The sequence below is a fragment of the Chaetodon auriga genome, chromosome 1 (genome assembly GCF_051107435.1).
Source record: "Chaetodon auriga isolate fChaAug3 chromosome 1, fChaAug3.hap1, whole genome shotgun sequence".
Taxonomy (NCBI): Eukaryota; Metazoa; Chordata; class Actinopteri; order Chaetodontiformes; family Chaetodontidae; genus Chaetodon; species Chaetodon auriga.
In genome coordinates, this window is record NC_135074.1 from 21164206 (window position 1) to 21226803 (window position 62598).

The following is a 62598-nucleotide window of genomic DNA, read 5'->3' on the forward strand; positions in this document are numbered from 1 at the left end:
CTACTGTAGGATTTCTCTGCCTACTGCCTTTAAACACATCGGATTCAGTCGGCTTTCTTGACACAGGTATATAAAATATAATACTGATCTCAAACATTAAAGTACAATTACATTAAATCACCATTTGACTAAACTCAGCATCAGCATTATTTGACATGTACAGGCATTGGGGTCTCAGAGCAGAACACCATAGAGATAAATGCATCGGAAACGTAATCAATTCACAATCATATCGGATGGTCATTTGGTGCCACAACCATCAATACCACATAATGTAAAGGATATTTCATGAAGAGGCTAGTTGCATCAGGCTTTGGACCTTTGGAGAAATTAGACTCAGAATATTTCAGGTTATCCAAAACATCCTCAACCACTGAGTTGCTGAACTGTACTTACATCCATAGCGGACGTAATACAGAGATACAATGAGTCCAGTCGAAGGCTCTCGTCCTTCTGACCTGATCTGGTTACCTGTGTTGAGTTAATGCATAATAAGAGATAGAACTGCACAGGCAGATGTCGTCTGAACAGTTATATACTGGCACCATAATCCATTTAAAACAAGACCTGCACATGCCCAGTTCAGGATGCCTTCTTTGTGAGAACCTGAGGTGTACAAGAAGAACTATGAATGTAACACAGCTGCAACTAATTGTTGTTTTCATTATCTTTTAATTAGCCTGTTATTCTCTTAGTGACTCCATTTTAATTGTTTTGGTCTATGTCAGTGAAAAAAATTTCTTAAAGCACAAGCTAACTTTTTTAAAAGCTTGTTTTGTCTGACCCAGGGTCCAAAACCCCCAAAATATTCAGTTTAATATCAAATATGATAAATAAAAGCAGCAAATTCTTACAATTAAGAAGCTTGAACTGTTTCTTTTTTTCTTTTTCTTTCTTTTTTTTTTGGCATTTTCACTTTTGGAATGATTTGGAATCGATTCTCGAAATAGTTTCTGATTTCAACTCTACGATGAATGTTAACAGTGAGCAGTAATCCTACACTGAGAATTAGAAAAATCTAGATTCTCCTTGTGAACGTGATTCCCTGAAGCTGTCGTCGCAGATCATTTTCCCACAGAGGTTGTAACCTCGTGTTAATGTGTAATCCCTACATTCATGTTTTCATGACCCCTGCGGACATCAAGGAGGCCGTTTCTGAGAATCTTTCCTGTTGTGTTTCCAGCAGAGTGGCCATCATTATCCTGCCAGCACTGTCTCTTGTTTACTTAAATGACCAACAGAGAAGACATCCCTTACAGCAAATCTGCCTGAACTGGGCACAAAGCAGAATTTAAAGAAGAAAATCACGTCCAGTAGGCCGAGTGTGGCCTACTGATATAGATATAACAAGAGGATCAGAGAGTCCCTGAGCACACACTCTCCCTGTCTGAAGGTCAGGATTCTTGAACAAAGAAAAAGGGACATTGGCTAACTGAGAGGAGCAGAGTTTGGTGATATAGCACTTCCCAAGGCTGGAAAACATACAAGACAAAAGCCCCTTTTTCCACTAACTGTATCGGTGAAGGATCTGGTCCCTGCTGCTGATGGAGTTACAGCACCAGTCAGTCAGTGAGGACAACTCTGAGGGCTCCATTAAATCACACAAGTTCTAATATTACACAGCAAAATGACAACCTGACCTATCAAAGTCTAATCACGCAAACATGATCGTCCCTGCACCACATCCCCAGTGAATCAAGTTAAATAGTATGGCACTAAAACCTGTCACATCCATGGGTGAGATGTGGGCAATTTCCTGCAGGAGGAGATTAACCCTTAATTACACCGAGAGACAGAAGGAAAGGAGGAAGGGAGGGAGGAGGGAAGGAAGAAAAGCACACTATTTGTTTTCCCAGTGAAATTACTCAGAGCAAGAGAAGTAAAAACACTGATTGAGGCTGCAGCAGCAGTGGAGAGAAAATATCAGACAGGTAGTTAATAAATATACAAGCAGGAGACATTAAAGTTGGGCATTTCTTCTACTATTTTGACAAGTACCATTACTGTTTTTCCAGAACTTGTAACATGATATTAACACCAAAGTGTACAGTTAAATAAAAGAAATGAAAAATCTGCAAACAAATAAGCATAAGAAATACATGTAAAAGGCATAAAAGTACCGGAGATGATCACGAATACTGTGTAATAATGTGGGTTTGCAGAACACACACAGATGGAAGGTGGTTCTCTGCTGTGGGGACAGATACAACTCTCACGTGAAATGTTGATATGCAGAGCCAAAATAATGCAAAGATGCAGTTTGAAACTTTTTTCCAATTTTCTGTATTTTAATTAATTGTTGTTGAAATGTCAGCTGCATTCATGCAACGACAGCAAAGTGGGAAACTGGAAAACTTCCTGTTTTTCTGACTTAGCCCAAGATGCTAGCCCCGCTGCCAAACTATTTAAACAGCCTAAAATTATAATGTGTGACACCTGTAAGCAGTTAATACAGCAGCTCCTTTTAAATCAGCTAAATCAAAACACCTTGTCCATACAGCCCATGTCCTGCAGCCTTTCAGTAAACCAGGCATTTGTTGTTATCTTAGCTAACATAAAATGGAGAAAGCTAGTGGGCGTACTGAACGAATTACACCAAACAACCTGAGAGGTAACGTGAGGAAGCTTTTTGGATTCAACACCACAGATGAAAAAAGATGAAGGTGTTAAGCTTTAGGCAGCAGGGGATCAAGGTCAACTCTTCACCTGAACTTGATTTTTTGACAGCCTTAGTTTTTTGATGCTAAGCGGAAGATATCACGCTGTCAGAAATTCCCAATGTCACCAATTTGGAATTACAACCAGCAGGCTGACATCTATGGTTTTCCCACTGGGCTGCTCATGAAGACAACCTGAACAATGTCATGTGAATGAACCAACTGTGTTCAGTTATAAGTGTGTTGGAGTTGTAAGTGTCGTCCACTTTGCTTTTCTCAGTTCACTTCACAAATTCACGGATAAACGTTCCACACAGGACATAAAGTCAAACACCAGTGAGAAAAAATAAGCTCAGTGAAAAGCTTGTGATATGAAAGAAAAATAAAAATCTGATGAAGTTACACATTCACATCCACTAGAAACTAAGCATGAACTGTTTTAATAATTAGTGCACAAGATAAAGGTCCTAAAAACTTCTCCCTCCATTTGTGTGTTTGTGGACTGTGAGTTTCTTTCTGTCTACTTATATTGTCCGTGTGTCCAGCATGTGTCGATAATTGCGATATATGTACAGTACATACATTTATATACTGTACACAGTATGTGTGTACTCCTCTTCTCCATTGTTCGTACTCTATATGTTTCCTTCATTAAGACCTGAGAGAAAGGCCAAAAACAGGGTTGAGGTAGGTAACCATAATGCATCAGAGCAAGTCCTGTTCAGTGTGTGATGACGCGGATCAGGGAGCCGGAGAGAGGAGCCCGGCCATCGCAGAGCCACCACACGGCCGACCATCTCCCTCAGCCAGCTCTCTGTCGGGGTCATTATTAGAAATGTGTTCCTGAAGCACTTTAACTACTCAGTGTTGACAGGAGGGAGAAGGCTGAGCAGCAACTGTGGTTTTGGGAAGAGAGTAGTCAAGTATGATCAGCAACTGTCATGTCTCCTGGGCACCAGATGTCTAAAAGGCTATTATTGTGTTTAACAAGGAGGCAGATAACGTGACGGGAAAATAAAATGGCTAAGAGCACTGCAGCAACAAATATCCAGAATGAGGTTAGAAATACACTGCTGCCAATTTAAATCAAGGAGAAAGTATTTGCTTTCTGGCTAAAGTTAGAGAAGATCGATAACGCTGGACATCTGTCTGTTTAATATCTCTGAGCAGTTCCCAGGCAACCAGCACAGACTCCAGGAAGTTACTGCTCCAAGTCAAGAAACAGTCCAGCACGTAATCCCTCCTAAAATGGCAAATTTAGTTTTTTATCTTTCAGTTTTTGTATGGATTAAACAAATAAGATAGAATATATTAATTAGTCTGCTGTAGAGGTACTGGTTGGTGGATACAGTTTACAGTCTTTTGCTAAGCTAAGCTAATGTCTGCTGGCTGTAGCTTTATATTAACCATACAGACAATCAATCTTCTCAACTAACTTTGCACCAAAAAGTTTGTATACTTCCCAACATGTCAAACTATTACTGTAAGTATGCAGCTAGAGCTGGGAGGCGATTAGCTTAGCTTAGCATGAAGACTTGAAACAGCTAGCTTGGCTCAATGCAAAGTTCAACATTCTTCCCACCAGCACATCTAAAGCTCACTGATTTACATGTTACATCTTGTTTGCTTAATCTGTGTCTCAAACAGTAATAGGGGAAGTTACATGTCGTACTGTACGTGCTAAGCTAGGCTAACCACTTACCAGCTATAGCCTCACAGTTAACACAGAGAAACAAGAGTGGTATCATCCAGCTGCTAGCAAGAAAGCTAACAAGGTGTATTTCCCAAAGTGTCAAACTATTCCTTTAAGTATGAAGCTAAAGCTGGGAGGCCATTAGCTTAGCTTAGCATGAAGATTTGAAGCAGGGGGAAACAGCTAGCTTGGCTGAATCCAAAATTCAGAATCCTGCCTACCGGCACACCTAAAGCTAACTAATTAACATGTAACATCGCGTTTGTATAATTTGTACTCAAACAGTAATAGGGGAAATTATGTGTCGTACTGTACGTGCTAAGCTAGGCTAATCATTTACCAGCATAGCCTCACAGTTAACACAGAGAGACAAGAGTGTTATCATCCAACTGTCAGCAAGAAAGCCAATACTTCTATTTCCCAAAATGTCAAACTATTCCTTTAAGTCATTACACCAACAATAGTGGAATAATGTTTTGGGAAATTTTGATAAGCTGTGTGTTTAATTTTTGTCTTTTTTTTTTTTTTTACATACATCATGAAAACATTCATTCAATCAATAAAACATATCTGCACACAAACACACACACAAACACACACGCACACAGAATTCAATCATAGCACTAATGTTTGACACATATACGATGTCTGCATATTATAATAAATAGCAAACATTATCTCGTTCAGCTGTAAATAGTCCTGAAAGTATCATTAGCGATGCAGTGTATCTCTAACAGTTCACTCAACTGAAGCAACTACGTTTGGAAAAAATATTATGATCTTTTGAATGGAATGAGACCTAAGAAAAAAAAAAAAAGCTTATAATGGAACAGCATAATTCATTCATATTCTAACATACGGTAATTCATACAACAGTGTTATCAGTCTGTCAACTTGCATGAGGTACTGACATTGTATCTACAAACACCATATTCATCAACAGAGGGAAGCCAGGATTTCACAGAGGGGGAAAAGAGGGTTTTTCATTATGCAATAAACAGACAAACAACAACAACAACAGCGACAACATTAACATTGTTATCTTGAGGTAGAACATTAACTTCAGCATTTGGAAGTGCTTTATGTTGGATACTCGTTTTTTTTTTTTTTTTTTCACTTTGCTTCAACGAGCAAAAGAGAGAGAGAAGATTCTTGACATCTGAGGTAGTGCGGCACCTGATCTTGTAATTTTCAAACCAATCAGTTCCTCCGCATGTTAATTGTGAGCACAGGGGAAGGTAAAGTCCCTCAAAGCTTCCCGCAACACATTCATTCCGGCTGAGGTAGGTTTTTGTTGAATCACAAGGTTCACACAGCCAAGTCTAGTGCCTGTATGAAGGCCGAGAACTCATAAAAAATGTTGATGTCACTGAAACAAAGTCCTGAGACAGAATATATCGAATCCCTGGACGAAGGCTGAGGTCTTCTGAGAGCGAGAAGGTGGAATCATTGGTAGGTGAGAGCAGGCAGCAGGAGTCTTTGACACCCACAGAAAAGTAGAGATGGTGAAGCACAACGTGAAGCGTGAAGCACGGGGTCAGCAGCGGAGCCGTGCCCCCCTCAATAAGACCAATAACTTATAACCACTTTGACATATAGGTGCTAAAGATATATATGTATATATATATTTATAAACTTAAAAATAAAATCATCATTGTATAACAAGGACATTCTGGGGCCTCCATTCTGTGTGCCGCCCAACACCAGAAAATTAACAAAAGACCAAATTTTACAAATAAAGAACATTTAACTGGCCTGTCGAGCTCGAAACAGCCATCCATCAGAAGAGAGCTCTCCCAAACCCCGGGCCAGAAGCACTCCCATATACAGCCCTAGATCCTCTAGAACTTCTTAACTTACCATTAAAAAAATCTTTGCACAAAAGGAAAAACTACCTTGAAAGGAAACACTTGTCAACCTGAGTGAGAGAAGAGTCTAAGTGGACGCTGTGGACAGCGTCGTGTGAATTGGCCTTCATACGTGATTAGCCTTGGTCCTGCTGACCTGCTCCTCCTGCAGGAGGCTCCTGGAATTGTGTCTCTCGCTCCACCCCCAACTCGTCCAGCGGTATCGTCGACAGCTGGGTGTCGTTGAGCACGTAGGAGTCAGACTGAGAACACACGTAAACCACATTAATTGAACAGAGAGTGCATTTAATTCACTCATTGGACGTTTTAGCCCAGCTAGGAGAGACGATGGGGATGACATACAACATCCCTGGCCAAAAGTCTGCAGCTACATGACAGCTTCCCAACCCCGAAACCACCGGGAAGCCCCACTGCCTTTTTATGTGAACATCAATTTTAGTGCAGGTGGGACTTTTGTTTATTCTTTGAATTCCCTTTTTACGACTTCACCTCCATGTCATTTTTTTAGTGCTTTTATCACACTGTAATATATGAAACATAAAAAAAGCATATGCCAAGGTGGGCGTAAAAAGCTGTAGCCCCAGGCGATACCTTTACAGCCGCAGAAAAACTTTTTCTAGCCTTTTCTAAATTTATCCTTGGTTTATTGTGTTGTGTTGATTCTATTGTGCTGGTTTGTTGGGGATAATAGACTTTCTATTGGTTAGAATAACCATGAATAAAGTAAATCAATGAGGACCGAAGTAATTTCATTCTTGATTTTCCCTCTAATGTTAGTAAGTGGTGACTAGAAGAAGATGCACTCACAAAGCTTTAGGTCATATTTTTGTTTTAGGGAGGGAAAAAAATAAAACACAAACTACTGCTTGTTTTTTTTTTTTTTTTTTTTTTGCTGGAAAAGTGACTATAATTTAAGACTGGCAATCAAAATAATAATAATAATAATAAGGAAAACAAATAGTTTAAAGCTTCTCATTCCCGCTTTTGTTTTCCTTTTTTTTGCTGCAATAAATGGTCGGGGGAATTATTTTCTGTGCTTATTGAAAATAAATTGGAGTAGCTGTGCTTGAGTGACAATTAAAGTGAAATTGATTGAAAGGTAAACTGCACTTTATTGGGTTATTTTTCTTGCAGCTCCAGGCAGTGATAACACTCGATGAAGTAGCTTCTCACGTATCAGAATAGTGGCGGATGTTTACAACAGACAGTTTGGGTTGTAATTTTCAATCGTCTACTTAATTTCATTGTATTTATTGTTTATCTTAGATTTTTGCACTACTTCACTTATTATTCGGTCTTTCATTTTTTTGTCTTGTTCTGCTGTATTTCCTTTTTCTTGTGCAAGTACATTGAGAGCAGTGTTTACTCTGGAGTCAAATTCCTTGTATGTGCACACATGCTGGGCCAATAAAGCCGATTCTGATAAGTGATGGCCGAAGCTATAAAAACACGGCCCAGGATGTACTTTCACCTTTTAATGTCTTTAACCATAGTGTCACATACGTCGCTGAAAGAATTAAGGCTTAATTTAGGCTTTCATCTCTCACCATGCATGTATCTTGTACGCTGGGTTGAGAGAAAAGTCTCTCGAGCTCGTTGCTGTCGGCCACTTTCTTCCCCGCTGCACTGCCATTGACATCCATCTCTCTCCTGGCCGCCCCGTTCAGCCCGGAGGCTCCCTGTGAAGAGGAAGAGGACTCCAGCACCACGCTGTGTCCTGCCTGGGGGGTGGCCTGAACTGTCTTGCACATCATTAGCCTGGGGTTTACATGAACACACACACACACACATAAAACACTTGTCAGCTGCATGCACACAATAGACCGACATTAACCCTCAGTAACAGTTATTGGCAAGTTATTTCCAGTGGTTCCATTTGTCGCCATTCGGGACTTACACATCACGTCTGTACTGACCTGCCGCGGTAGCTAAAGGCGAGGAAGAGCACACAGAAGATGATGCAGGTGACTCCGATGTGAATGCCGATGATGATGCCTGTAGTGGATGTTTTGCTCTGTTCGTCTTTCACACAGTCGCAGGGGGCGTCCAACACTGAGGAGATACAGCACACGTCTGTATAAACGAGGCGATGTCAGGGAGGTGTACGGAAGACATTAACACTTTGCTCAAGACAAAAGATGACACGTGCGACTCAGTGCGACGCATTAAACTTGAACGCACTGAGGTGATGTGGGACACTGCAGTATGTGTGTTTGGTTGTCAGATATTCACCAGATTTCTCCACCGCCTCTCGAAGCGAAACAAATCGGATGGTGGCATTGCCATCTCCGTGCTGGTTGTATGCAAGCAGCTTTATCTCGTAGACCAGAGTAGGATCTGAACAATAGAAACAAGAGAAAATGAATGAAGAAAAACGTGTTTAGCGAAGACTACAATGACGATTACAGCAACGGCTCATGACATTAACTATTGTAGTCAGAAGATGTCTCACCCAGCTGAGTGATGCTGTACTGGGTGACGTTGCGAGCGAAGGTGATAGGACCAATGAACAGTGGTGTGTGGGCTCGTCTGTAATACAGCCTGAAACCTTGCTGTTGGCCCATCTTGGAGGAAGGCTCCCACGTTGCTTGTATAACGCTGCTGTTCACCACCTTGGTGTAGAGGGAAGGAGGCGCAGGCACTGCAATACAACACAGACTGTCAACCAAAGTGGTTCAAAAACATGATAACAGTCAACCGGAGAGCTTTTATTTTGTATGTTTGGAGTGTGAACAGTACCTGGCATAAGGAATCAAAAGGATTGTGACTTAGATTAAGATTCTGATGAGGTGTCACAAATCCACCATCAAATCACATATGTGCTTTATTTCAAAATCAGTTTGAGGAAAACAACATAGATGAAGAGAGGCAAAAGGCAGACTTCATTAAAGCAATAAAGACAGGGTTATTGATGTAAGCTTCTCCACCTCTCATGGATGTTCTTCTATTTATAAGCTCAAAATCCTGCATGCTTTCACTCTCAGCGATCACTACATACGAGCAGCTCTACGGCAAATCTCCATGTATGTTTGTCTATTATTAGTAAAAGGTATTCTTTGTGTGTGTGTGTGTGTGTGTGTGTGTGTGTGTGTGCGTGCTCTGCTTTCAACTCACCCTCTCCATGAGTGCTTTCAGTAGCACTGTCCGATGGTTTGCTGGCCCCGTGGGATGTGTAGGCTTTGACGTAGAAGGTGTAACTGGTGGAGGGCTCCAGGTCCCTGATGATCTGCTGCAGCGTCACCTTACTGACGGCCTCCTCATATTCCATCTCCACCGGGTCTGAGGGAGGTATGAGGGAGGAGAAGGAGTAGCAGAAAGAGGAGGTGAGGGCACAAAAGAGTGAGAGAAGGAAAGAGGAAAGACATAAACGGGAAAGGAAAATGGATGGGAGGAGGAGCAGGCATTAAAGTGATGGAAAATAAGATGAAGAAAGGACACAATAAATACAATCTGTTTCTGTCATCATTTTATGGTTATTGCCAATTTCACTGGTTTTATCGGAGCAGCTCTGTTAGGTAATAGCTAATCTAGTTTGACCCTGGGAGCCTGAATGACAATTGGTTGAATAGCAGGGGTGGAGTGAGGAGATGGAGGGGTAAAAGGGGGAGTTATAAAGAATGTGTTAAAGCATTTTATTGCTCTTAATCCAGAGACAACCAACCATAACCATCTACCTCCAGCCCTCAACCCATTGGGCCATGCGATCTTGGAACGGTAATTACTGCAGATCCTATTGGTCGGCCCCCCAGGGCCCTTAATTATCCATCCGATAGAACTACCGAGGAGAACGGCAGCTGGCGCTTCAAGAGTTTCACACGCAGAAACACACACATACCCATACACATGCCCAAAGCCGTAAACAAACATACAGGATGTCTGTAAACAAGCATGCGCATGTGCATGTATGAACACAGTCAGGGAGCATTGCCCCAACAGTCCACACACATGGATCCCGAGGCAAAAATCATCATTTCCCTTTTTTAATCATCCTTATTACACCATCTTTATAATGGAGAGTGGGGGAGTGGTGCTGTAGCGCTGAGCAGACTTTTAGATGGGAGGGAGGCATTTCCATTTTTCCATTTATTTTTCACATCTACCTCTTGTTCCTGTAGCTGGCATGTATTTGCTGAGTGGACGTTTAGACAAACATATCTGCCCAGTGAATGTAGAGTAAGTGTAAATGGAAACACTAAAAACAGAACATTTATCATGTTTTCCATATTAAAACTGTGGACAGGGTTGTTGGGTTCAATCCGACCTGTTTCACCTCAACATGTAAGCTCCTCACGCGTCAGTTTTAACACATTTAACTAACCAGATGTGAGAGAAGTCGCCCATTTAACTGCAATGTGCAGGTGACAGTGAAACGCTGGCACTATCTGAGATCTGCTTGTACAACGCTCGCAAATTGCTTTTGTGAAATGGGCCCCTTGGTGACAGTGTTAGCACTGCTAGCACGGTGTTAGCATTTATTACGTCAGTATAACAGCATATTTACATGACTAAATACGGTATATTGAAATAAATGCTCCATCATCTGTTTTTTATGGTCATGGGGAAAGATTCAGTAATTTCAGATTTAAGCACATTAATACTTCACTGCAGCCACAGCTCATCCGGTCATTTGGCTTCTGTGTAGGACTTAGTAACATGAGAGAGATCATTCTGGAGTGAGGGGTTTTATTCGTCTATCTTCTGATTCTACTCATTTCATCTGGTCTTTTTGATGTGACAACGCTTCATTTATTAATTTATTGTCATTTTTTTCCTGTTATCTGCTACACACAACTATTTGGATCTTCAGCGCAGGCTCACCTGAGGTCCTGCGGATGTGGAGCACGTAACCGATGATGTCCTGAGTGTTCTGATCAGGCTCCCTCCAGGACACCTGGATGGTGGTAGGTGAGAGGGCCTCAGCCTGCACGTGGGTGGGCACACCAGGCAGCCCATCAGCCCAGAGCACTGTGAGGCGGGCACTGGCCTGTGTGGATCCAGCACTGTTCTCAGCGATGCACTGGTAGATCGCCTCATCATCCTGGCTGATACCATATATCGTCAGCGTGCTGTGAGAGGGCGAAGAGGTGGAACAGGAGGGAAAGTGGAAAAGAAAAGTTAAGTTTCTCTGACACAAAACACAAGATTTGATTGTGTAGAACTGCGTGTGAAAAAGTCAAAATCTAAAGGGTCAATTCTACTGACGAATGGGTGTTAATTAAAAGCAATCATTGTTCAGTTTTTCACTTCAATACAAGTATTTATGGTAAAATGTACCGAAGGTGCAGTAAAAATTACTAACTGCTTGCAACAAGCAACAAAACATCTGCACCTTGCATTGCAAATTGGCTGATAGTGGCCATGATTTTTATAGCCAATCAATTACGGGAATTATGCCTCATGTTTCATGAGTTATAGGACTTTAAGCGCATTATAAATGATCACTTGGTCACACTATCCACATAAAAAATGAATCCAAACCTGTCTCTACTCGTTTTCGAAATATTCTTCTGACCAGCGACACCAACAACAATCCCTGCGAGTCCCATTTACTTCCCTTGTGAAGTAAATGTGAAAGCAGCTTTCAGATGTCTTGAAGTAAAAGGTACAATGTTTTTTTTTTTCTACTAAAAGGCTCTCAGATGTAAAGTAGCTGTACTTGAATAAAAGCACTTACTGTTACTTCATACCTTAGATAAGGACTGCATACAGCAAAGAGGATGAACATGACAGTATCTCAAGAGATACTGTGTTCAGCTGCGTGTGCGTGTGTGTGTGTGTGTGCACAGACAGCAGCAGTGTGTATATGGTTGTGACGATCCTCACTCATGCAAAGCACTTTCAAATTAATTCATCTTCAAACTCCAACTGGAGCAGAAAAATATATTTCAGTGTTTCAAAAAAATGTAATATGTCTCCATGAGTGAAATCTTTCATCTGTCCATGCACACAGGTGCTCACATACCTATGCACACACACACACACACACACCACACACATGAAGTAAATCATGTTTTTATCGTCACTCAATATTGTCTTTGTTCCAACCATCACTCCTCTCTATCTTGCCTCGACCACTCGACTCTCTGTCCTCATCTTTCTACTGAATCCCTGTCTCTTCCATCTACCCTGGCCTGTCTTCCATTACAGAAGAAATATAAGAGGGGAATTGTGTGTGTGTATGTGCGTGCATGTTGAGTAGGTGTTATTAGACATGCATAAATAATCCACTCCTCTCATTGCGTCTTTCCTACGGCTAAAAGAAAAATAAAACATTTAACATACTATGGAAATGAGGCCCTGTGGCACAAGACATTTCTTCATGCCATTTTCATGCCAAGGCCATTTCTGTTGTATTTAAAGTGTAATATGTGCAGGAGAAAAGTGAGAACACACAAATAATGAATACCATGGGAATATGGAAAGCCCTTTGGTCATGGCATTTTAAGAGATCAGACGCATTTTTCAAATAAAGAGAAGAAAACCTCCTGGCCGCTTCTTCTCATGCTGTGCTTTAAGTTGAAACAGCAGAACTGAATGCCACAGGACCTCAACGTGTCCTCCAGCATCACGCTAATCTGTCACTTGCAGTTTGTAAGGAGGCGTCGAACAGATTGTCATCTTTCCTTGACGGACAGGTTGGACCCTCAGTGTATTAAATCCAGGTTTATGAAGAAATGCCAGGACGATCCCGTGAGGAAACACATACAATTTACTGAGAGAACACATCAGGCCTGTGTGGTGCACGTGGTCTGTTACTGGCCACCCTCTGGACCTGTGAAATGGGACACGAGGAAAGTGGCATTTCAGCCCCTGACAGACAGACCTCGGACCAGTCTGGTGGCTTGTAACAATGGATTTGTAAGGACAGGACGGTGCTCTTCTGGGTCAGCGGGCAGGTTGGAGAAGTGAATCATTCCATTTCCTTTTCAAAATTGATGTGCTGGGATACAATTACTGTAAGTCTCTAATCTGGGTCAGCATAGGCTGCCAGGTGGAAGAGTTATTATTCTCCCCGGTCTGTCAGGTGGATTCAATCTGGATAATTACCAGGTCAAAGAGGCCCTCTGTATTTCAGCCGCACTGAGCCAATCTCACCTCTGACCCCAGAGGTGGCAGCAGTTGCCAGCCGTCAGCTCGCTACTCAACCATCACATTTCTGACAGCCTTTCATACCACCGATGGATGGAGTGTTTGCAGACAGACAGCCTGACCAGACGCCACAGACGCAACAAAGAGGCCCCCGGGGACGCACTACCCAATGCCACTGGGGGCCCGGACGGGGAACGCAGGGAAATTTCACAAGACCTTGCTTGTTTTCCGAAAGTACGGTAGCGTTCGACCGCGAGTCCGCTCTCTCATATACACATGCATGAACACACACATGCCGAGCCACGTACACGCCGACTGATCCTGCTGACGTGGAGCTTATGAAATTCTACACCTGCTGTCAAAACTTCCTTTCCAGCTTCCAGGATGAAAGCTTTAGTGGTTTCAACATTTCAGAGTATACAAAGGAGACAGAGAAGTCATTCAGGGGAATCACTTTTTAAAATGAACTCGTAGGAGTATGAGTTTGTACACATATTCATGCATATTTGCTTTGTTTCTTTGAGCAAACGATTACAGCAATTTAAGTGATTTTTGCCTAAATTTGGAGATGCATTGTGTTTGCATTCTGCTAAATTCAGTGTTTTGCATCATCTCTGGTGGTAAGCAGATACTTTGGTGTTTTTGGACACTTAACATTGAGGAGCAAAGTATTTCTGTTTGAAGTAGGTGTTATGTTTTTTTACTCTGCTGCTGCAGCTGGAATTGCAAACCACATCCCTTCCTGTACCTGGATATTTCTCAGGAGAGACCCAACGGATGCCGGATGTTTAGAAGAATTGGATTTTGGATTGTCAAGTTATATTAGTTTGACTGAATGAAAAAAATCTAGGTGCTCTGCAAAGTAGAACACTGTATTTATGAAGTTCTTCAGGACAATCGTATTTCTAGAGGTCTTCAAGATGAAAACTTTCTCACTGAAGTGCAACATTCTCATTCAAGAAGGTAACAAAATCCCCCACAGTTCACGGGACATCTCTTTTAATCCTTTTTAAAGATGTTTTTGAGAAGATAGTTTTAGAATGGGGCTACATTAATATGCAACAGCAGAGCCACCACAGATCCACACAATGTGTGAGGAAAAAAGAGGAGATTTGGATGGTATACGGCCTGAGTTTGGGATGTTTTGGGCTTGTCTTAAATGAGCTCCAAAGCCAAGCCGTCCTGCCTTGACAGGCTGACACCATCATTTACTCATCAGTTCAAGGTCATTTCACAGATTGATGGATAAGGCCGTGGGCCAGGGGAGTGGCTGACAGTGGGTCCTTGGGCCTGTTGTTCGGCTGCTGAGGCTGTGTTTACTCTTCGTTGTCTCTGAGCAGCGCCCCATCAACAGCCAGTGTGGCCATTCTGGGTCCAGCAAGAGGGAAAGGGGGAAAAAAAAACACGAGGACAAAAAGAGAACAGGAGGAAGAGGTGGGGAAGGGGGGAGGGGAGGAGCGATGAGCTGTCTGTGGCCTGAGAGGAGGGAAGGGCCCAGGGATATGACTGATTACAGGCAGGGTCAGAGTTCAAGGCCAATGCCCAGGCCCCAGCTCTCTGTAATGGGGGCAGGAAGGGGGACGTGGGGCACCGAGAGGGGGCCGCAAACAAGAAAGGCAGGTCTTGGTGAAAGAAAGTGGAAAAAAAAGAAAAGAGAAGAAAAGGAAAAAAAAAATACCCTTTGAAAGGATTCTGCAACGAAATGTCCAGATTTGTGTGGTAGCCTGTTCCTTCAGATGTTGGCCATTAATTATAAAACACACCACGGCGCTCACACACACAGATGAAACGTCCCTTTCTTTACTAGGACTTAAACTCTTCGCACACATTTGTAAAAGGATCCCACGTTCTCTAAATTATTTAGAGAAACAAAGTATATTAAATGAACGCTCAGCACATCTGTCTGTCGTGCCTTCATTCGACACAAGGGAGAATCACAGTTTTGTCATCGTCGGCTACAGCGTCAGTTTTAAAACACTACAGGTTGACTTTCAAGCTCGGGATTTTTACACTGTGTGATGTGATGTGAGAACACAGCTGGTAAGCGTTGCAAGATTACACTTATCAGCTTTAGAGACTTAAGAGCGAGGCGAGTCCTTATACATAATTAGCAACAGCTCTCACAGAGGCTTCAAATAGCCACAACAGCATGTTCTACAGGAGCCTGGTCAGCAAAGGCCAGTAATGAATGGGGTAACAATAATGTGTCCGAGCGTTTCTGTCTCAGCATGTGTGCAGGTGTGTGTGTATCGAGTTCTGTTGAGATATGAGAGAGAGGGCAAACACACAGCTTCGCCCTGGGCATCAAATATCTGTTTACAGAAGCAGCCAATCAGCTCCTCTCTGACATCATCTTATGCAGCATTTCACGTCGCCGTGTGTTGTCCGTGTGTGTTTTGTGTGCGTGCGGCTGAGGAATTAGGGAGCAACATGTTTGTGAATTTTCATGTTTGATTATGCGTGCGCACAGAATGAATGATGGCATGCGCCACGGGGCTATTTGTGCACATACAGGCTTGCTTGCTTTTTGATTAATGTGTGTGCATGCGTGTGTGCGAATCAAATGTGCAATCGATTCCCCTTCCTTGGCTTGTCCGATTTGCTTTTGAAGGTCAGCGTCATGAGAGATGGCTGAGGGGAGAAAGCTCTGAGTGTAATTTTTTTTACAAGAAGACACACAAGCACACACATTAATTAAAATCCCTCTGCTAGGTAAGCTGCACTCATTGTACATCCAAGCTTCCCATATCAGATAAAGTATGTACATGTAAGAACAGTATCATTTTGCTGCCCGGAGCTGTTGAATATCATTTGCATATCATTCCTCTTGTTTTGGCTTAGTTAGGGGTAAACTGTGCCCCATGCCACATAATCTTCTTTCCTTTCAGGACCTTCGCTACACTAGAAAACACACCACATGGCCTTTGGGGCCTCAGGTAAAAGTTGCCCAGCTACGAATTTCCCAGCCCGGTCTGCTATAAAATTTCATATACAACTAAAATTTACATGATGGCCATAGCTCAGTATATTGGCCTCTAATCATCGGGGTCATCTTATGTATGTTTTTGTGGACAAAAGTGTTATCTCCAGTATGACAACATAATCTAATGCAACTAATTAGCAGTTCCAGCAGATTATGTTGCCTAATAACAGAATGAGGAAATGTTTATATGGAACAAATCTGAGAACTGTTCTTACTCAACAAATAAGCGACGTGAATGAGTCAGCAAAATGTTCACTGGTCATGTATTTCAGTTGTTTTCAACAGGAAGTACTTGGTTCTGCTTAGTGGAAGATTGTGGTTTTGGTTGAATATTGACAGCATCGCTGCATCCTGTGCTTTATGTCAATGCAGACTTTTTCACTGCTCAAATCAAACCCCAGTTTTTTCCTGACCTTAAACAACTGTATTAGCGTTTTAAACCAAACAACACAAGGGTCTCATGACTCCTGGTCTCCCCAGTGTTTTTGCACCACTAACAACCAGATCTCCCTCTGTGAACACCAACACACTTCCTGGATTGGGAAAAACACTGCGAGTAGAGCTGTTGGTCGGACAAAACATGTCAACTTAGGCCTTGGGAAACAGCGATGTACATTGTATGTTCTGACATTTACACTGAACGTTTAATGGATTAATCAACGATGAAAAAAAAAACGGTAATTGGACGTGAACATAATCCACGCAGCAGCTACATTTACTCCAAACCCAGAGCGACGTACCTGTACATACACATATTTTATAGGAGACAGGGTTAGCACGCTGCTTCCCATATTCGGATAGTGTGTAATATGACAGCAGACTGTGATGAGTTCGCTGCACCCCCGTCACAGTTCTGCTCAACAGAGCAAACTCTTTGGATGCACATCAAGCTGCCTGTTCTCTAAATGGCTGACTGCGTTTCCTGGTCAACAAGCTGAGTTTATGAGCTAATTAGCTAATGGTAGATCTCAAGATGAAGCCTGCCTCCTTAACCAATCACAGAGCGGGCTTCGTGATGCATGAGATCTATATTAAAGCAGATCTATGGCATACACTAATGGTGGCAAGTGGAAACGCTGTGATGCTCTGACCACCCGCTCTATCTTTCTCTCTCTCTCCTCATTTGTTCATGCTGCCGACTCATCATTTCTCTTTTGACCACTGGTTCATTTTTCTTTTTTTTTGTCTGCCTTCTCATTTATTTCTTCTCTCTCTTCATTCCTCCTTTGTTAGTCCCTCGCCCCATCCCTTTGACTAACATAGACTAGCGGAGGCAAGTGGGAGTGGAGCAGTGCACGTGAGCGATGGAGGTGTCTGCTCCCGTCACTCACTGCTACTGAGTGCAAGTATTGATTTTTTGGTGCATTTTTAATGTATTCACTTCATATTTCTCTCTCTGAATCATAACACCATACACGGATGGTTGGCTGCCAGGGTCAACTAGAAAATTGCAATTAATCTCCAATATTATCTCTAAGATAGCACTCCAGTGGCACATGCAGTTGCTGCAATGCTCAGCGTGCTAACTAACAGAGCTGGTTGTGGGGTCCTCCTCCTCGTGACATTCCTGGGGACTGCCATGGGAAAGCATCCAACAGCCAGTCAATACGCTGCTCACATACAAAGGCACAAATAAATTGAGACTCATGTCTTGGCAGGCATGAATCCCAGCAGCTGCCATGTGAGATGCAACAGAAATGCAGAGAAATTGCACATTTGATGAAGCCAATGATAAGATCAAGGCAGTAGTGATTAGTACTGACATCCATATTACTTCTGTGAGCTGGGTCAATCTGTGAAAGCATACAGTGAGTGCAGAGATGGCTGGAAGAGAAATCTGGGCCGTTAATGTTAATTAAACTTCAAGAAATGGATTTTGATCCAGATTGTCTGCAGATTTTTCCAGTGAAAGTGGTCTGTTAGAGGGTCTTTCTGATGAGTTTAAGAGCTAAAAATACAAGTGTGGTAAAGACCACAGCACAGGAATTATTCACAAACTGGCAGACAAAAAGTTAATAAATCAGAGCATCCAATGTAAACTCTGCAAAAGTTGAAAAAATAAAAAAAAGGATGCTGAGAAAAGTGGACCCCCTCCTTTGCTTAACAACACAACAAATGTCAACGGCGTCAACAAAGGAGCAGTTTGCATAAAAAAAATCCCTTTTTTGTCAACAAATACTGAAAATAGTAAAATCCAAGGTGAAGGTTTTTTTGGTTTTTCACCTGTTGTTATTCCTGAGTTTGACGTGTCCCCCAGGCTCCAGAATCTGCCCGTTCTTTAGCCAGGTGAGCTGGGGCTCAGGCTCGCCCTGTGCTTGGCAGGTGAAGATGGCGGTGGTGCCGACAGGCCGAGCGATGGACTGCGGAGCTTGAACAAACTCTGCTGGAGCTGAAAGAGGAGGGAGACAGAGAGTCAGATAATGTTGGCCCGATTCCCACAACCAACAAAGGAGGAATGGAAGATTTGAGCAGAATCCAGAGGTGCAAAATCTTAACTTAAGAAAAGGTGTCGGACCGAGGAGGAGAGGAAATAAACGCAAGAATAAAGGGACAAAGTGGGATTGTTAAAAAGATATAAAGACCAATAGAGAGTGAGAATGAGGGAGGAAAAATACGAGAGCCTGCAGGCTCTCAATTATTAATAAGAAGCGGTGTACTGTATAATACGTGTATGGCATAAATACTGCTGCAAAGCTAGAATTCAGGGTCAATTAGCAGGATTATAAGAGACACCAATCAATGCAGACACAGGGAAATAAAAGAGAGCAAAGGAGGAGAGCAGGAAAGTGGAAGGAAAAGAGCAAGACAACGTGAGTCCTGCTCAAAAACAGCACGACTTGGGAGTAATGTGCTTTAAAACAGCGTTTACTTGAATATAAAGTGATGCAGCTCATAGTTTCATCATATCCTGTCTCATCCTAAGCTAGAGCCCTGCAGCAATGGTCAATTAGTGGTAATAACTTATTCATATGAAACGGTTCTCTTGGAAGAGCAGGTACTTTACTTAAATTACAGAGTAATTACAGTTACATCTGCTGGAGTTTTAATTCCTGGGTTGGTGTTTTTATTTGAGCTGACAGATAGAGAGGTAGTGTATCATCTCCTCTGCACTCATTATTGTCCCAGAGGTCTTCAGTGATTTGATAACCTGAATTATTTATAGCCATATTAATTTTAACAAAAAATGTTATGGCAATTATAACATCTCAGAGTAATCATTAGAGGGCAAACAGCTGGAACACCAAGCATATCGCATTGCCTGTTGTAAACAACAACAACAACAACAAAAAAACCCTCCACTATCCCAAACATTTATCTCATCATTACCTAACGGCACTGAGCAGCCGAGTGTTCAAACACAGACAGAAACCTGGATCAATGTGGTGACTCTCACTCAGGCTCTAACACAGTGTTTGGCTGAAGGATGCAGCTTCGAGTCCATTCATTCCTACTGAAAACCTTAAAACCACTCACACACATATAGTTTCATTTGCTGGGGACTATTTTCAGCGGCAGATGAATACTCTAGTGAGTATTTGCTAGTGGTACTAGTATTTGAACACTAGTGAGTATTTACAGCTGCAGTGTATGTGGGATTGACTCAAAGCAATTGTTTGTTTTGCTTTTTGTCCACTTTAATATTTTCCTTCTGTTTCAGCTCTGTCCTTCCTCTTGTTCCCACCCTAATAGGCAAAATGTTGTCTGACACATTTTCAATGCAAGTATTTCCCTTCTCCCACTGGAAGAGTTAAGGCACCCTTAGGCTCTTGAAGGGAGGCTTCTGACAGCCTGTGATGGTCCTCTCATTTATCTCCCTCTTTGTGGGCCTCAGTCTCTCTTTCTCTCTTCACTCGGCATGTTGTTTGAGGGCTGTCTTAAAGGTGAAGGTCAGATGGAGCTCGGGAAAATATTGATTTGCACCTGTATGGGTGTAGGTTAGATCATCAGCACCATCCATCCATCTTGCTCCTTCTTTGCTGGTTCTCACACTTTGACTCCTCCTTTGGTCTTTGTTTCTCTTGTCTGTCTTTTTGTACCCAGCAGGAGCCAAAATGAACATAACTGATTTACTGTATCGGTGAAGTTGTTTGATATGTGATGGTTTTATGAAAAACTCTTGCCCGCATTAATTTGGTTAGAGTTCCTGACTGCTGTGCTCCTTTTCTGAATGGACTGCCGCTGACACCCTCTCATAATTACTGAGGTATCAAGTGGCTTATTTAAGCTACACTAACAGACCAGTTCTTCAGGGGCATGCAGTTCAACTTTGTTTTTCTGATTAAGAAATAGGCACAACCAACACTTATTTAGAGTTAACAGTACACCTCTGTTTCCACAAATCGATCACAAGAACCAAAGACACTGACATGTAATTAACATCCATGGCTTTTCCTCTTTCTTCCTGCTAGGGTACAGGCTTGTCTCAGACCTGACAGGCAGATAAAATGAAATATTGATCAGCATCAATATTGCTATGGGCTGAAGCAAAGTGTGGCCCATCTGATCAATACGTGAGCGAGGCACACGTTGGATGTGTCCTGCTTGGTGACAATTAATACACGTGGCCACCCACAACCGGCCTCATCTCATTGGTTGAAACCATCTGTCTGTCTAACCTACCATCAAACACTTTCAGGGTTAATACTACAACATTCATGTGATCAAGAACGGACGAAGAGAATGAAAAGAGAGCAAAATAGAACAATAACAGAGTAAAAAAGCTCTTTCAGAGGGCTAACGGATCGTTAGAGTTGAACATGATTCAATTTATTCACAGTATTTTTGTCATCGTTATGTTCCAATATTAAAATATTCTACACTCTTATATTAAAGACTCTCTGGACTTAATTAAAGTCATGTAACATATACCTGAGTTGCTCCCAAATGCTGTTTTTCCTTGTAACATTGAGAGTCTCAACACAATTACACCTCACGAAGTTGGCCTTGCTGCAGGATTACAACTGGAGAGACAATGGCATTGAGGTACTTTCTCTTCGACCGTAATCCTGCCACAAAGCCATCACATATCTTATATAGAGTTTGTCAGGCTCGTTCTCCAAAACAACTATATGGTTTTCAAAAAAAAAAAAAAAAACAAGGTACAGCACCATTAATGCACATGTATTTTCCTGTTACATTTTATTGATGATATTGTGCATCCTTGGCCTGTAAAACTGAACTCAAATGTCTTATATAGATCAAAAATTGGTTTACTTGCTTTAACAAGGAAACAGTTCTTTTGTTCTTTTCATAAGTCTGGTGAAAAGACTCATAACTACCACGCTGAGGAAGCAGATAAAAATACTCTGCTTCTGCAGAATCTGTCAACCTGTGAAAGAAGCTGTGGGCATGAGCCAGAGGTGTTTGAGGTGAGGACATCCTGAAAATTTGCAAACCACTGACATACAGATTTGTTTTTCAAAAAGAAAAAAAAAACATCCATGATTGTGGACTTCATGCCAACTTGGTCTCAAAACCTTCTCCCTGTCTCTAATCGTAAGTACTGCTGTGAACACTGCGTTCACTACCTCTAAACTACAAAGAATCTTTCTTCATCATATCTCTAAAAAGCAATTTGCCATAAAAGATGTAATCACATGTGCCTCCACAAATGCACTACACTGTATATGATTACTGGTCTGTGTGGACTCGCCAATATTGATAAAAACTCAACAGCATTTTAGAGGCTGCAATGGTTGATGTTACAGAAATGACTACTTCTTAATGCGCTATTATGGATTTGTTTTGTCCATGCTTTCATTAGCCAGTGTTAATGGCATGAGGGATGATGTTTATGAATGTATTTGATCATTTATATTTAAATAATGGCACTGCCAGTGGTTTGTTGGACTCATTAGTGTTTGTGCTCACCTGTTTCAGGATTAACTGACTGTTTATCCTGTCGTAATGTTTCTGCTGCTCTGATCACGGCCTGAGGTTGACAGCCTGGATAAACGCACTGTATTACTCTATGTATGACTCTTTTATTATCTATTAGGTATAAATAAGTGTTTTCTAGTGTCAACCTGGTACACCTGATGCACGAGAAACAAACATTTTAGCCGCGGCTTGGCAGGTAGAAAATCACTCTAAAATCTTGTGGTTTGCTTTGGTTGGCAGTGATGAACAAAAACAATGTGAGCTAAATCTGCGAAGTCAAATCTGCACCCCCCACTAGCTCAAAATTAGGGATTTAAATTAAAGTTCACTCGCATGAAGCTCATGAGTGTTGCAAGGGTAAAACGCTCAACCATCATAGGAGAGACTCTGGTTTAACTATAGCAAGAGGTGACTCCAGCTGGGTTCAGCAAACACAACTCCCATCAGAGTGTTGGCTGATGGGAAGTCGGGGAAGTTATCATATGAGTCCACCCACAGAATCCACAAGCATTTCCTTATTACCTGACCACGGCTGTGAGCTTTGAGTTTCCCTCCGCAACAAAATGGCAGTTTCCTCTTATCCAGAACTCACCTTGGACCACAAGACGTCCCTGAGCAGTCCTGCGAACACGGGTCCCTGGCTTGTTAGCAGCACACACGTAGACCCCCGAGTGCTGCACGCCAACATCTGAGATCATCAGGTTCCCTGTGCCGAGCACCTGGATTCCCTCCACACCGATGGGACGGCCATCTACTCGGTGATAAGAGAGAGAAAGAGTTGAGAAGGAAGGGAAAGAATTTATATAGGACAGCAAAAGAGGGCCAGGTATGCACAGGTACAGCATGTGTTCATGTTAGGTGGGGTGCTGCAGTAAGAGAGGGCTTGAATCGCTAGCAATCAGCCAGCATCACAATGACAGAGGCGGTGCTATTTCTGGCCCTCCCAGAGGTCAAGGATGCAGCTTTCACAGTGAAGTGTGTGATTCTCAGAACTGAAATGTCTTGCGACAGAGCTGCCAGCGCACACAAGGGTAAGAAAAAGAAGGAAGGTCACTGAGTTTGTGTTTGCTGTGTGAGTGGCATATGCGCTGTAATTACTTGTCTTCATTGATAGCTTGCGATGGTTGCCATCCTTTCTGCTTCCAATAAGTATATTTCTCTTTAGAAAGAGTCATTAGGTTTTCTAATGTCTGACAATGAATTAATGTTCTTATTGTATGTGCAGCTTTTCTAATGGATGTTCAGTTAATTAAAGCTTCCACACTTGAACAGGACCCCTTTTTTCCTCCATGCTGTTGCCTGACAAAGACTTTCAGTATGTGTGCTTTTCAACCGTTACGCAGGAGATGTTCCAGCTGCCACCAAGGGCACAAGAGAATCTAACTGCAACTTCTAATCTCCTATCTCCTCACACAATCCATAACTGCCTCTGTACTTACACGATAAGCTCACACTTTACTGTGCTCCCTATCTGCAGTCTCAACCCCGACAATGACTCCAGTCTGCCTCTGATATTAGCTATGGGGCCAAGGGGGCATTTTAATCCCATCTTTGACTTCCATCTGCAGCTTGCAAGCCTGTATGATCCAGATTTGATGTGCTACAAGCCCAGTCAGGGAGGCAGGGAGTTGGGCTCCACATTCAAAGGCAGAAGCTCCAGTCAGAGATACAAACCAAATGGTCACTAGTCAGAAGTATTTTCAGGTTTATATCTTTAGCGTAAATAACTTAGGCAAGGCACGTTTAAATGATCTGTAATCAAACATTTCTTTGAACAACAACTTGTATTACTGCATGTGTCAAAATGATACAAAACACAGCAATATAAAACAAAGAAATACAGGCATAAAGGGACAAACAATCAGACAGACAATTAAACCTGTCAAATAAAAATCAAAGAGAATGTAATCATGCAATAAAATCAGTGCAAACTAATGTGAAAAGATGCCCATTAATTAGATATTTTCAGTGGTCAAACACTGCAAAAAGTAATTATCACACAGCACCCTAAAAAGGGACTTATCTGAGGACCTAACGTCTGTAAAAGCTTTCATGATGAAAGACAACAATAAAAAAAAAGCCATTAAATCCATTAAAAGTAATTATAAGAATCCTAAAGTCAGTTAAACTGAACTGGCAGCCAGTGTGATATGAGCTCTGCAGCCTTTGTAAGGAATCTTGCAGCTTCATCAAGACACAAAGTAATCTTATGGTAAAATTACAAAGAGGACAATATTCGTAATTAATCATGACAAATTATTGAGATGAAATAAATCACTCCAACACGACTGCCAAATGGTTCTCCTCTGTGTTTGTCATTACGATGTGTTTTATTGCTATTTCTGCATTTTTCCATTATCACTTTCTAACTCACTGGACTGTGACACCTTTTGTCTCAACAAAAGCAGTCTTGTTCTTTTCTTGCCTTTTTCTACTATATTTCTTTCTCTCTCTCTTGCCCCCTTCATTCATTTCTCTCTGTCAGGCACTAATTAACTTAGTGTCAGAGAAGAAAGAGCACAAGCTAGCAGGCTGTGGTGTTGTTCAATGAATAGCATACAAACAAACTCTGGCATTAAGGAGTGACTGATGTGAAACTATCAGATTCATTATGCAGCTTATCCCAGCCTCCATGCTGTAATCTAATACATACAAATCCCATCGTGTTAGCATTTCATTGTAGCGACTTTGTGTAAGCCAATACTCTCAATCTGATTATGCCCAACTTCTTGGGAGGGGCAGCAATCTACATTTGGGACCACAAATCAGATTGGATAATAGGTAAGGAAAACAGATCCCAGATTGAAAAATTGGTCACGACAGACTTTGAGCAATAGTCAAGAAAAAAAAATGCACATTGAGGGAGGGGAAACTAATCGTATCTGTCTCAGCACCTCAGAGCAATTACTCAGAGACTCTCTGGTGGTTTCGGAGGAGGTTCAACTTCATGAGGACATAAAACATGCATTTATCAACACACAGTCGTACATAATGTTTAGCCCTAAGGCCTAATGTTGAATCCCATCGCCTCATGTATACGAATAGATGCTATACTGTATCAAATATATTCTGTGCACACATGTACGTAATGCAATGCAGGACAGATCAAAGCTGTGCTGAGCATACAAAGCACAAGGACACAAAGCACATATGACCCACACCAAATTTCCACTTGCATGAATGCACACTGTGGTTGTATTTGAGCTCCACGGCATGTAATTCCTCAGACACACACGCACACACACACATGCACAAAATGAAAGACTCAAACTACATATATGCCCCTTTCTGGAGTCTTTTCTTTGATCTGATCATGAATCTTTCCTCACCGAGTCTGCTCCAAGACACAATGGGCCGAGGGTATCCGGTAGCAACGCACTCCAAGATGGCGGTTTGGTGGACAGTGAGAGTGAGGTTTTCTGGACCGACCAGGATCATAGGCTCTTTGTAAACAGACGACTGGGAGCCTGCAAAAAAAAAAGAAAGAAAAGGAAAAAGAAAGAGGGAGGGCATAAGATGGGAATGAGCATGATGGATGGCATCCTTTAATTGGATTTCTCTGGAGTGCATTAGGCCGATACGCTGTATCTCCTAGATCAGGCAGAGGAACAATAGGTTTGGAAAATCTTGGGAATATGCTTGACAGTTAAACAGAGGTGAGTGCAGTGGTTGTATTCAAGCAGTGATGAAGATAACAAGGCCGGTACACAACTCAGATTTAAAGCTAAGTTGAAGGTTAGCCATACCTCCCCCCTAACCTGAAAAAGCTGCTTTATTGCTTCACTCTCCTCAAAGCCACCAGCGCTCAGTTTGGTTGAAATACACTCTTATTCACTGAGATAAACGTGAAAATATTCTCGGGCTTTGCTCAGTGTTGTGTGAAGAGGAACAGGCGGAGCAATGGACGGAGCCGCTGAGGGCTGAGCCGGAGCCTCTGGAGAAATAAACGGATCCTACTCTGATCCGGAGCCGTTTACCGGCAGGGGGAGAGCTCAGACTTTATTTTTTCAACTTTTGGGATTAAAAAGTGGATTTACCTTCACTAAAACGGCAAGCAGCGAGGTGCCTACTGCTCCACTGTCGCGTATTATAATGTAATTAGACTGAGAAGGGAGACTAGAGGGAAATAACAGAAAGAACTGGAGCTTCTGGTGAACGCTGAATTCAGTCAGAGGCTGAATTGAACACAAACACACAGTAACACACACATTCTTATGGTTTGTCTGTTTCTAAACATGGAGAGGACCAACAGTTTGACAGAGAGGGACTCACATGCACTAACATGCATGCATGGCCGGACCGGCCAGCGAAACAAAGAACAGAGAAGAAGAAGCTCGGATTACAACACAGAAAGAGGAAGTGTCAGAACCCCATTACTCCACCACATCTTTACAAAGCAAACAAAATATATTATATATTAATGTTCAAAATTCCATGTATAGAGCCTTTCACCTACGATGACAGGTATGTATCCTTGCTGCTATGTAGATGTGAGATCCATTAAATATAACAACCTGAAACAGTGAGGAGTGCCTCAGCGCTGTGCTTGACTCCAGCACTGTTATGGGCCACACAGCAGAACTTTCCACTGTCCTCTTCACGCACTCCTGTAATCTGCAGAACTCCTGTGGGCAGGAGAGTGTATCTACGAGAGAGAGAAAAAAGATTTAAGACAAAAGGAAACTAATGTGAACAAGAGAACAGGTAAATGACCTAAAGCACTGCCGTCTCTCAGTGTTAGGCCCTGATGTGGTTTGGTCCAACCTCTCGTCCTTGGTGTCCACTGGACGGCTGTCTTTTTCCCAGCTGATGACAGGCTCTGGCAGACCGTGGATCTGGCACTGGAATCTAGCCACACCAGATTCCTCAGCATGCACCGACTCTGGTTGGACATGGAAGTCTGCCATGGCTGTAGAGGGAGGGAAAGGGGGATGTCAGTTTAGAAGATCTGAACAGAGCAACAAACCCTGCTGCTTACAATACATACATATTTATAGACCAAGCAAAACCTGGAGAATTCCATCTGACAAGTTTAGGTTGTCCTTTCTAGTCCCATCTAATCATTATTACATGTCTGCAAGGTTAAAGTAAAATAGCTTCACAACAGCACGGTGTGTCATGCGCATGCATTGAGTAACAGATATAGTTAAAACTATAAGGAACGATGATTCACAGGGTGTGAATACTGACTCACTGGCAGAAGAAAGACTAAGATCAACATAGAACTGTTGTATTTTGGACACAAGCATAGTCTGGTAACAGTGACCAAATGAAATGCACCATTACCTTGAGTAAAATTAAGGATTTCTCTGGAAATGTTCAGGATTATATAAGTGCACAAATCAACAAAACATATAACATACATCTAGTTGTTTTCAGACATATGTTACATATCATATGTTTCAGTCATGCTTTCAATAACCGGTACACGCTGAAGGACAGCTCATTTGTCACCATCACAAAAGAGACAACTATTTCTGCATTCCTCAAAGAAATTGTGCAAAAATATACATTGAAGAGTTAATAGGCAACAGAAGAGTGTATTTCTAACAAATAACACAATATCTCTCTCTCTATATGGTCTTCTTTCAGTGTGAATTTGCCTCACGCAGTGCAACACATCTCCTTTGTACACAGTTGATCAGGTTGTTGATTGTGGCCTGTGGAATGTTGGTCCACTCCTTTTCAATGGCTGTGCCAAGTTGCTGGATATTGGCGGGAACTGGAACACGCTGTCGTATACGTCGATCCAGAGCATCCCAAACATGCTCAATGGGTGACATGTCCGGTGAGTATGCTGGCCATGCAAGAACTGGGATGTTTTCAGCTTCTAGGAATTGTGTACAGATCCTTGCAACATGGGGCTCTGCATTATAATGCTGCAACATGAGGTGATGGTCGTGGATGAATGGCACAACAATGGGCCTCAGGATCTGGTCACGGTATCTCTGTGCATTCAAAATGCCATCAATAAAATGCACCTGTGTTCATTGTCCATAACATACGCCTGCCCATACCATGACCCCATCGCCACCATGGGCCACTCGATCCACAACGTTGACATGAGCAAACCGCTCACCCACACAACGCCACACACGCTGCCTGCCATCTGCCCTGAACAGTTAAAACTGGGATTCATCCGTGAAGAAAACACCTCTCCAACGTGCCAAACGCCATCGAACGTGAGCATTTGCCCGGTCAAGTCGGTTACGACGACGAACTGCAGTCAGTTCGAGACCCCGATGAGGACGACAAGCATGCAGGTGAGCTTCCCTGAGATGGTTTCTGACAGTTTGAGCAGAAATTCTTCGGTTATGCAAACTGATTGTTACAGCAGCTGTCCGGGTGGCTGGTCTCAGATGATCTTGGAGGTGAACATGCTGGACGTGGAGGTCCTGGGCTGGTGTGGTTACACGTGGTCTGCGGTTGTGAGGCCGGTTGGATGTACTGCCAAATTGTCTGAAACGCCTTTGGAGACGGCTTATGGTAGAGAAATGAACATTCAATTCACGGGCAACAGCTCTGGTGGACATTCCTGCAGTCAGCATGCCAATGGCACGCTCCCTCAAAACTTGCGACATCTGTGGCATTGTGCTGTGTGATTAAACTGAACATTTTAGAGTGCTGTCTAATCAGCATCTTGGTATGCCACACCTGTGAGGTGGGATGGATTATCTCGGCAAAGGGGAAGTGCTCAGTAACACAGATTTAGACAGATTTGAGAGAGAATGGTCTTTTGTGCATATAGAAAATGTTTTAGATCTTTGAGTTCGGCTCATGAAAAATGGGAGCAAAACAAAAACAAGTGTTGTGTTTATATTTTTGTTCAGTGTATATTTAATACCATGTATGCCCCAAATCCTACACGCATTTCTTAGAAAACTTTCTAAAAGCCTTCTCTATGAATGGCATCATGAAGAAACTCACAAGTAATAGGATCATATCTGCACACTGATGCCTAAGAGAAGACATGACACATATAAAGCTGCATCTCAGCCACAGTTATTCATCTGCTGAAGGTGGTCTTTGCAAACATCGGTGCGGTGCAGACATATGAATTTCCTGCCTTCCTGTTAACATTTGATGTGTAGGTTGGGCACAATTTTTAAAATGCATCTAACGCAAATGACACGGACACACACACACGCACATTGCAACAACCAGTATCATTATCCCAACAGAGAGGCTCATTCAGCTGCACTTCATGTATCTGCTCCCAGCAGAACAAAAGAGGCATCCAAGGTGGAGCCAGCGACAAACTCAATTAGAGAGAGGCCCTCTTCTCGCACAGTTCTCCCACCTTCTTCAACACAAGTGTACTCATTTAAATGTTAACCATAATTAACTTGGACGAAGGAGGACTTATCTGAACACTGTTAGCATAACAAGAGGGACAGCCCCCTTATTATTTCATAACCTCCTGCTCTCCCCAACCTGTGGCCTGCATTAATTCATTACTTACAGGGCGAGCAAGTAGTAAGCAGCACTACTCAGAGGGCTTTATTTATGCCTGAGGCATGATTGGCTGTTGTCTGTTTGTCCTTCCTATTATTTCTTTTGTTCCTCCTGTTTGTTTCCCTTTTTTATTTTGCACTGTGGATAGTGGCTTCAATTTGTCACTTACTTATATACTGTTTGTGACTTGTATCCTTTCTACTGATGTGTTGTACATGTTTCATTCTGTTGCAAAGGGTTGACGTAGAGACATAGTATAATGTAAAATGTCCATGTTTAAAGAAAGCCACACACGTTAATGGATAAGAGTCGGAGAGAGTAACAGAGAGAGAGAGAGAGAGAGAGAGAGAGAGAGAGAGAAGAAAGGTACTTGATATAAAGTGGTAGTACTTTAGACCAGCATGGCAGCATCTGTGGTCTAACGCTGTGATTATTCCATTTCAGAGCTTAATGAGAAGTGTGGCATTCTCCAACACGACTTGACCTTAGATCTCTGAATGGATGTATGGAGCCCTGATGAAAATTTAAACATGCTAATTTAGTATTCTCCCAGTAGTGACATTTAACTCTTCCAAAGCTGAGATCTCTGTGAGAAAGAGATAACATGTTCACTTTCCATTATTTTGTCTTAAGATAAAAGAAGAAGAAGAAGATCTAGCTGTTTCCCCGCCTGACAGATTTCTCAGGCTCACACTTTTTATTTTTCCTCTTTACTGTAAGCCTGCACTTAAACAGCTGTACATCTTACTGGGGTAATTCAGCATAAGGGTCTATCTCACGGGCCCAACTGCAATTTTTCCACCTGGGACTCACAATCTTCTGGCCATAAAACGTTTTGGGGCAACCTCACGGTGGAGCATGGATGGCTTAAAAGTCACAGAGAACATCAGTAACATTTCATCACCAGGCCATTATTACAGCGCACATTCAGTTAACTATTTCCTCTTATGACAGAACATCAAGCTCTAAAACATTCATTTCGTTTTACTTAAGTTGTAAAACAGTGAAAATCACTGCAAATAGAAGTGTCAAATCACTGTATATTTCAAATGACAGAATATTCGCTCATAAGACCATTTCATGGTTTTTCACTTCTTTTCAAGACTGTTGACAAAAGCAATCAGCGAAGCTTTCTGTCCTGGCCTGCTGTAATACGGAGCCTGTGGCAGAGAATGGCAGAGCGGTGAATTAAAGCCCTGCAGGCACCGTCACTGCTGATGCAGAAAGGTCAGTAGTAGTGAAACAGCTAGGAATCCTTCAGAAAGCAATACACGGAAAACAAGGAACTTAGAGCGACTGATGTGATCAAAGAATAGGATTACAGACTCAAATTAAGATATAAACATGCATGCACACTGTTTGTACTGTCCGTGTGCACTGGGAACACTGGGGACACGGAGAAAGAAACAAAATTGCACTTGAATGCTGAAGAACAAAGGAGTTAAAAAGATGGACCAGTGCCTGCAGAAGCTTTCTTGTGCATCTTTGCCAAGTAGTCATGGTGTCCGCTGATCTGGCTGTTGTGTTTGTCCACCGACATTAAACCCCCTAACGGGCCCCACCCTTGGCCCTCATGCATAAAACATGGGTTCTCTCAGAGGCCCACACCCCTGCGACTATCGACACACTCGTACAATCAGACACCATCAGAAAAATCACAATAGGGTTACATACGCAGATAAAGACATACAGAGGCAGAGAACCTTGTTAACCATCTGTGCTGGATGTAAAGGAAAACAGCCGTTTGTAATCTGCATTGTGCTTGTGCCTTTTGTTGTCGTAGAGGTTGCAGAGTCAATCTAAAGCGATGGAGCTCAGCTACAGCGCACACATACAGTATAAACAAATGCAAAGAGCTGCTTCATCAGAAACCCACAACTTTATCGATCCCCCTCTGCACTGAAGGAAAAGACAGACACACATGAGGCACTGAGGTGCTCTCTCTCATCCCAACACCATTCCCCTAACAGACATGTTCCTCAATTGTTTCTTCACCCTTCCTCTGCAAAGTGTTGACAGACACTCACACATGATTAAAGACTGTCCACCACCAGCATGACGCTGCTGGCCTAAATGGAGCAGGTCTAATTACTGCAATAAGGGAGAGAATGGTTGGGGTGCATACTAAAAAGAAATCCATACACAAGTGCACAGGGAGGAGGTTGCTCCTCGAACATATGTTTGACGGTTCCTCGGTGACAACCACAAAAGAAGAATGAGTGAGGGAGTAATATGAGGCAAGGTCACAGACAGGAAATGTGAAGCGTGGTGATTTAGACGGTTAGCTGAGCTGTAAATCAGGTCTTGTCAAAACTCTGGTAAAACGCTGTTTGTTCCACAATTTACAACTAAATAGCTCCAAAAAGAGTCCGAACCTGGTAGAAATCAACATGGAAAACTGCTTCAAAAGTCGAAACTTCACATGCTGGTCCCGACATACAAAAGACGAAATATGAGTCCAAGTGCAGACGTGCTACTGCTGATTATTGGGTTCGATGGCCAATAACAAGCTAAAAAGGGCAGTCGATGCTAACGAATTTCCCCACCCTTCACTTCCACACGACTGGTCACGTACAACAGAAATTTAAGATAGTGGATTTTCTGCTGTTTCCATATGACTGACTCACATCTATCTAATGAAGAAATGTAGATTAAATGGTGATTATTTGAATGACCCCTGGCTGAATCATTTTTTTTCCTAATGGCTCTGAAGTAATGATCCATTGCTTTATTGCTCAGTTAAACACACACACACACACACACACACACACACACACACAAATACACAACAGAGACTAATTAACAAGGTGATTAAAAGTCCAAACTGTGCTGTTTTCTGTGACAACTCCTACTGCAGTGACCAAATCAGCCATTTCCATGATGAGACGTGTTTTTTACGGACCTGTGGTCACGTGGATGTTTTTTTTTCCTGTGCTGGGGATGATTCATTGATATGACAGAGGTAATGATGCCGGGGACAGACATCCTACAGCACCACTCAGACCTGCAGCTATGGCGTAAAGCTTCAGTGAACCCCCATGTTATAATGTCATCGCCCTGCCTCACATCTCCCCTCGCCTCCAGCGCCCCCCCCCCGCCGCCCCCTCCATCGTACATTTCAACCGCTTCCTCGGCTCTTCATTGCGCCCCTTGCCCCACCCCCATGGGTCCTCTCAAGCCTGTGACATCATTAAGCACATGTTGTTCAAGCAGTGGTGATGACTGCCGTACCCGCCCCACCCCCACCCCGGTAAACCAGTAAAATAGAGATGAGGCACATAAATAATGGAGATGGTGTACGGTGCTATTCCAGCGTGGAGAGCCCACACTTCAACAGCCTTTAAATAGGCATCCCTGAAATAGCGGGCGCTGTGCTGGGACCCTAGAGATGGCATTTTAATGCAGATGTGATATTTTATTGGCTCCCTGCCCCACCGGGCTCCCCTCCACCCCCACCCTGCACCCAAGCCCGGGCACTCCTGTGATCAATCTGCTGGTTTGTGGTGCATGATGCTTATCACCTATGAAAGGAAGGACTGCACGTGCGTAGGCTCTACCCTGTCTTCCTGTAACACACACCCATTCTCCTCTTTTACTGCTTTAGCACATCAGCACCTCGCTGTGTCAGTACCTGCATGTGCAAAAGCATCAGTTGAGCTGCACGTCTGCCACTGAGATGGCAGATGTGCAGATACACACGTGTACAGTAAAGCTCAGGAACCAGATCTGTTGGTTATTTATATCAAAAGCTCTCCAGTTAATATATAAGTAATATGGCTTATACAGCAGGACCGTACAAGCATGCTTTCTTGTATTTTATCTTGCAGTTCAGCACTTCATTTTACTCCTTGTTTACTTTATGATGAGAAATATATCTCACATGTCAGACCATTTATTTTTTTGTTATATCTGGCATATGATCAGTATTTCTTCTTCACCAACAGGCACATGTGGTGGTCCAACACAAACTTTGCCTAAATGATTTAGGCATGGATTGGCAATTTGAATTCACTTAAGAGAGGAATTACTCTTTAGTCTTTTCTTTTTTGAAGCTTCTCTTAAAGCGAAAGCGAAACGAAATACGCCATACAACACAATTAAGAGTCTACAGCGATGCTAGTGACATGAAGTACAACTGAGATTGATGGGGATGTCATTAGTTTTGCAGGTATTCAGTGAAAAAAGTAGGTCATTTTGATGATGGTGCTAAATGAAATGTCATCAAAGTTAGTACAAATTATCCTGTTGGTATCACACAACAGTTGCTGAAATACTGTATTTCAGTCTGGACCAAAGCGATGGACCCACTGACCAACACTGCCGCCCCCAGAACCACACTGCTGACGTGGCAAAAAACTACCTGCACGATCACTGATGCAATTTCAAAAATACCAACACTGACCGGTGTGACCTTGTTCAAAACGTACAGAGAGGTTGCTCAGAATCTGACAGCGTGGCCTGAGTCACAGACAGCATGAGTCACAGCCATAAAATTGCAAGCAAACACTAAGGCATGAGCTTCTTCTGTTGCAACAAATGGCATACCAGAGCACAGCTAAATGTCAAGCACAGGACACATATATTCTGTCCCCTTCAATTACAGACCTAATTTTTCTTTTCCAGGATTTCGCTACCTTTGTTGATTCTCCACTATTTGATTTCCTATACTCTCAGCTCAACATGACAGATTTTCTTACATGAGTGAATTCCCCCTCTCACATTACAAAATACTTTTGACTGGGATTGAATTGCCTTTTCTACTTGTGCTGCTAGTTTGTTTGCATTAGGCTTTCCAGTGGTGTGATTGTCCTTAGCCTGTTGTATTGATCAATACTGTGGCGCTCGTGTGCACTAAGTTAAATTTAGTAAGATTGATGGCTGCTATTAAGGCTCCCTGTAGACGGTGGAAATGCTTAACATTTTTGCTTTGTTTAACCGAGGAAGTTAATGAAACACAATCAGGACAAGCGAGTCAGCTGCAACCCGCTAATTTTGCTACTGGCTCCAGTTTCTTGGTGCTGGTTAGTCATCTATGATAACAGACTTTATCGCTTTGGGTTTTAAAATGTTGGTTGGATAGAACACAATTTAGGGAATTGGGATGAGCACTTTTTTTTCTTTTTTTTTTAACATTTTAGTACTTTATGAAACAAAGAATTAATGAAGAAATCAAGATAATAACCAACAAGATTAAGCAATAATGAAAGTAATCACAAACTGCAGCCCTGCTCTGGATTGTGCAATTTCACCATAATATGGTAAAGCAATTTAGTTTTTTATTTCTTGCTTCCATCTGGTCAGCATTAATTACATATAGCAGTGTTACGCTGTATAATGATGCTACTGCAAACCCTTTGGTGGCTCAATAACATTATGTGGTTGTCTATATTTGTTAGAGTCGCAGCAAACATTATTATACAGCCTGCCAAGACGGCGAATGCTGAACAAACACTAAAACAGCATAATTCGACAGTGTAAATGATTTTAGAGTAAGTACAAAGTTGCTCTGCATCAGCTATTAGTAGCCAAGTAATTAAGGTAAGAAGATAAAAGCTTTTTTGTTGCACAAAGAGAATATGAGGGGAAAGGCACATTGCTCACTGTCTAGTTGTTTTTCCCCCCGTCCCCCTAACCTCTCCACCCCAGGGACAAAGCCTGGGCCTCCCCCGGTGCCCTGCTCTGTGCCTATGCCTCCATCACACCCCTTACTCACCACCTCAAGCCCCCTTCACCACACACCACACCCCATCGTCCCTCTGCTCCTCCCACTCCTGCCCTGCCCCAGTAGCCCCACGTCCCCCACACTAAGCCTCCTACACTCACTTCAGCATGCAGACCCTAATTAAAGAGAGACCCATTAAAGCACAACAGATGCTGAAAATTAAGGGATTATTTAAATGATTCCCAGTCACGGCTTGGGTAAGATTAGAGACAAGCGAGGGAGACAAGAGAGAGTGAGCAGACCGGGGGAGGACAACAGAGAAAGGCGGGTTAAAATAACAGGCGAACCACTGCCATGAGAGGTAGCATTTGATTTGAAACGAACTGCCAAGTGTTTCTGCTTGTTGGTGTCAAACTTGCTGACATTGTTTCCTTTTCCATTTTTTAAATAAAAAAAGGTGTTTAATAAGTGTTTGTGCATGCAGGGACTCACCAGCAACAAAGAAGGGATTTGATGTGCGGGAACAAAAAGGGTGGGCTTTTTGTATCATTTAAGGACTAACTGGGTGTAAAACTGAATACTCATTAAACACATTCAATCATTCCCTCATTATGCAGCCCTGATTGGCCTGTGGGAGACGAGGACAGAGGACAGGTGTGAGTTGTTTGGAGAGTTGTGTTTTTATCTTCACACGCATGCTATCTGTCACCTGAATGTAACCTATTAGGTTTAAGGAAACAATGCCTCTCTGACAACAACATGCTGCTTAATAGGTTTCCATTTGAGTTCCCTGGTTGTGCACTGGGGACACAATTCTGCCTTTGCTCTGATTTTAAAAAAGAAATGAAAAGCAGAGAGGCAAAGAGGATTTGAGGACACAGACAGCTCAGTGAATGAGCATACTCTCCCATTACTGCAGCCTGGAATCCTCGACTTGAAAGAATTTGATCTCCTCTTAACTTGCCCCCTCCTTCGTTTGTCCCTCTGCCAAATTACCACCTTATTAAGGACACTGCATGTGGGATAGCTCCAGAGCGCTGAAGTCCCATCAACTTTTCAAGCCTTCGTCCACCAGCCTCAGCCAGGTTATTATTATTATTTCTGAAAAGCTGGATAGTGATACTGGAGTCCTGTTGTACTTGTTGAATGCTAACAAAATAATCACTCTTTCCTCTTGGGTAGCAGAGCAAAGTGCTTTCCCTGTCCTAGAAGTACTGTTCTTTTTACCGTCCAGGACAGGGGTGGATGTCCATTTAACTAAGAATTTGTACAAAGTTGTACAAACCTTTTCTGGAAAACACAACAAGAACTGAAAGCTGGAAGACGAGATGCTAACCTATAAGGTGGGGTCACAGAGCAATAAGTTTTCTTAAGGGTCTGCGCTCAAAATCATCTGGTTAGAGAAGAAGAAACTCACCTGCTTTAATTGCACACCCACACACTTTTTCTACATTCACTCATGCAATTCTTAGCACGACAGCGTCACCACGACAGGACACTCCTCCTGAAATCATTCTCCAAGCGTTTATTTCAGCGGGTGATGCGCCTTAACGATGATTCTGTCTCTCTTCTTCTTCACACCTGATTGTCGTTGCGAGGACACTATGCCTTCACAGTGCCATTCTCGACTTGCCCAGAGGCCACATATCTAATTAATATCCCCAATACTTCAGCATGAAACTGTCTGCTTTAGAATTCAAATGAGATTCCTCTCCCATCACCCTTCCAGTATATATGAGCTCATATCCACATGAATTATGTCCTGTCTTTTATCCAGCTCGTTCACTGTACACTCCGCACAAAAGCGAAACCCTACATCTGCTTTAACCCTGTCTTCTTCTGTTGTTTCTTGGTGTTGGAGGGTTTGGAAAATTTTTAAACGTTAAAGAGACATCTGGGCTAAAATAACATTTATATTCAAATGGAAATGCCAGTAAATTCTTCTTTGGCTCGTCTCCGCCTCTTGTTTTGTGAAGCCAGAAATAAGCGAGGCCCGCAGACAGCAGTGGCTCTGAATAACAACCTGGACAGACATTTGGCATCACCATTCTCCCCAGTCCAGCACTCATTACTTCCCCCTCATTAGAGGACAACTGTTGGCTAGGGAGGCCACTCTGAGGAGGCCAGGATGAATCTCTCCCAAAAAGTGTTTTCTTTGTACTGCTGTTCCTTGATCATATATTGCTGCTGGAGAGATTTTAAGTCTAGAGACATTTCTGACATGAGTATACCCCCGTGTGTGTGTGTGTGTGTGTGTGTTTCCTTTCTGAAAGTGTAACATGCAGCGTTAACTATGCATCTGACAGTGATTTTGGGGGGGGGGGGGGCTGGTCTGAACCTGGAGTAGATGGATGACCCCACATCTGGCACTCCCACGGGACATCTGAAAGACGCAGGGCGGGACCGGCCCATGCGCTCCACTGCATCTCAGAAAACTGGGCTCCCCAAATGGCTGAAATGGCTTTGTAAATCTCACCCTGTCTTCACTCCACACACACACACACACACACACACACACACACACACACACACACACACACACAGATACACACACACACACACAAGAGAAGCCTCTGATAGTGGTAAGGAGTGGGGGGGGGTGCACTGTGCCTCAGCTGCGTGGTTCCCATTCCCATTGGGCATTTATCTGTGTCTCAGTGTCCCCTTTGGTTTCCAAATCCTCACATCAGTTTCCAAAAATGCAGTCCTGTCAAAAAGCAAATCCATCAACAGAGTGACAAGCGAGAGGCTGAAATCTCCAGTTTTCCATGTGATAGAAATCTCCAGTATGTTCCACAATGGCCTAATGTTTGTTTTTATTTTTTTAAATCATTCATGCTACAGGTTAACTGATTTACTTTGAGTTTTCTCAACACAACTCAAAGATAAATCATTAATCAACTAGAACCATTCCAGCAAACACATGCCGTCCTCAACCACCACCGATGTTTGTATGTTTTTCCGATATCCTCTGTTGAGATTGACCCACAAATTTCTTTCCGCGTATTATGTAGCTGATACTGCGTGATAAGACCTGAGGCTGCATATCATAACCGTGTTTACTATAACCACCCAACAAGATGCAATGACAGTTTTACAAGCAAACAGCAGAATGACAGCACCCGTGTCATCATCATGTACAGACTTTCATCTTTGTCCCATCTATCTCAGCTCAGCTGCCCAATTCCTGCAAGCCTCACAATAACTTGACCTACAATATCTGGACACACTGTTTGACAGAGAGAAAAAAGACATTTGTTAATAGTATATGCAGTAATATAAATCGTGTATTCACAATACAGACACTGTGGAGATCTGAACAGATATCCTATGGTAGTGTAATATTCATATGTTAAATCCCAGTTAGCCTCTGTTCTCACAAACGTTGACACTATCTCTCTTGAAACATTGTCTAAACCGGTGTTGGCCTCTAAATCAACCATGTCACTCCTTGACCCCTACCAACTAAACCTTTTAAAGAGCTTGGCCCATTCCTGGGAAAACATGCTGAATTTTGTTAATTTATCACTTAAGTCCAGCACTGTCCTCACTCGCTGCAGAGTGCTGTGGTTAAACGTCTACTTAAGAAACAACATCCTGATCCAGGACCTCTGAATAATCATTGACTACTAGAAAGAAACGTTGGTCCCACAGTGATCTTTTTTTTTTTTTAACCTTTTCATGGAGGGCTGTCATATGCTGTAAATTTGTGATTTGTGATGTTGGGTTATATAGATAAAATTCAAAAGCCACACATGGAGCTGCTTACCATATGTGCCATGCATATGTGCATGGCCTCAAGTCTTCATTTTGGCAGCACGTCGTGAATGTTGATCACAATCTCTCAGTGAATGGCGCACTCTGCTTATCCATATTATACAGCCTAACTGTAATTTTAGACTGATTTCTCTTCCGCCTTTTCTCTGCTCTCCTGCTTACTTTCTCACTTCCATACAATCTTTAATAAGCATGGACAGGCAATCATTGTGTTTAAAATGAAAACCTTCCTATTAATTTAACAAGAATGGGCCTCAACACAGGACTAATAAGCAGGAGACAGATCCCCACCATCTGCCACATTTACCTTACCACAGATAAGGGAGAGTTTATCTGCGAATGGAGGATGTGTAGGAATAGACAACAAAAATCATACGCTCCGAACATATGTGCCATACAATAGAGGGGAATAACTGTAGTCATAAATCAGCCGGGTGCGCACAGGTTATCTATTAAAAAGCTTAAGTTGGAGTGTTTGTGTGTGCAGGTTGCTGACGGAATCAGGCTCAGTCATTTCTGAGAAATTATCCATGTTCCTTGGATACCAGCCCCGGGACACGCTGTCACTTCTACACTCAGCTCAAAACACATGGACACACTTATTCACGCATGACGGCGTCTACACAGCAAAGGTGGACAGACATGCATGCACTTACTGACATGTACAAAAATGAGTTTCCTCCTCGCAACCACGCACACACACAGACACACGTACAATCGCTCACACCCCTCCCTGCTCCATCAGCTCAACTGACAGCAGTAATGAGTTTCTTCTCTGCGTAAGCCAACTGGCACCCACTCAAGGGAATTTTTCAGGCTGAATTGCGGCCATTAATCACAATCCCGGGCAACACGGTGCCATCACGTGTGTGGCAAACAGAGATGCGTTCGTGGGGGGCAACGGGACTACAACATAGCAAAGGAGGAGCTTGCAATTGTGACAAAGATGGAGGGGGTGGACTGATGGGAAGGAATGAGAAAGAGCAGAAAAAATATAACAGTGCTTTATAAAGAAATGTTTGGTTTGTTAAACCATCTCCTGCTTGCTGAGGGGAAGTCCGGGCCTTAGCTCACAGTGGGCTAAATGAAGGACAAAGACTTGAAGTATCAAAAGCCCAGATGCTCTATTCTGTAAATATGAGCTCAATTAGTGGGAGGAGTGATACTCCAACATCAATCATGACCAACAAGATAGGTGGGACACAATTCTGCCAACCACTGCGCCGCTTGAGGAACTTGTAGCATCAACACGGACCACACAGTCGTGTACATGTAAACAGAGAAAGAAATATTTGGTGTGCTGAGGACTCGAATTTAAATGCATAAGGTGGAGACGAGAGAGAGGCAGCGTGGAATAAAGACTGAATAATTCCACAGCAGCGACAGTGACAGCAGCCCTTTAAGAGCACGGAGCATTTAAGTTAATAACAAAGCGAGCGTCGGCCGTTAATGTATGGAGAATTGCCATCGCCTCATTTTGTGACGTCAAGCTATTGTCACCACCATATCCTCATGTTGAGACAGCTGGAAACTCAAAGTCTGTCTCCTATTCTTTTCTTTTCACTATCTTTTCCCTCCCTCTGTCCCTCCATTCAGGCTGCCAGCTGACTGCGGTCACCAGGGATATTGCTGCCCCTCGCTGATCCGAGGTACCCAGCCCCCACTGCAAACTGGCTAATCCCGATGAATATATGCTAATATGCAGTCAGTAACCCCTGGCTCTTTTTATACGAACATGTGTGACCCCTCCGCTGCGAGTCCAGTGCGCACCAATTTGCGCCGAAAAATAACCACAGAGGAAGAGGAGCAGAACCGGAGGAAGAGGAAAAGCAAGTGCAGGCCCTGTCATAACCACTTAGTGTTACAAGACAGTGGGTGAGAAATGAAAGCCCTTTGTCTCTGCCACTACCTATAGCGTGTGTGCAAACAAAGACTGTGCAGACACTGTATTTATCATGATGGCATATCTCTTCTATCAGATAATGAAATACCCTTTTCGGGATTTGAGTAAACAAAGAGCAGCTCTGGATTTACATAAATTGAGAGAAACATTTTTTTTTTTTCTATGGAAAAACATCCCAAGGCTAAGGCTTATGAACAATGCAATAAAATATAGGCTTTGTCTTTGCAGCCATTCCTCACTGTAAATCAAATACCTATTAATTAGAATTATAAACTGACTGATTGTGGTTCCAAGCGTCTCTTTCTCTCTCTCTCTATCTCTGCCAACCTTTAATCTAATCTGCCTATTATTTTGCCTATTATTTTCTTGATTAATCTTTTTGTTTATAAAATGTCAGAAAGCGACATATTCAACTGCTTGATTCATTTGACCTACAGTCCAAAAACAAAAAGATGTTCAGTGTCACGTCAAAGTCCCAGAACGGTCGCAAATCCTCACGCTGGAGCCAAGAAATGTTTGGCTTTTTTTTGCTTGAGCGATGACTTAAAAGATCCATCGATCATCAAAGTAGCTTGGCATTTATTTTCTGTGAAATAACTATTTGATTAATTGACTAAGCTTTTCAGGCAGGGACCGCCTGCTTTTAACATTTGAACGAGCTGAGCACGACGCATCGGTTAGTGTTGTTTCCACCAACACTAAATGACTATTTTTACCCTAAAATATTAGGATATGTTGCATAAGTATTTCCCTCACTGAAAGTCAACTCCCGGGATCTTTCTGAGCAGTCACTCACACATCAGTGTTTCTGTACTCTGCTACTCGGTGTGATGTCAAAGAACGTCCTCAAAACACAGAGGTTGACATAGAACACACAAGCTGCCTGTGATGGTGGTTTTCCGACTGTCATGCTCTGGTCTCATCTATTCCCCGCAGTGGATGGGAGGAGCACTACCATAAGCTGTCAGACATAAGCACATATCACTGGCTCTTCCAACCTGCCATCAGCCAGCTAACCCTCTAAAACTGTCTTCCCACTCACAAATAATGCCTATGCTGGCAAATGGAGAGGGCTATTACGCTACTAGCATCATGTTTCATCTTTTCACGCTGAGGCAATGAAATGGTCCGCCCTACAACTTACTAACACATGACATGAAACCACTTCTATAAAGAAATAAAACAGATACATTCATAAACATGATTAAAGACTGCAGTTGGGTGGATGATACAAATTCTTTATGTGGTTATAAAGTAAACACATCTCATCCCTTGAGCGGCTAAAGAGGGCCAGCTGAAACATCTCTTAGGATGGATCCTAAAATTGCTACTACTGCATCACTTGAGGTGGGAATTAAATGAAATGTTTTAATGCTGCCTCAGAGAGAAAAAAAAGACCTCAGTCACATGTCTATGAGTTGAGGGAATGCACACTGCACATTAATTGCTGTTTTTTGTATGTACCGTTTCTGACCACGAGCCCGGGGCAGACTGTGCACACGTCCCTCTCGGTGCATTTATTTGATGTTAAGCGTAGGTAATGTGCATGTTACAGTGAGGAATTACGAGTGCGGGGTCAGGGGAGCAGTTTTCCGGCATGTTCTAACGGCAGAGCCGTGCTTCTTTGAGCTGGGCAAGCCCGCCCCTGTTTCGTTGCATCTTGCTGCCTGTCGAAAGCTGCCCTTGAAACAAAGCTGCCGAGGTCAGGAGGTCGCGGCACAGCATCGGAATGGAATGTTCCTTCCTGGTTCAAGGTCCAGTCTCCAGAGCCAGAGGGGCCCAGAGATCATTTGAGACCACCGACACATGCTCCATCTATTTTACTCCCTAACTCTCTCCACTTTCATCTACCCCTGCCTGCTTAACAGATGGCAGCTTATCTCTAATCACTCAAATTAATGCTGTGAGGTCACATACACTTTTACATTAGATGTAAAACTGTATGTTGTATCATGTTGATAGCAATTTCCTATAGCCCAAGATGACTTTAAAATGTCTTGTTTGGTCCAACCAAGTCCAAAACCTGAGGATAATCAGTTAAGATGCTGACATGAGGGACTGTCTAATATGGACTGACTGCAGGTCTTCTTCATAATCAGTGGTTGTTTGACACTGTAAAACACTGATTTTGTCCAGTTTATGCTGATAAGAGACCACTCTAAATGACAGAAAACTACTTTTTCCATTCTTAAGTCATAATTTATAAAAGTACAACACTGAATGATGTAATAATTTGTCATAAAACACTGAAATAAAAGCCTCTTGAACTGTACATTTTGCGACTCATTAGATTCCTTAAAGTGATGCGTGATAACAAAACGAAGGGGATTCCAAACAGGTTGTCAGGAGGAAATTAGCCATCCCAGAAATCTTTCATCCTATGCCAGCAGCAACCTCTTCTAATTGGTTCCTGTGGAATTCATTTTATCCCTGGTGACCGACTCCACACACAGTGGAGCCTGACAGGCTTTTAACCCCAAACACTTCAGGTGCTCTGTCCCTATGTGACAGCTACAGAGGAAACAGAGTAAAGGCTATTTTTCACTTCAGTGATGACTTCATGTTTTTACAATACATCTTGAATTTCAGAATTTGATTTGAAGGTGATTTGTAAAGCTATACCCATTCAATAATTTCCTCCCACAATCTCTCACAGTCCAGTCCTTGTCCACACTCATTGTTCCCTGTATACAAGTGCCCGTTAGTCTTCACCAAAAGCGAAAAATACACCTTCCAACAGCAACTTATGATAGTGCACAAAGGTGGGAAGTCTACACTGAGGACAGGACTTAGGAGATGCTGTATGCAGTCAATCCATGTCAATGTCAATTATGTCAAGAAAGTGAAATACTGCCACGCATTCCTTCAAGTCAAGTCCTTCATCAATCAATCATCTAGTCATGTATTGTATGGAACACGTCTGAAAATAACAGCAGTAAATGGAGGTTAAGAAGTGCATTGTTCTATAGAACTGACTATTCACAAACATTACATGTTAAGCCTTTGTGGAAAGAAACAGAATACACGTGACAGAGACAAATAAATGTCCTTTCTGAGTGAATGAAAATGTGCTTGTTTTGCTGTTGCAGGCTGCTGCGTTGCTTGTTTGGCAAAGGGCAGAGGTAGAGCTGTGATGCTGTGGCAGGTTTTGAACCACCTTATTTCACGGCCAAAGCCAAGGTCACTGCCACTGCCCGGGGCCATCAGACCGGGGCAAGGGTCTCCAGTGGGGAATGAGCAGGAGGCTGAACATTGGAGGAGGGGAAACGTAATGGGAGGAGAATAAAAAAAGGGGGAGGGGTATTCTGCCCTAGTGCACACAAAAAGGTCACAGTTTCCCAGATAAACCCCCCTCTCCATCGTCCAGCCCCTCATGACCTCTGACCCCTCTATTTCTCAGTCAATGCTGAAACAGAGGGAGAAGAAGGGGGAGGGAGGGCGCAAGGGGAAACACACCCACCCAGAGTCAGCAGCGACAAAAGGGGGCCTCAGCCACAGCTAGCTGAGTCGGTCAGGAGAACAAACGCTCAGGCCACCGGCACAAAGCAGAGCCACCAGAGGCTGCACATCTCCACAGCCTCTGCCTGTTCCCAGCCACTCCACTGCCCTGCATTTCACCACTAACAATGGTGCTGCTCAGCTCCGAGAGGTACCCCAACACACACAAACACACAGGCTAGAGAAGGGAGAGGTAGCTGAGGCCCACAGGAGAGCCGCAGCCTGCCCATCACTGACTGGCCTTTGTCTCCGACTCTTCTGCTTATTGGCCGCCACAGAGATTTCTTGATCCTTGCTGAAACAAAATGCAAAACTGGGCTGAGGGGCTCGGTGTTTGTTTGCGTCTGTGGGGGCGATCACGTTATAAGACAGCACGATCGTGTTTACCATTATCTCCGCTACTAATAAAACTAACTAATGTCCACTGCTGGCTCCACCTCCTGTCTGTCTTTGTCCTTATTACACATTTTCACACATGCAAAACAAAATGTCTGCCAAAGGAGAAGACAGGAAGAGGGAGTTTTGGTGTTTTTATTGGTGGATGGTGCAGACCCCGTAAAGGCTTTTAACTGCACAATCTGGCCATAAAGGCTCTGTTAAGTGTAGTGAAGCGCGGTGACGGGGCAGTGCTGAGAGCTGGCAAAGCCCCTAGTGAAGCCTGGAATCATGGGAACACCAACATACACACTCAACACGCACACACACACACACACACACATACACACACATACACACACATATCCTTGTGATTGCCTGTTGCCTGATCTTAACCTACACCACATCCTCATTTTGATCTTAACACGACGTAGGACAACAACAGGAAGTGGGGACTGTAGAGAAGAGTTTTCACTGGACAAGGACTAAAATTCAAACATTCTTTTCCAAGCAACCATTGACGAAAAGACGATGATGAACGACACTTAATAATGGCATGAAAACACAGGATTCATCATTAACACATGCTTGGCACAGACAAAACTCCTGAAGAGGAGATCAGACTGGATTTGTCAAGTTCAAAATAATGCAAGAATGCTGTGTACAGATTATAAAGCTTGACATTTGGAGACTGGTCCACCCTGTCCAACCTTTGGCCCGGCCTCTGCTCTCCTTCCTTTCACCTTTCACCTCTATTACTGAGGAATTCCTCCCACGAGCCTTAAAAGTAGGTAGAAGGAATTTTAGGCCCCCTTTTCATTTGTTTGTTTGAGAATAGCTCGGGTGGTCCAGGGACATCCGGAGACCAACACACAGACAAACACACACATGCTGCACAAACAAGCGGGCAAACAATGAACTTGAATTTCAACTAAGACCTAAGATGACCCTTGTGTAGTTGAACAGCAAAGCTTAGATGCTTTGTTCACTTTAAACTCATCACACTGTCAAAAAACAACAATCCAATACAACAACTTGGTAGCATTGTCAGAATCGACCCAGCAAGCTATTTAACTTCCTGAAAATATGATTCCTGTCCATCCGAGTTGAGCGTTTTCCAAAGTTAACACTGCTTTGTGTGACAAAGAAATAAAAAGACATCATCTGAATAGGTATTATCTGGATGATCAGCTACAGTGTGTACACAGCAGATGAGAGCAGCTGCCAGGAAAGCTGGCAGAGGGGCAGGAGGGAGCATCCTGCAACGACAGGGTCAAAGTTTGCTCGTGCATTTTAAGCTGATTCAGATACGAGCTAAATATGTCTGCTAGATATATGAAATTCACCAATAAAAGGAATAAAAGATGTTTGAAGATTAAGAATTAATCACGCCAATAGAAAATGACTCCAAGCCAGGACCAGCAGTTATTTTCTCATGTTTCACATTTTTTCTCACCTTTTCAGTGATGAGCTACAGCAGATGTGTTGATATTTCATCTCTTTATCAGCACATTTTAAAAATAATTTGAATTGAAAAAGACATATGCACATCATAATTTGAAAGGGAAAAAACGCTGTACAACCACTGCAGCTTTTACTGCATTATATTAAAGGATAAGTATCGTATAAGCAGCAAATGAGTAGCAGTAAGAGAGGGAAGACACTGATCACTGATCAGCAGAAACTGAAGGAACATCTTCTGATTCCATTCACTTTAAACAAATACAACTAAAACATCTACTTTCGTATTTTTTGGACTGGCGTAGTCCTGCATGGACTTAATCTGGATCGACTCTTGCATATAAGACAGAAGTCGTTCAATCTCTAGATATTTCAATATCAGTCTCCATCATTATTCCATGTGGGGCCCCTCAGGGTTTAATTCTGGGTCCCTTTCCTTTCCTTCCATACAGCACAATCTACACATAGATTTTCACTGTTATGCAAACAATGCCCGAGTATCTAATCCAGGTACCAAGCTTTTTCTTTTTGGTTTCAGCACTAAACGTCAGCTTGCTTGTTATTTTCCAATCTGTTTTCTTCTTCATGACTCTGTGGGTTTAAAAGATCTATTTTTAGTTGGTTTAAGTTTAAATGCAGCCCACCAACTTATCGTACTTGCTCTAAATTGTATGTGTTTTCCATGTATGTGTGTAGGTATGCATTGGGTATGTATGTAAGTATGTATGGCGTATTTTCCCTTTATGTAAAAAGCACTTTGGCATGATTCTGGGCTATATGAACAAACAAAGTGTTATATCACACTATGGAAGACAGAAATAGGATTAAAGTCATGTCAAACATGAAGACAGTGCGCCTGGAGGAATAAGCAAAATGCCTATTTGAGCAGGTCAGTATTTCCATCACCCAGCTGTTTCACCGCTGCAGTATCCCTTCCTCTGTTTAGTGGCGTGATTTGCCAAGTGATGTTGTTTACACAAGCAGATATTTTTAGAGCATAAGGGTGCCCGCTCTGCTTTGCACAGAAGCTCTGCTTTGCACAGAAGCTCATGCCTCATACAGTCTTATGAAGCAACTCCCATCTAACATCAACTCTCCACATATATCTGTGCTCTGTGCATGGCTGAAGTCCTGTCAGCATAGCTCAACATATAAGGACACTTGCAACAATTGTGCTCTTGATTTAGCTGTATTAGCTTTTCATTCCTAACATCTGGAGATAGGGAAGATTAAATGAATGTAATTCTGCAAAGCAAGTTAGGGTGCAGGGCCTTTTGTGTGTCCAACCATGCTGCATAACCAATAGTCAAAAAATATAAATAGTAGATAATGTATTTGATAAATATTTTATTAGTAATTATTTAAGAAGTGACTAAAATGTCTTAATTGGTTTGGAAATCTAACCAAAACCCAATTTTACATTGTCTTTTACAGTATAAAGACATAGAGCAAACTAAGACAATAAGGCATACTACGGGCAGTATGGGAATAGTATTGGATCCCTTGGTGATTTTCCACTGCTTCAAGGTCACTGACGTGCCATCTTCAGAAATAATAGGGATTCCTGCCCTTTCTCCACAGCAGAGTTGGACGAGCTTAAGCATTTGTCAAAGCAAATATCCAGGGTTGGCATTAGGGGCATTCTGTATTGCTGTTTATTCAGTTCCCTGACAAAAAGGAAGAAAAAAAAAAAACATGGAGGACAACCAGCTTCTTTACAGGCATGCAAGAGCGAGAGAGAGAGAGAGAGAGAGAGAGAGAGAGAGAGAGAGAGAGAGAGAGAGAGAGAGAGAGAGAGCCAGAGCGAGAGAGACAGATACAATGAGATTTGCAGTTATTTACCCTTGCCTTTGCTTGTATATAATCATGGAGCGCATCGGAAAAGGACCCACTCTGAACCAATTCTGAAAAGCCTCTATTCTAAGACAAGTAATAAAATCTCTTATTCATTGTTGCCAATTATCAATCAACTCAAACAGAGCACACGTAATCAGGCAATGCGATGGTAGTATTTTGTCTGCAGGTGTACAGTAATAAACCGGTTTCTAGTGTGATTACACAAGAGAGGTCAGAGCTCTCAGAGCCCGCCTCGTCGGTACAGAAAAAAAAGAAAAAAAAAGCCGTTTCTTCCTCAATCCCTCTGACACACTGGTGGACAGATGGAGGGGTGCTGACCACACAGCGGGAGGGAACACTGATTTAACATTAGCCACATACCTGCCCAAAGGAAGGAAGAGGGCAGTCAGAGGCCATGTCTGTATGCACTACTACTGTGTGATGGTTTCAAGACAGGAATATCAATGAGAAGAATGATATGAGCGAGAGGATTACAGGGATGAATATTCCCTGTTTGTTTTGTGGCATAAAATGGCAATAGCACATGATTTTCCCTCAAAAATCACGATAGATGAAGTTAATGCTTTCTTCTTGATGAAATGATGTTCATTTTGCGAGGATTAATAGAAAACACTACAAGGGTTTATGTTTAAATGTCAAAACACCCATTTAGTTGACTAATCTATATGACAGAGAGATGACTTCGTGGAGAGCGAGCAGAGACGAGCCGGGGTAGGAGGGGGACTGGCTGAGGGCGGGGTTTGGCTGGCAGACAAAGGGAGCTACGAGGAGATGTAGGGATGGCGCTTCAGCACTCACCCAGGCAGGAGGCCATGAAAGGGGTGGGGACAGGAAGGTCGGAGGGTGATGGAGAGCCACCGCCGACCCTCCAAACACACGCGCTCGCACACGTACGCACACACTCACGTAAACTCACATGAGCCGCACATAAATCACTCTCACTATCTGTCTGAGAAGGTGCACGTCGTAAGCCATCCACAAAGCTTTGAAATGTGGCAACTTCTCATCTTCGGCCAGAAACGTGCAGTTTTTATCAGACTCAGTGGTCGACATCCACTTATTTACTTTTACATCCCTGAAAGGAGTTGAATTCACACAAATGAGAGGCATGGGTATAAACTGAGACACTTTTACAGGCATCCTCTGTCTTCTCCGATTTCATCCTTTACAGCCCCCTGGGTTCCTCTTTTTCATTAAAGTCTCATTCAGGAGCCCACTATTATAACGGCAGGACAATTCACCACAGAGACCTCAGAATTAAACAAGGTAGAAATTATCATGCAGCAGCCAAGGGCTCTATATCTAAACTGAAGTGGTCCATAAAATGAATATCACATAAAATGTACAGATATTATAACGGCATTTGTTGCATTTTTTACTACTCTTGTTTTTAGTTTACTCATGTTTGCACTGACATTGCCTTTTCACACTTCATATTGTGTTTGCAAATCTTTTCCAATGGTTCCTGAGGTCAATTGCAGTCCCCTCCTATGAATGGGACTGGGGAAAAAAAATAAATTATTTCCGAACAAAGCCTCAACTCTTTCCAATTAATTCCAGACAAACAGACAAAAGCAAGTCATTTCAATTGATCCTAAAAGCTATTTTGTAACAGGGGGGCTTTTGTGGTGTGTTGCCTGGTGACGCTGGTGTGCTGTGGGGGAGGGGCAGGAGCCCTGGCCGGGCCCACTGTACCAGGCTTGTCATTCATCCAAATGATGAAAAGCTTCCTGAATGTAAGCTAATGAGGAGGTCCAAGAGAAACTGAGGAAAGAGAGAGAGATGGAGAGAAAGAAACCGACCATCAAAGAGATAACATTTAGGAGGAAAAAGAGTTTCCTGGACCAACCGGCGATTTAGAGGGACAACGGGGAGTCCGTCCTACACCAGCCCCCGACAGTGAGCTCACACGAATGGTTGTCAAGCAAGTAAAAAGTGAAATTTATGGAGGAAGGTAGTGTGGAGGGTAAGATGGAGGCTTTATCCACTGAGAGGGCTATAAAGAGGCTTCAGTAATCACACCACCCATTGCATCACAGTGGTACAAGTCAGAGCTCTGTTGTAAGAGGGACTATAACACAGCAAATTACCTCAAAAACACAAAGAGAGCACCAACATTAACAAACAGTTGGAACAGAAAAAGAAACAAACACTAGTCACTGATCTTTGTAAGCGACGCGTTGACTTGTTTTGGGTCATTTCTCTTCATAAACGAAATGAAAAAACTTTGTCCTGAATCATTTATGTCCAGCGCGGAGCAAGAGAGGATGAAACGGACCAGCGATTGTCCAAGTCTCTGTAGAATACACTTCACCTCAAAGATTAAGCTCCTTTTAAAACCTTATTAAGACCTTAAACATAACAGTTTGACAAATTGAGGCTTGATCAACAGGGGAACACTTCTGTGCTGAGCAGGCGCCTGCAGGAGCCTGGAGGCTGAGGATCGCAAGAAGCTGAGCACTGAAGGATGATTTTTCTGAATGTACAATACAAAACCTTCCCAAGGCAGCCAAACAGAAACAAAGAAAGCTGTCGTGCCTACAGTTATAACTTAGGTATAAATAAACTACCACAACTAATGGTGCAATGAAAGCCTCATTAATCTCACTTCTAAAAGGCATTTTCAGGCATTTTTCATGCACTGCAAACAAAACATGGTCAAACTTACAGTGAAATGCCAACATCACTTTTTCTGGCAAATCTTACACAATACAGAGAGCATTCGTGTGCAGTGATGGCTAACATGGGGGTATTTTACAGCCAGAGGGTCCAATCTCATGAGTGTCTTTGAAGGATTTCTGGAGGATTATTTTCAGTCATGGCTACCTGCAGCTTTGATAGAAGTGAGACTCCATTAAGGAGACACAGAGCATCATTGTAGCAGAGCCGTAACTCATTCAACTCCTGGTCATAAATCTCCTCAACACAACCCAAAAGGTCGGAGGTCAGCGCTCAGAATGTGACTTTCAGTAATCCATCAGTTCCTTCCTAATCAATACAAGAATGAAAGCCCAGACAAAACAGAGGATTTGCACCCTGCATGATTCTGAACCTGAGGTGTGCTTTAGGTCAGGTTCATCAGTGAGATTAAATTTGTATTCACTGTATAACAGCTGAGTGACGGGGCTTTGCTCTACAGTTGCATAATTCTTAATTTTTCATGCTCATACAATATTGAACCCTTGAATTAAAAAACGAATTTGCCGAATAGTGCACTGAAAGATTAATCCGTGAGGCACAATTACTTTCCACCACCTTCAAATGATGTGTGATTATCTCATCATTTGTAACCTTTACCATGGATTTCAGTCACTAGTGGAACAGATTAGTGAGGGACAGTGTGGTTTGTGGTTGGGGACTGGATTGCTGGAGGACTCCAGTGCAACACAACTCTGTACTTTATGAATTTCTAATTTTATCCCGTGCATTCAATAAATTAACTTTTTAAAGTCCGAGCACACATCCTCTCATTGCACTTCCCTGTTCTCACTGACTTCAAATAATGTGAATGCTACTACATATTGAAGCTATATATAACACACTGTGCACTGCAGCACTACAAACCATCAATATAATTCTATTGTTTTCTCTGGACCATGCTCATGTCATAAACTCTGTGCTCATAAATCTCTGGATTTTCATTTTCCTCATGCTTTCTTACCACTTTATCAAAGTAATTCTTTGACATAATAAAAACAATGGCGGTGGTGTGTGTGTGGGGGGGGGGTTTGATTACCTGTCCCTGATGCAGAATAATAAAACGTGTTAGACCTTTTGGGGAGGCCTTAAAAGGTTGCATGTGTTTGACAGCACCCACCACGCAACAGAGCTGAAGTGACTTTTCCCTTCAGTGAGACGTCCTCACTATCCCACTGAGTGGAAAAGCTGTATTGGCCACAACAGCACAGCAGTATGCTTTCTACACACAGCCTGGGATTTAACGGGCTTCTGCAAGCCTCTGACTGTCTCTGTGTTACAGAATATACAGAACACAGCGCTCAAAAAGTCTTAACTTGTGCAACAGTACAGTATCACTAAAGCTGCTGCTGCAACATCTCAGCGTGTCCACAGAGGAATGTGCACATCCTTGATGCCTTTGATTTAAAGTACGCTGAGACATACGCTGTTTGTGTGTGAGAGAAAAGCGAAAAGTGGAACGCAGAGAGTCCGATTGTCTCACTGTAATAAAAAACGCTGGAAATGAACCATGGCAACAATGTTGAGAACTTAATGTCGAACTAGAATCACTTCAAATAAGAGATCTGGTGGTCAAGCCAGAGAAAAATCTGCCTCGATGCCTTTTCCAGTGAGTGGGCTGCTGGGTAGCGTCGAGCTTATTGCACTCTTACAAAGCAGCGTGGAGAGTCTCAGCATGAACACTTGTTAATGCTAAACTCAAAGGCTTGAATTTCTAAGCAGCACTGTAGATGAGCATCAGAAAGTTCATTACACCGAAAGAATGATATTAGAATATTCAAATGACTCCACCGCCAGGGATATTCACAACATTAACAGCACAGCAATACCCCGACGACTGGGACTGGACTGAAATGTGATTACTTAAGGCGATATTTCAATTACAGTGTTTACATTCGTCGGGAACACAGATCAGAACTTAATCAAACTTCAGTAAGCGGCTGTGGTTGCAGCTTCTGCTTGCGTCACATCTGCATTCTGCATGACTTCTTTTCAGACCTTACATGCACAATTAGGTCCAGACAAACTATTGAATTAGATAATAAGATAGTTCAAGATGACACACTTTGAATTTAAATATGACAACTGAAAAAAACAAGGCCAAACCGCAGCCAATGACAGCGACTCGACTTGTGTTCCAGGCTGCGTGGAACCATGTTGGCTAACATATACTGGTTCAGAAAACTGAATGAAATTAAAGCAGAGATTTACGTAAAGGACAGTACAACAAGACTCTGACTCTGAAAGCCAGCAGCTGGTTAGCTTAGCTTCATACAAAGACTGGAAACAGCTAGTGTGTCTCTGCCCAATGGTAACACAGTCTGCCTGGCAACGTCTTTAAAGCTCACTAATTAACACGCTACAACTTGTTTGTTTAGTCCATATAAAGAGCAAAATGTGAAAGTGATAAATTGTGGTTATCTGGAGAGTGACTTTCTGAACTTGTTGTCACCGTGTGGCTGCCAAGCAACCAGTGGAGACTTGTTTTTTACCTTTGGACAGAGCCAGGCGAGCTGTTTCCATGCTTTATTCTGAGCTAAGCGAACTGGGTGAATGTTGAACAAGAGTGGAACTGATCTTCTCACCTGTTGTAAGTCTTGGCAACAAAGCAAATAGGCATATTCCAAATGTGTCAGACTATTCCTTTAATTGGGTTTTGAGCTAATGCATGCCATCACACTATAGAACGAAAAAAAAAAACTTCTGCATCACTCTCAAAGAGGAGACTTACTGGCTGCCTGAATACGAGCCTTGCGGCTGACCACCAGCCCAAAAGAATTCTGGGCCACGCACTCGTAGTCGCCCTCGTCAGATGAGCCATCCGATTTGGTCTTCTGGAAGTGACCGATCAGGAGCGAGCCGTTGATGAATGTGGTGTGATGCTGATCCTGAGTTAAAAGCAGGCCGTTGTGCCTCCACTGTGTCGTAATTGGGGGGATGCCGTTCACCTGGCAGTGGAGCATGAGGGGCTGCTCCTGTACAGCGATGATGTCGCTGGGCTCCAGTGTGAAGGAGAGCTCTGCTTCGCACATCACACCTGAAAAGACATGCACGCACAAATGGTTACTATGCAGCCGAGGGCGAAGGTTCCTTCACCTTGTTCGCAGTAGAATATCTATCTATATATATATATCTCAAAGTTGTGTTGTTAGTTATTTATTTAGCATTTTTTATCACATTCCTCAGCAGATGGAGCTTGCTCACTTGTCATGGTCAAACTCCAGATGCAGAAAAAAATGGCAAGTGGACACTGAGTTTTGTGTGGGGCCAAGATGGTGATCATGAACCACAATGACAACCCTGATTCGAGTCCAGCTGGAGAGGATCCAATGAAAGCATGAATTGTGCCTCAATATAAAGATAGGTACACAAATGTGTACAAGAATCTGCCTCCAACTAAATATAAACGTACTACTGTATGCACTGCCCTGCTCTCCTGAGACATCTCATTGCAAACAGTACCAAATTATGCTCCCTCTTCCAAAAAACAAGTTTGGATTGCAAACATGACCCCCGTCCATTCAAGCATTTTTCAACTTGATACTATATTGACCACGTTTGCGTCAATACCACTCAACTCAGTGGATTTACTTTCCTTTAAATTTCAACAGAAAGACTCTTGGGGACCCTTACAGCAAATGCACAATCACCTTTAAAGTTTAGACTGCAGGATTGGCAGCAGGGTCTGGGGTTGAGAGCATTAACATATGGGCACAAAACCCCAGCCCTCACATCTAAACAAACAGGAAGAATGCTCCTTGTGTCATTTCACTGATAGCAGCTCATCAGGCCTTACAGCTCGTGAATAAAAAGCCTTGACTGAGCTACCTCCAGGCTGAAGTCACATGGGAATTCACAGGCTATAGACCCACCCAGCATGTGCACTCTTGTAACACACATGTATGGCCTTGTATGTGCAGTACTGGTTTAACTGATGGCAGCAACTTAGTCACAAGCTGCATTCTCTTTTCACCACAAAACACAAAACCATACTCTGTGACCAAAAGCTCCAGATCAATTATATTTCTTTGTAGCGATGATTTCCACTTATTAATGGAAGGAGGAACGGATTATTTTTTTTTAATATTTGCGGTTTCTGAGGGTAAAGAGGAGGCAGAGGGAGAACAATAAATAAAGGATGTAAACAGCCTGACCTGACTTGGTACTATAAAAGAGGAGCTTAGCGGGCTCTCTTGGTATCATGTTTCAGCTGCTGATGGACTAAGCAATACCAGTCTCGGCCCCAGGCCCTGGAATCTGGTGCAAGGGGGGCCAGGGGAGGGCAGGGGGCGGGGGTGGGAGTGTGGGGGAGCACAAGGGTCAAAACAGTGAACCTCCTGCTTCATCCCTCAAATTCCAGTCAAGAAATACTTCCCCTTAGGTGCAGACAAGGAATTCATTGACACACTCCTCTGTGAAGATCACATATGGAGCACAATGCAAGAAATCTTTCCTCTTCCTCTCTTCTCGCTCTGTATCCTTTCTTTATGTGCAACCCCCTTCCCGTTTTTTCCCACTCTCCAAGCACGGTAAGTAAATGGCCATGGGACCAGAGAGACATCAGTGCTACCACTTGTGAAAAACAAGGGGGTGGTGGTGGGAGAAATATTTAACCCTTAGCTGGCAGGCGGTGATCCCGCTGCCTGGGCTGCTGCTCTCCAAAATGATGCTGCCCACTGAGCTCCATCTCCTTTGGTCCAACAAAGATCACATGTTTTCACACAGGAAGCAGCAAGCAGGAATAAAAACTGTATGCAAAGAGCCTGCAGCCACACACGCAGTCAGTCACACTTCATGTTAAGATCAAAACATGGATAAATCTCAACGTAAAGTCACTATTGCATACTGAGCAAAACCCCTTTGGACAAATTTGAGGATGTGAAACCTATAAAAGCATCACATTCAACCTTCCTCTGAATAGACTGACTGAAATGCATTGGAGGCTTTTTATTTTCAGCTTTCAACGCTGTCAAACGACATCAGTCAGTGTTATCAAGCCTCGCAGCAAGCAGGATAATAACAGCACAGTGCTCGATGTGCTACAATGTCATTGATTTCGAGTTGATTAAACAGCTTTATTGATGCTGTATATACTTCCGCATCACTTCAATTAATCCGAGTTCCTTCCATTAGCTAGAACAATGTGTATGAGGGTCCGTGGGCTTTCGCTTTCCTAATGAATAAAGCATGTTGGTGGAGTGGCTGGCTAATGCAATCCTGAGCTCTGGGTGGGTAGAAGATTACAAACAACTGTGTGAAAAAGGTCAGAGACAATCATTTTGAAGACCGCATTGGAATCATAAGACACATCCAATGAGACAAAGGAGATGAGAGGAAAAAAGGAAGAGGGGAAAGCCAGACTTTGCACTGTGTGTGGTTTAGGCTCAGGTCATCTGTGAATGCTGAGCATCCAGAGGGTGTGCAGAGAGGAGAGCGCAGCTGTAGAAACTGATGGCAAGAGCACGCCTATCCACAAAAAACACATGTTCACAGACATGAATCTATACAGGCGTGGATTTTCATGGTTAGATAAGGAGGCAGAGACACACACACACACACACACACACACACACACACTAATGCTCTTTTCACACAGAGGAAAGACGCACTAGCATGTAGGATTACCGGGTGAGACCAGAGACGAGTGTTGGCTATGTGTGGTTCATGCTCTGGCTTACTATTGACAGATAAGTGTGGCTGGCTGGCACAAAGGTTTACTGCTGCAACAGTAAAGTGAGGATCACACACCAGCTACCGACAGACAGATGCAGTTAGCAGACACGAGCACCACTGATGGAGCTAAGTGAGCTTAGGACACACCACGGGCTGCTTACAGGCAGCAGCATGAGCAACACAGCTGCTTGGCATCATATGATACGACAGCCAATGAAAAAGCTGCTTTGGAATTCATTTAAGAGCTTTAGCTTATAAATGCTACACAGTGCATTTAAATATGATATTGTTAACGGGATACTCCAGAGTTAAGGATGTAGATTTGTCTTTTATTGCTAAATCACTGTGCTGTCTCTCCTTACTCTCTCAGCATGCATCTGTTGCAGCATGACATAAAGATAAAAACAAATTTTTAAACAAATTTCCTGTCTCATTTGCTGTGACAGGCCGCTGCAGCATCGTGTAAGGTTTGTTTGATTGTGGATTGATGTTTTGTACACTGGATGAGAGTTGTGGACCTACCCTCCATGAAGTCACTGAACTGTCCATGGAAGTATTAAAGATGAATATGTATAAAATATTCTTTTAAAGGTGACAGCAAAAATCCTATATTTGCATTTAGATCCAGTACATGTGAGTGAATGAAGCACCAGAGAGTCACCCGTATAAATCAGCCATTAAAAAGAGCACGCACAGAACGACATGCTCTTTCTCACAAGCTTTATTAGGTGTGTTTTATTACTTATTATTTTTTCATAGTGTCTCGCTAAAAAGCAATATTTATTCTATTTCCAGGGGGAGGACTATGCATGCAGCATTGATAGTTCCCTCTTAGGCTTCTGCTTGATAAATTATGAATCAATACTCTTTTTTTTCTGGGCTTCCTCATGAGCATGTAGTTTCACACACTCTGATATTCACCTGTTAAGAGAGCAGCTTGGTAATGATTACACAGTGACAGTAATATAGGCTACAGCAGTAACATGCAACACATGAATGCTGAGAAATAGTCCATGTGTTGTGCATGATAGTAGACGTAGGACAGCTGTTGTGGAATTTACCACATTTTCCCCACCATCAACACACTGCACAGTCTCACCAAAGCATTAACCTGCAGTGTTTTTCCACAACAGTCCAAATCCTAATAGTGACAAACCAAACACACTCTGGTGCCTTTGGGTTAACACTTTCAGGAGTGTAAAGAGGCATGAAGTTAAGTGAAAGTTCTGTCTATTTTTCTTCCGTTTCACTTCATATTCATCCTGTCGTGTAAAGTCACAGGCTAGTCCATTCAAAGCAAACAATGACCTGTCCGTAACATAAAGCTGTCACATGATGTCCTCTGAATGCTTTGCAGCATTTTACCTCAGAGTTTGAGCTCTTCACACCGTAAGATATATAATATTGATATCCCTCCTACTGCTTCTTTCACTCTTATCAGCGTTGCTTTAAATGTCATAAAAAGCGATTTTTTTATCTAAACTGAATCTGATATCAGAGGCAGACAAGCACTTGAAAGAGCTTCATTTCTTTAATGCGATGGGTAAATTGGAACTACATCCGTCACAGAGCCGTGTTTCTGAAGTTTTTGTTCCCAGTCCCCTGACTGAACATGTTATGAACCACTGTGTACTAGCCTTTATGATTCCTGTGGGGGCCTTTGTGGGTCCCTGTGTGGTATGCTTTGCAAATACTCAATACTCTCTCTTGCCTTTGAATTAAGGGGCCTCACATAGAGAGAGAAACTGTCTATCATACGGAACAAAGGGGCAAAAAAAGAAAATTTGAAAAGGACGAGAGGGACAGTCTTGACATTTAATCTGTACAAATATTCTCCCCAGCAGGCAATAACCACAGTCTTTTAATCTATCCCCAGAGCAACAACCACTGTCAGTTCGCCCAGCCATGGGGTGGTGTCCTGCACAGGCCAGCCAAGAACTCCATCTCCTTTAGTTAGTTCAGATCAGCCCCAGATAAGAAATTAAACTCCATTCACTTGTGAAAGTCTGACACTTTTTAAAGTTAGCATGAAGAGTTAAGTAGTAGGACATTTTGATCACTTTTAAGAGACAGAAGCAACAGCGAATTGCAATTTAAAAGCCTTAAAGCCTGTACAACTACAATATCTTAATATCTGGTTGAATAAGTTTCACAAGTATTAAAGCATTTGGTCCAAACTGGGATTGAGACCATGTGGGACCATCTTTTTTGATGTTTTTGGATTTCTATATTGCACATTTCACATATTCTCATAGTGCTTACTGTGAACTTTTGCACTTTCCTGCACAAAGCTGTACATACTGTATATATTGTTTTTTTTAATAATATTTTCCTAACTTTATTGTCAGCGTTGTTTTCTATTTATGCTTCTTGACTTGCAGCATTTTTTTTGTCTTACATTTCTTTAAATAATTCTACTTGCTATGATTGTTACAATGCACCAAAACACCGACGCAAATTCCTCTTATGTGAAAACCTACTCGGCAATACATCGATCCTCACTCCAGTTCTGATGCGGTCAACAATAACATGGAGAAAGTGGCTCTAACTCTGTGGCCCTGCTCCTACTGGAACATATGATTAAAAGGCACTCACGAGGAGAATTAGAAAGCCACTTCTGATAACAGACAAGACCACTAAGAGCCTCCTGCACACAGCTACTGAAACGCAAAAAATGTGACTTTCTCAGTGCGCTAACTGGACACCTTCCAGTGGGACATTCATCACATGCTTCTAATGGCGTTCACGTGAAAATAACTATGAAAACAATCCAGAAACTCTGCTGACTATACTGCACGTGGCTACCGTATATTATTACGGTGCTGCCTGAACATCCATGTGCATATGGAACAACACCAATTAGCCTATGAGGACATTTCAAGTTCTGCAGGATGCACAAAACATAACTTTGACCATATGGATGTGTATCCGTATGTGACCTCCAGACACAAATTCCGCAGTGCACAAGGCTCCAGTAGTCTTCACATCGGCATTTACTGCCGTAACAACGGACACCGGAGAGGGGCCAAGTTCAGGGTTACTGGTCAGCAGCGCACTCCTCGCTGCTTGCGGCACGCACGGTGCTCCGGAGAGCAGCAGACCAGCAGTGGCTGTCCTCCACAGAGCTCACACACCCTGCTGCACCACGCTCCAGCCCGGTAACAACATAACGCCACTTACCGATTAAAGCATTTAGGAGTATTCCCAAAAAGCATGGACCAAGGCGTCGGCGCCCTGTGGATGCCATCTAAACACTTATGGAAAATATTCCAGCACTTGCAGAAAACAGCGCGAGGTGAATAGATGGAGGTAAAAAAAATAAAAATAAAAAAACCCACACACACACACAGATATCCAGCTTCAGCGAGGCTACTACATGTTCCGACCTACAGTGCTACGGATAGGTGGCTCGCTGGGGTCGAACGAGCTTTCGCCATTTTTACCATCTATCGGGAATCTGTCAGCATCCCGCTCTGTCCCTCTCCCTCTCTCTCTCTCTCTCTCTCTCTCTCTCCCTCCCTCTCTCCTCCTCCTCACTGACTCTGCTGTATCCCAAAGACACCCCCCCCCCCACTCACACACACTCACACACACACACGCTGAATCTGCTCGTGGAACAAAAGAGCCGACTGCTGCCTGCTTCACTCCCAACGCACGAGAAACCTGCAAAAACTGCATGATTTCTGCATGTCAATAAATCAGCTCCGACTAATAGTACTTCTACAGATGCTACAGGCCGGTAATCACAATACTGCTAACAATAGTAATGATACTAATCGTAATAATAACCAAAAGTGACATCACAACAACAGAACTATGATGTAATAACAGGCCACTGATGTAATAACAGGCCACATTTTGCCAACGCTGAACATATGGCAGGTGTTAAAACATACAACATAACAACAGGCTGAGTTTCATTAAGAGGATAAAAACAATGAAATTCTGTCAGGTGGATGCGTTTTATTTAAAGCTGATGGTTCAGCACATGTGAACCTGGTGGGATAAATAAACTAGGAGGACCCCGAACTCCATTACAACAAAGCAGTGGCTGTTTAACTGTATTCGGACTCCCCCTAGTGGACAAAACATCTATTCCTGGTCTCAACTTTAATGGAATTTAACAAAAAACAGCCGTTCTGCTATTGTAGTGGTCAATGTTCAGTCCCATAATATGATGTTCATTTTGGTAAACACATACATTACATTACATAACAGCACTAAGACAATTATTTTCTGCAATCAGGCTAAATTAACAGAACTATTAGTCTATTACAATCAGGCCTTGGACTATACCGATTATTTTCATGATTGATTACGCCACCCATTACTTTTTTTTAAAATTAATTAATTGATTCATTGTTTTACTCTGTACAATATCAGAAAATACTGAAAAGTCCATCACAGTTTCCTTGAGTAATCTCCTGGTTTTACGGTATCTGTTTTAAGTTTGAGAGCACTAACATTAACAATGCAGGGTTATATGTAGTGGGCCTTTAGGTGAACGTGTTATGATAAATAAACAAGGCAAACCTCTAACACTCAATCACAACAAAGCATTGCTTGTTTGGCTGTGTTCGAGCTCCCCCTAGTGAGCCAAACATGTACTGCAGGTGTCAAAAAAATCCCCTATTTAATATTATCCAGTTTCACATGTTAAGATAAATCGTAAATCTATTCTAAGGGTACTTTTTCAAAACAGAGGGTTTCATCTTTCCCTTTAATGCACCTGTGTGACATCATATAACCTGTCACGAATGGAAGACTTCTGCTAGATTGACAACATACCTTGATACGAACTGGTACGCCAAAATCAATACTGTTAATTGAAAAATCATTAAACCAAAAAGGGCCAGTAATACTCATATGTGCTTTCACATCCATCCAAGTCAAAAAGAGAAGAGTGAATGATGGGACAGTGTAGAAATCACACCAGCTTGCAGGATGAGTTTAACACTGAATCCAAGTTAATCTTTTAAGTTTAAAACAAGTTGGTTAACTTACCTGTGTTTTATTACAATTTTAGCTGATGCTGGTCCCATTCTATAATGTTCGTTACACCTGGGGATAGTTCTATATTCCTTGAGAAAATCCACTCTGCTATTTCTCTCCTTTACACGCCCAAAACTTTGTGAAAGACCTGCGAAGTTCGCTGCCTGTTAGCATGTGCAAGATGACGTTAAGTAGCTGTGACAACATACCAACGGTTAGCATGTAAGCTAACTTCTAGCATAGATGTAGTTAAACATATTTAGCATTAAGTTACAATTGAGTCATATTTGTTTGTATGTCTAAATCACAATATTTATTGAGAGACTTTTACAATGTGTAAAACACAGCTATGGTTTATTTACAAAACAGCTAGCAGTGTGATGTGTGTTGAAACTATAACAAGTGGTTAGTGTGATAGCATGCTAATGCTAGTATAGCTTGCAGGACTCCCACAACTTTGAGAAGTAAAACCTGCCATGAATGAAAGTTTTTTTTTTTTTTTTTTTTTTACCATGCTATACAGCTATATATGTGTGGTTTCTACATAAAGACGCTGGATGAGCTTATTACGCACGTTTCATGATGAAGCAGTTGTTCCCAAGTTAAACTTTTGGCCTTGTTCATACTGTGTAGTTGAGCCCTTTTCCTGTTTTAGATGTCTTTACAGTTAGAGATGAGATGATTTCATTTAAATAACTGAAAAAAATAATCCAAACATGAAAAATCAACCAATATTTCACTCCAAAAAAAAAAAAAAAAAAAGATTAAAAGAAACTAAAACAGATTTGTGTATCTTTGTTTTTTCTTTCTTATCCCATTAACCACACATTAATCACACCTTTAGGAGACTAACGGGAATTTTACATGTTTTGTGTAATAGTCCACCTTATTATTCAGGGAGTTTGAGATCCACCATGAGGGACTCCATTAAGCCATAAAGAAAGCTTCAGTATCAGCTGAAAACAGCAGCTGTGATCTTAGTTGAAGACAGGGTACACCAATTAAGGCCATCATTGGAATTTGTTTAATCTGCTGAGAGGAGCATTTCAAACCAGAAAGGCCAGCCTTCCCATTAACC

At 42.5% G+C, this 62598-nt stretch overlaps 1 protein-coding gene across 2 annotated transcripts; it reads right to left on the minus strand.

Annotated features, from left to right (window-relative positions):
* Positions 1–5464: 5464 nt before the first annotated feature.
* Positions 5465–60002, minus strand: igdcc3 (immunoglobulin superfamily, DCC subclass, member 3). 2 transcript variants are annotated; one of them, XM_076729496.1, is made up of 14 exons: positions 59709–60002; positions 53587–53892; positions 26935–27079; positions 26685–26815; positions 25500–25637; positions 22763–22921; positions 18514–18679; positions 11037–11284; positions 9333–9497; positions 8671–8859; positions 8451–8555; positions 8135–8270; positions 7766–7976; positions 5465–6460 (listed from the first exon to the last, which is right to left on the minus strand). In XM_076729496.1, exons 1-14 carry the CDS (start codon positions 59773–59775, stop codon positions 6335–6337), a joined length of 2292 nt encoding a protein of 763 aa, XP_076585611.1. In that variant the 5' UTR covers positions 59776–60002; the 3' UTR covers positions 5465–6334. The 2 variants fall into 2 exon arrangements, with proteins under 2 accessions (XP_076585611.1, XP_076585603.1); XM_076729488.1 differs by having other exon boundaries at positions 8135–8291; positions 59709–59908.
* Between the last annotated feature and the right edge of the window lie 2596 nt (positions 60003–62598).

What these genes read in the sequence shown, in the direction of transcription:
- igdcc3 (XM_076729488.1), bottom strand. Translation starts at nt 59,775, where the DNA reads ATGGCATCCACAGGGCGCCGACGCCTTGGTCCATGCTTTTTGGGAATA. An exon ending in GGCACTCCTCACTGTTTCAG is followed by an intron (nt 25,638 to 26,684) that starts GTTGTTATATTT and finishes TTTTTTTTGCAG; the next exon opens with GCTCCCAGTCGTCTGTTTAC. An exon ending in GTACAGCATCACTCAGCTGG is followed by an intron (nt 8,556 to 8,670) that starts GTGAGACATCTT and finishes TCTATTGTTCAG; the next exon opens with ATCCTACTCTGGTCTACGAG.